At 38.9% G+C, this 60,948-nt stretch overlaps 1 pseudogene; it reads left to right on the forward strand.

Annotated features, from left to right (window-relative positions):
• Window positions 1–6,293: 6,293 nt before the first annotated feature.
• On the forward strand, window positions 6,294–41,407 carry LOC143650888 (cell division control protein 6 homolog pseudogene; annotated as a pseudogene).
• The last annotated feature ends 19,541 nt before the right edge of the window (window positions 41,408–60,948 follow it).

Consider the following 60,948-nt stretch of genomic DNA (forward strand, 5'->3'; position numbering starts at 1 on the left):
TACCATTTAAAATACACAGAACCACTGATAACTGCAAGAAGACAGAGCAGGTGTAATTTTGAGACTGCTCTCGTGCATGTAAGAACATAAATTCTTTAATTTACTCCTCCCTGATGGTCTTTAGTTCAGGACCATTTAAAACAGTTCATCAATAAGTTATCTTTTCTTGTTGCTGTTTTTTTTTTCTGTTATATATCTTTATTTTAGTGGGCCCTGGAAGATACATTTATTGCTCTAAAAATGTACCTTTAAAAATCCATTTTCTAAGCTATACTTCTTTTTTTATATATATATATTTTTTTTAATTAATTAAAAAAAGAATTAACAAAACAATTAGAAATCATTCCACTCTACATGTACAATCAGTAATTCTTAATAACATCACATAGTTGCATATTCATCATTTCTTAGTACATTTGCATCGATTTAGAAAAAGGAATAAAAAGACAACAGAATAAGAATTAAAACAATAATAGAAAGAAAAAACAAACAAAAAAAAAAACTTATACCTCACATGCAGCTTCATTCAGTGTTTTAACATAATTGCATTACAATTGGGTAGTATTGTGCTGTCCATTTCTGAGTTTTTATATCCAGTCCCGTTGTACAGTCTGTATCCCTTCAGCTCCAATTATCCCTTCTCTTTTTTTTTTTAATTAACGGAAAAAAAGAAATTAACCCAACATTTAGGGATCATACCATTCTACATATGCAATCATTAATTCTTAACATCATCACATAGATGTATGATCATCATTTCTTAGTACATTTGCATTGGTTTAGAAGAACTAGCAACATAACCGAAAAAGATATAGAATGTTAATATAGAGAAAAAAATAAAAGTAATAATAGTAAAATCAAAACAAAACAAGACAAAACAAAACAAAAACCTATAGCTCAGATGCAGCTTAATTCAGTGTTTTAACATGATTACTTTACAATTAGGTATTATTGTGCTGTCCATTTTTGAGTTTTTGTATCTAGTCCTGTTACACCGTCTGTATCCCTTCAACTCCAATTGCCCATTATCTTACCCTGTTTCTACCTCCTGCTGGACTCTGTTATCAAGGACATATTCCAAATTTATTCTCGAATGTCTGTTCACATCAGTAGGACCATACAGTATTTGTCCTTTAGTTTTTGGCTAGACTCACTCAGCATAATGTTCTCTAGGTCCATCCATGTTATTACATGCTTCATAAGTTTATCCTGTCTTAAAGCTGCATAGTATTCCATCGTATGTATATACCACAGTTTGTTTAGCCACTCTTCTGTTGATGGAGATTTCGGCTGTTTCCATCTCTTTGCAATTATAAATATCGCTGCTATAAACATTGGTGTGCAAATGTCCGTTTGTGTCTTTGCCCTTAAGTCCTTTGAGTAGATACCTAGCAATGGTATTGCTGGGTCGTATGGCAATTCTATATTCAGCTTTTTGAGGAACCGCCAAACTGCCTTCCACAGTGGTTGCACCCTTTGACATTCCCACCAACAGTGGATAAGTGTGCCTCTTTCTCCGCATCCTCTCCAGCACTTGTCATTTTCTGTTTTGTTGATAATGGCCATTCTGGTGGGTGTGAGATGATATCTCATTGTGGTTTTGATTTGCATTTCTCTAATGGCCAGGGACATTGAGCATCTCTTCATGTGCCTCTTGGCCATCCGTATTTCCTCTTCTGAGAGGTGTCTGTTCAAGTCTTTTTCCCATTTTGTAATTGGGTTGGCTGTCTTTTTGTTGTTGAGATGAACAATCTCTTTATAAATTCTGGATACTAGAACTTTATCTGATATATCATTTCCAAATATTGTCTCCCATTGTGATGGCTGTCTTTCTACTTTCTTGATGAAGTTCTTTGATGCACAAAAGTGTTTAATTTTGAGGAGTTCCCATTTATTTATTTCCTTCTTCAGTGCTCTTGCTTTAGGTTTAAGGTCCATAAAACCGCCTCCAGTTGTAAGATCCATAAGATATCTCCCAACATTTTCCTCTAACTGTTTTATGGTCTTAGACCTAATGTTTAGATCTTTGATCCATTTTGAGTTAACTTTTGTATAGGGTGTGAGAGATGGGTCTTCTTTCATTCTTTTGCATATGGATATCCAGTTCTCTAGGCACCATTTATTGAAGAGACTGCTCTGTCCCAGGTGAGTTGGCTTGACTGCCTTATCAAAGATCAAATGTCCATAGATGAGAGGGTCTATATCTGAGCACTCTATTCGATTCCATTGGTCGATATATCTATCTTTATGCCAATACCATGCTGTTTTGACCACTGTGGCTTCATAATATGCCTTAAAGTCAGGCAGCGCGAGACCTCCAGCTTCGTTTTTTTTCCTCAAGATGTTTTTAGCAATTCGGGGCACCCTGCCCTTCCAGATAAATTTGCTTATTGGTTTTTCTATTTCTGAAAAATAAGTTGTTGGGATTTTGATTGGTATTGCATTGAATCTGTAAATCAATTTAGGTAGGATTGACATCTTAACTATATTTAGTCTTCCAATCCATGAACACGGTATGCCCTTCCATCTATTTAGGTCTTCTGTGATTTCTTTTAGCAGTTTTTTGTAGTTTTCTTTATATAGGTTTTTTGTCTCTTTAGTTAAATTTATTCCTAGGTATTTTATTCTTTTAGTTGCAATTGTAAATGGGATTCGTTTCTTGATTTCCCCCTCAGCTTGTTCATTACTAGTGTATAGAAATGCTACAGATTTTTGAATGTTGATCTTGTAACCTGCTACTTTGCTGTACTCATTTATTAGCTCTAGTAGTTTTGTTGTGGATTTTTCCGGGTTTTCAACGTATAGTATCATATCGTCTGCAAACAGTGATAGTTTTACTTCTTCCTTTCCAATTTTGATGCCTTGTATTTCTTTTTCTTGTCTAATTGCTCTGGCTAGAACCTCCAACACAATGTTGAATAATAGTGGTGATAGTGGACATCCTTGTCTTGTTCCTGATCTTAGGGGGAAAGTTTTCAATTTTTCCCCATTGAGGATGATATTAGCTGTGGGTTTTTCATATATTCCCTCTATCATTTTAAGGAAGTTCCCTTGTATTCCTATCTTTTGAAGTGTTTTCAACAGGAAAGGATGTTGAATCTTGTCGAATGCCTTCTCTGCATCAATTGAGATGATCATGTGATTTTTCTGCTTTGATTTGTTGATATGGTGTATTACATTAATTGATTTTCTTATGTTGAACCATCCTTGCATACCTGGGATGAATCCTACTTGGTCATGATGTATAATTCTTTTAATGTGTTGTTGGATACGATTTGCTAGAATTTTATTGAGGATTTTTGCATCTGTATTCATTAGAGAGATTGGTCTGTAGTTTTCTTTTTTTGTAATATCTTTGCCTGGTTTTGGTATGAGGGTGATGTTGGCTTCATAGAATGAATTAGGTAGTTTTCCCTCCACTTCGATTTTTTTGAAGAGTTTGAAAAGAATTGGTACTAATTCTTTCTGGAACGTTTGGTAGAATTCACATGTGAAGCCATCTGGTCCTGGACTTTTCTTTTTAGGAAGCTTTTGAATGACTAATTCAATTTCTTTACTTGTGATTGGTTTGTTGAGGTCATCTATGTCTTCTTGAGTCAAAGTTGGTTGTTCATGTCTTTCCAGGAACCCGTCCATTTCCTCTAAATTGTTGTATTTATTAGCGTAAAGTTGTTCATAGTATCCTGTTATTACCTCCTTTATTTCTGTGAGGTCAGTAGTTATGTCTCCTCTTCCATTTCTGATCTTATTTATTTGCATCCTCTCTCTTCTTCTTTTTGTCAATCTTGCTAAGGGCCCATCAATCTTATTGATTTTCTCATAGAACCAACTTCTGGTCTTATTGATTTTCTCTACTGTTTTCATATTTTCAATTTCATTTATTTGTGCTCTAATCTTTGTTATTTCTTTCCTTTTGCTTGCTTTGGGGTTAGCTTGCTGTTCTTTCTCCAGTTCTTCCAAATGGATAGTTAATTCCTGAATTTTTGCCTTTTCTTCTTTTCTGATATAGGCATTTAGAGCAATAAATTTCCCTCTTAGCACTGCCTTTGCTGCGTCCCATAAGTTTTGATATGTTGTGTTTTCATTTTCATTCGCCTCGAGGTATTTGCTAATTTCTCTTGCAATTTCTTCTTTGACCCAGTCGTTGTTTAGGAGTGTGTTGTTGAGCCTCCACGTATTTGTGAATTTTCTGGCACTCTGCCTATTATTGATTTCCAACATCATTCCTTTATGGTCCGAGAAAGTGTTGTGTAAGATTTCAATCTTTTTAAATTTGTTGAGACTTGCTTTGTGACCCAGCATATGGTCTATCTTTGAGAATGATCCATGAGCACTTGAGAAAAAGGTGTATCCTGCTGTTGTGGGATGTAATGTCCTATAAATGTCTATTAAGTCTAGTTCATTTATAGTAATATTCAGATTCTCTATTTCTTTGTTGATCCTCTGTCTAGATGTTCTGTCCCTTGATGAGAGTGGTGAGTTGAAGTCTCCAACTATTATGGTATATGAGTCTATTTCCCTTTTCAGTGTTTGCAGTATATTCCTCACGTATTTTGGGGCATTCTGATTCGGTGCGTAAATATTTATGATTGTTATGTCTTCTTGTTTAATTGTTCCTTTTATTAGTATATAGTGTCCTTCTTTGTCTCTTTTAACTGTTTTACATTTGAAGTCTAATTTGTTGGATATTAGTATAGCCACTCCTGCTCTTTTCTGGTTGTTATTTGCATGAAATATCTTTTCCCAACCTTTCACTTTCAACCTATGTTTATCTTTGGGTCTAAGATGTGTTTCCTGTAGACAGCATATAGAAGGATCCTGTTTTTTAATCCATTCTGCCAATCTATGTCTTTTGATTGGGGAATTCAGTCCATTGACATTTAGTGTTATTACTGTTTGGATAATATTTTCCTCTAACATTTTGCCTTTTGTATTATATATATCATATCTGATTTTCCTTCTTTCTACACTCTTTTCCATATCTCTCTCTTCTGTCTTTTTGTATCTGACTCTAGTGCTCCCTTTAGTATTTCTTGCAGAGCTGGTCTCTTGGTCACAAATTCTTTCAGTGACTTTTTGTCTGAGAATGTTTTAATTTCTCCCTCATTTTTGAAGGATAATTTTGCTGGATATAGGAGTCTTGGTTGGTAGTTTTTCTCTTTTAGTATTTTAAATATATCATCCCACTGTCTTCTAGCTTCCATGGTTTCTGCTGAGAAATCTACACAAAGTCTTATTGGGTTTCCCTTGTATGTAATGGATTGTTTTTCTCTTGCTGCTTTCAAGATCTTCTCTTTCTCTTTGACCTCTGACATTCTAACTAGTAAGTGTCTTGGAGAACGCCTATGTGGGTCTAATCTCTTTGGGGTGCACTGCACTTCTTGGATCTGTAATTTTAGGTCTTTCATAAGAGTTGGGAAATTTTCGGTGATAATTTCTTCCATTAGTTTTTCTCCTCCTTTTCCCTTCTCTTCTCCTTCTGGGACACCCACAACACGTATATTTGTGCGGTTCATATTGTCCTTGAGTTCCCTGATACCCTGTTCAAATTTTTCCATTCTTTTCCCTATAGTTTCTGTTTCTTTTTGGAATTCAGATGTTCCATCCTCCAAATCACTAATTCTATCTTCTGTCTCTTTAAATCTATCATTGTAGCTATCCATTATTTTTTCTATGTTTGCTACTTTATCCTTCACTTCCATAAGTTCTGTGATTTGTTTTTTCAGTTTTTCTATTTCTTCTTTATGTTCAGCCCATGTCCTCTTCATGTCCTCCCTCAATTTATCGATTTCATTTTTGAAGAGGTTTTCCATTTCTGTTCGTATATTCAGCATTAGTTGTCTCAGCTCTTGTGTCTCATTTGAGCTATTGGTTTGTTCCTTTGACTGAGCCATATTCTCAATCTTTTGAGCGTGGACAGTTATCTTCTGCTGCTGGCGTCTGGGCATTTATTCAGATTTCTCTTGGTGTTGGACCCAGCAAGGTTGTAATATTTTTCTGTGAAATCTCTGGGTTCTGTTTTTCTTATCCTGCCCAGTAGGTGGCGCTCGTGGCACACGTTTGTCTGCGGGTCCCACCAGTAAAAGGTGCTGTGGGACCTTAAACTTTGGAAAACTCTCGCCGTCCTGGGGGTTCGCTAGCCGAAGCGGCTTGAGCCGGCCCGGGGTCCAAACGCAGGGAGGGTGTCCGAACGCAGGGAGGGTTGCTGGTCGCCGCAGCCAGGGAAAGAGCCCGTCCGAATTTCCTAGTCGGCCCTGGGCAACAAGCGTGGTGGGAGGGCACCAGCGGCAGCGGCCCGCCCGAGAGAGTGCACGTTCCCCGGGAGTCACGGGGTCACCGTTCTCCGCGGCCTGGGGGTTTCCGATCCAATTCTCTCAGTTGGTCCGGGGGCTGCGCGTGGTGTGGGCGCCAGTCGCCTTGGTTTCAGGGGACCACCTCTCCAATTCTCCCAGCCGGCCCGGGAAGGGGGAAGGGAGTAACTCCGGCCGCTTGCCACCCTGCCCGGTAAGGCCCGTGCGCCTCGGCGATCTCACCCGAGCTGCTTCTCTCAGCCAGCCAGCCGTTCCAGGATGGGGTACGCTGTCTTTTTTATCTCTGTTGTGGCTTTGGGCGCTTTCTGTATCATTTCTACTCCCCTAGTAGGTGTCCTGGAGAAGAAACTAAGGAGTCAGGATCTCAACTTCTCAGCTTTCACTCTTCATAATCCCCAATTGATGGCCTTTCATTAGGAAGCAGGCCCAGAAATACTTCAGTGGGTCCCAGGGAGGCAGGAGGCAGGTGTAAGGTCAAATGGTGGCCTCCATTGATGGGCACCCTCCAGTGTGATCCAGCTTCATATGGAATAGGGAAATAAAGAAGGCCCAGGAACTCTTTCCACTGAAATCCTTCCTTAAGAACGCGCCCTTAGTGCCGCTCATGCGCTTTCTTTCAAGGAGCATTTCCCAGCCTTCCCCACTTTTTAAAATGCTAAGTATTTAGTGTTTATCACTGACCTTTTTCTCTTGTCATTTTAAAGACAATATTTTTAGAAAATTAGTATAACCAAAATCAAACTGTATAATTGAGTCTAAAGATGAAATATGCCCTTAAAAAATTAGCTCATAAAATCCTGTTTATTTGAAAGATCGTTAGTTCTTAGCATTCAGTATTAGGAGGTGAATTTTAATTACCCTCAATATGAATAGAAAAGTCATTTCAGAGAAGAGGGGAAAAGGATTTAGGATTTAGCTGCCCATGGTTTGTGAGCCCCATGGCTCTGAAGCAGCTTGGAGCCCCCATCAGTGCTTGGTGGGGGCTGGCCAGTGCAGGGACCAGTCAGAATTGGAGACAGGTAAGTTAGGAGCCAACATTCCAAGGTCCATCTGGCTCAGTCTCTCCATAATTCCAGCTGATTCCTCAGGACACCCCCAGGAATGCCGAGTTCACCCTTGCTGTCCTCAGAGGTAGGTGCTGCTGGCACTTCAACATTTTCTGACCCTAAGGAAAGAGCCTTCTCCAGCCATGAGAGACAGGATGAGAACAAGCTGAGATTCTTTCCATTTCTCTCTAGATGACACACCTTCTCTGTGGTCTTGCTTTTGGGTGTGGCAGTGGTACTAGTTGCTGGCCATCCATATCTGCCATGACCTGATGCCATCCACAAGCAAATGGCAGTAAATTTGGGCTTTTCTTCTGAGCCAGGTCCAAATGCCTTAATTGTGAAATCTGGGGTGGTGCACAGGTTCTTCCCTGGACTTTATGGGGAGAGCCATGCCTGGTCTCCCCAGATCCCTGCTCCTTGAGCAAAATGTGAGCTGAATAAGCCATACCAATCTGTCAGCATGACTGCTAATAACCCTGGTTATTCCAGGGTCAGCCCTGGTCTCCATGGGAAGCAGGAGAACAGAGCATGGGGGCATCCTGCATCTGTAGTGCTGTTGGGTTGCCCCACTTGTGCAGCTGCTGCTGCCCTCAAAGGCCCAGACTTCCAGCTTTCTGCCCATCTGACCCACTCCCTCACAGCACTGTCCAAGTTGAGGGGTGTAAGTTGGAAATAGCTTACTTTTGTCATACATGCATTCGTGACACAAGGAAAACACACCTTGAGCACAATGACCAGAATGGAATGTTGCTAACACCTCTAAGAATGCCCCTGCTAATTCATGTCACAGCTAGCCCAAAGCAGAACCTGCTCACTGGGCATCTTTTCAACATTCAGGTCCCCTCGGTGTTGGCAGAATTTAATTGTTGCTGACCTGTGCATACCTTATGTTTCAAACAAAGATATTTTTCTTTAGGTTAAGTTGCCTCTGTCAGCTTGGAGAAGGCTTGTCCTTTTGCTATCAGATGACAAAGTAAAAATTAAAGCAATGTTAATGATATGACTCATTAGACACATCTCAGTGATAAGGAAACCCTTATTAAGACAACTTAGTATACACTTAATAGACAAGTCCACACATAATGACATTGTCTGAGGCTCACATCACACCTCCCTTTAAGCTGAAAGGTCAATATTATCTGACTTGGGGAGGAAAAAACACTCCTCCACTCATCAATAAACAATACAGATTATTCTGCAACAATTACATCTTTCTTCAAAATAATTTGCAGATTGTCTGGAAGTTCCAATATGACTTGATGGTGTGGGTCAAGGGGAATGCTGAGTTCCTTTGGAAGGACTCCATGGGCCTCTGTTTGTCTGCTGTATACTTGTGGATGTTTCTGAAACCCCTCCTTGCAAGAGACTGAGGTTTGGGCACAAGCCCTTTTCAGTGCTCAGTCCTGAATTTTCTCTATGGCTATATTCCTGCATAATGAGTGTGATGATATAATGATGAAATGAGTCTACAATTGTGCTCATTTCTGAAATGCTGGCACAGAATTACCTGGAATGAGTGATAGGGTAGTTCATCTCTAGTCCTGAATAGCAAGGAGAGAGCACAGATCAGATATTAAAGGACCATGTACAGAGGGCCGAGCAGTGTCAACTCCATTCTGAAAGTCACAGGGAGCCATGATCAAGAGACATGATGGGAGAGAGTTTCTCCTAACACCCATAGCTTGAGGACTGGTGCCTCTACCAGGCTCCTGGTGTCCTCTTCACCTGGGTAGGGTGACTCTGTCTCAGGGCTGGGCTGAAGGAGCAGCAGAGTAGCAACTCAAGTTCTAGAAACCCCTTGCTCTGCTGCCTTCCTGTGCAAGGCCTTTGACCCTCTGCTTGGCTCTGTGTTATCTCCCCCTGCTCCCAGTAATCAGGGTCTCTTATCATGGGTGTGCATCTGGAGATCATTGTGCCTGCCTAGTTTTGGTTCCTAAGGGGTCTCTCAGCCTGAGCCCATAGGTTCCATCTGACTCCTACACACTGGACTTCCCCATCCCCCAGATCTACCTCAGTTCTTCCGAAGCAGTCCATGTTCCCTGAACCCCAAGCTCCAAGCTCCACATCAGGGTGGGATGCAGGGTTCCTGCTGCTCATTTGGGAATAAGCTCAACTCTGGTGCAGCTGACTATAGGATAGGGGAGAGATAAAGGGAAAATTTTACATTCCAGGCAGAGGAACAGGGTACCTTGGATAGAAGACAGGATAGGCTGAACATTGACAGGCAAGCAAGACTGTGCTTTCAGACCTCACTTTAGACTGTTGCCTTCTTCTTCTGAGTAGAGCTTCCATGGCTACCCTGAGCAGGATCAGGACTCACTGAGGTTTGCATATTGGGATGATCAACATTGCAGTGTGGAAAGAGGTGCATGGGGATGTGAGTGTATGTCAGAGGGTGGCCATTGAATGAGAGGATATTTCCTGGAAGGAAGGATAAGATAGGAGAAGGGATAATGGAAGATGGAGGAGTGAGGGAAGAGGGAAGTTGGAAAATTGGAAGGATGATGAGAAGGATGGTGGAAAGATGAAATGAGGATGGGTAGAATGGTAGAACCTTAGAAGGAATGGCAGACACATTGAGACAGGGCTAAATGCTTCTGTTCAACCATACCCTACAACCATTTTTCTTGGAAAACATGATTTTTGCATGTAATGAGTTCAAATTTGGGAAGAACGAGTCACATGAAGGTATCTTGACCTACCTATAGTGATCACTGCTTAAAATACGTTTTTATATCTTGGCTGTGGATCAATGAAGTCTGATCAGACTAGTCAATGGCCATGAGTAACCAGATGCTGGTAACAGAATTCATCCTGCAGGGTTTCTCAGAAACACCACAGCTCCAGGTGCTCTTCTTCTTCCTCTTCTTCACTGTCTACACCATGGCCATCTGTGGCAACTCACTCATCATGGCAGCCATCAGCTTCAGCCCTGGACTCCACACACCCATGTACTTTTTCCTGGTCAACTTGGCTATTTCTGATGTGTTCTGTGCATGTGCTGTTTTGCCAAAACTCCTTGAGATTCTGGTGGCAGAGAAGAGAATCATCTCCTATGGGGGCTGCATAATCCAGATGTACTTCCTGACATGGTCCATTGCAGCAGAGTTGCTTCTCTTCACTGCCATGGCATATGACTGTATGTGGCCATCTGCCAGCCCTTGCAGTATGGCTCCATAATAGACCCCCAAGTATGTGTAGCTCTGGCAGGAGCTGTTTGGGGCATTAGCATACTGGGTGCTGGGGTCAACACCAGTCTGGTGCTACAGCTGACTTTCTGTGGGCCCAATATGATAGATCACTTTTTCTGTGAGATTCCTCCTGTGTTGCTGCTCTCCTGTTCTTCCACATGCTTGAATATTGTGACAATAATGGCTGACATCTTCTAGGCTGTGTTGAATTTCCTGCTCACTATGGTGTCCTATGGTTTCATCACCTCCACCATCCTGAAGATTTGTACTGCCAAGGGGAAGTGGCAAGCCTTCTCCACCTGCTCCTCCCACCTCACTGTGGTTACTATGTACCTCACTACAGTCATTTACATTTACCTGACCCCAGGCTCCAGCTACTCCCCAGAGACAGGGAAGGTCATGGCTGTGCTTTATTCCACTGTAAGCCCCACCTTTAACCCTCTCATTTACACACTAAGGAACAAGAATGTAAAGACAGCTGTCCACAAGTCTTTACGTTGTTGGCAGAGAAACTGTAGGTACATCATTTGTGTTCACATACTGGTATGTATATGTGTGGAGCTTCTTTACTCTTCCAAGTTTTTCTATCTACTCATTAACATTTTCCCATTGATTTGCAATTAGAGTCTCCTGTTGTCCCATGGGGTCTCAGAGAGGAAATATCAAACTATGGAAACAATGAGGAAACATGTTGTTTCCTATAATCAGAGGACTGAGTTGGGGTGGACTCTGCTGGTCCCTAGTGCACAGGTTCAGCGGTGCCATGGAGACCCAGATCATTTCCATTTCTCATCTTGGCCATCCCCAGATAATAGCTTTGTGAACACACTGCCTCCTTCATGGCCAACTAGAAAAACTTGAGTCCATTCAGCTGGCTGGTGAGGGCCTGGCATTTATTCTCTAGCTAACGGGGCCACAGGAGGTCATATACCTAACCCTGAAAGTATTGTCATTACCAAATTATCCCAACAGAAACATGGACAGACAAGCAGAAACCTCCTCTGTAACTGGGCATGGAGAGAGTCCCCAAAGCAGTCAAGGTGCTCTTATAGAGGAGGAAGGTGCTGGAAAGATGGAAGAAGGTTCCCAACAGTGCCCAGTGCACACAGACCCTGGCTAACTTTGGCCACTGCAGATGGCATGGTTTTTACAACTGCTGCAATAAGGAATACATTGAAAATTAAAAATATATATTTATGACTAGTGAGAATTAAAACAGTAACTAATTGACTTATATGATAAATAACTGTGGATTAAATTCATCCTCAAATTGGTAGAGAATGATTGATAGTGGAAAATAGCATCTAACCTACTGCTACATGGTGGATCATGGAAGAAAGACATGAGGATGGAGAGGGTGAGAGAATGTACAAATGGAAGTAAGGGTAGATAAAAGATGAAAGTAGAGAGAAAAAGGGGTGGAGGATGCATGAATGAAATGATGAGATTTTGTCTGGTAGGAGAAGTGGAAAGAAGAGAAAGATGAACAGTGAGTGAATGAAGGAGGATGGGGAACAGAAGGAAGGATTGATGGAAAAGATAATGGATATGGAAATGAGAATGAATAGAAGGATAGAAGTGTAAAGGATACATATAAGGAGAGTGGAAAGATGTATTGAAATGTGAGTAGAAGGATGAATAGATGAGAGAGAAAGGGAAAAGCAGAGAGTGGAACAAAAAAGTAGATGGATAGTTGAAATGTTGGAAGGAAGAATGAAATGGACAAGGGATGAATGGAAAGGAACATCATTTTTTATTTCATAAAAGTTGCCAGAATGCAATATACCAGAAATGTGTTGACTTTTATAATTGGAATTTATTAACTTACAATTTACAGTTCTAAGGCCATGAAAATATCCAACTCAATGCATCAACAGGATGATTAACTATTGGGTAGACAGAATAACAGGCTGCCAGCATTCATGACACCTCTTTTACATAGGAAGACATGTGGTCAGCATCTGCTGGTCCTTTTCTCCTGGGTTTTGTTGTTTTCAGTGGCTTCTTCTCTGGTTTCTGTGTTCCTTTCTCAGTTTCCCCAGAGGCTTTTTCCATGAGTTTTCTGGGGTTTTTTCTATCTTTTATCCCATTACAAAAGACTCCACTAAGAAGATTAAGACCCACGTTGAATGAGGTAGGTCACATCTCAATTGAAATAACCTAATCAAAGGAGTCAAAGAGTCCCAATTGTAAAAGGTCTACACCCACAGGAATGGATTAAAAAAAAAACATGCACTTTTCTAGGGTACATAACAGCTTCAAGTCAGTACAAACATGAAAGATAAGATTGATGAACAGAAAGAATTAGAAAGAAATTGTGAAGCAGTCTATGTAGATGCATGGGGAGGGTATGAGGCCAGAAGTTGAGAAAGTGAGATGAAGGAAGGTATGAGTGGGAAGAAGAAGGGACTAAGGAGAGTAGCAAGGAGGGCAAGATTGAAGGGTTATTGACAGGAAGGTGGGATAGATGGATGAATGAATGACATGCAAATGAGCATATGTAAGAGGGATGGGTAGGATGGAGGGACGTATTCACAGCATGGCTGAGAACTTGAGCATACCCATGTTCCCTAGAATACAAACCATTTTATGCTGATGATAAATGGATATAACATTGCTTGTTCTAGCCATGATCAACCATTTATGTAATTGATCATAGAAACAATTTTCAAACTTTTTATGAACCTTATGCATGATTTTAGAAGACTTTGTGTTACAAAATCAGCAAAGTACTAATTCTTATAGCTCTCCAGCAGAACCACAGGCACAGCTTCCTCTCTGTGTGGTGCTACCACAGTGATAGTGACTATATGTAAAATAAGAGTTCATAAGTATAATAGAATTTTTATCTCATGTCTAGTATGCCTATCTTTTTATCCCAAATTTTGTTCAGAGGTTGTGAGGATCGTGCTCAGCAACCCAGATTCCATAACATACACTGACACACACATGCACACATGCATGCAAACCTCAATTGAGACATCAAATTACACCATAACATATCTTGTCTCTTAGCAGAAGGAAAATTTTAAGGGGAGGAAAAGGACTTGAACTAGACATAGAAACATCCAGGTTGCTGAGAGACCCAGAAATCCATGCAACTTTTATCTTTTCAAGCAGCTTTGTTTTCACATGACTGAAATCACTGGAAAAGTCAATATTTTCTGTTGATGTCTCCACTGATGTGTGTGTCTCCAAGTGATCTTCTAGGGATAGTCAATAGCTGTCCTTTGAAGCTCTGTCCTTCCTCTCTTGCCTTCATCTCCAATAGTTTCTATGTAAATTTGTCCAATAATATTTTCTGCTTGTGATCCATGTACCAGAATGTTATAAACCACAACATTGATTAATCAAGAAGGAAGAAAAAAGTGGGGGAGAAAGAACAGAAGAACTACTCCTTTGGTTTATGGGGACCCCAAGACTGGCCCTATGACAGCTCCCTGTGCTCAGTCCCCATCCCTGAGTACCCACACCTTTTCCAACCTGCCCTGGCCTCTCCCTTTTCTTCACCAACACATGGAACAAGGTCACACAATGTCACAAAAGTTGTCTGCACTTGATCTGACACCTGCTAAGGGACTTAAACAACTCATTCACACCAAGATGGTAACTACTCAAAGCTGTCTAATGGACCATTACTCCTGGAATTCATTCCACATTTGCAAAGCAAAGGAATGACCTGAATATGAGGATGAAAAAGATGTGCAGACATCTTGGATGGCCTCCCTGCCCTCCCCCCAGATCCACACTGGTCTTCCCCTAATCTGCCTGTGGCTCCCTGAGGTCATCCCCACAAATTGAAAGGAAGAATCATCCTTAACAAGCAGTTCTATGTGCACACTATTGTTCATAAGCCATTTCTTAAGATACCATTCCTGTTCCAAAGAGACACTGTAGATCTTCATTCTTTCAACAATGTTTCCTGATTATTGATGCCATGCTTCAGACCCTGGCATGGGTGATGGGGGTTGGAGGTAGGGGAGAGACATGTCCAATACTCTTATTTCCAGGCTGGGGTCTCCTTGAGGACAGGCTCATGCCACTGTCCCAGAATTTAATGCAGAACCTGTCTTATATTCTGTTATTAACAATTAAATGATGGAATTAAGGGACCTTCAATATTAGTAATTTCAAATACATAAGTTCAAATGGGAGCAATACCTAAAAATATAGCACTTGAAATATAAGAAAGATAAACTCTGGATTAATCTAAGAAACTGATTCAAGGGATAGTCACATCAATTTAATTTAGACTTCTTAAAAAATATCAAAAAAATTGTTTCCATCTTTGGATATTTCAAGGATGCTAAACTTCATCATCTCTCTTAAATCAGCTTTTCTAGGTAAGAAATCCCTTAATATTTACACTGCTAATTGGTCATTTTGAAAGTAACAGCACCTTCACTTTCTTACTAATTGATTCTTCCAAAAATCCTAGCATGAGATGATGAGGTATCCGTTTTCAGCATGAAATAATTAGTAATGACTCAGCTACATGGATGCTTTCTGCCACCTCTATGGAAAGATGTGTCATGACTCCCATGAGGGCCTGGAGGCTGTGCAGAAAATGGAGACCAGTCCTCACCTCACCAGCAATTCTGACGAACTTCAGATGATACCTCCAAGTCCAGGCTTTCATGGAAACACCCCATTTGGGTGCCATTTCTACTGAGGTTATTCCCAATGGCAGGAGCAGTTGGATTTCACATGTAAGGATATATCTGGGGTTGTGTCAGGAGAAGAGATTAGGATGAGTGCAGGGAACCCTCCTCAAAGGGGAACAGTCCCCATTTTTCCCCAATGGGGCCTGGATTTTCAGGACCCTTCTCAATCCCCAAAGACTAGGGCCAAGAAGTATGTTCACAAAGGTGGGGCAGGATGGCAGCATAATGAGGTGTGGGATTTAGCTCATCCTTCAGAGCAGTTAGAAAATAGCCAGGAGCTGTATGGAACAACTCCTGGGGGACATCAGTGACAAGATATGACACATTGTGCACAGTTTGGAAGAGGTGGAATGGCTGAGATTCCACAAAGAAACATAAGTCTCCCAAGCCACAGAGGCCAGTGACCCTCCCCCACAGGCACAGCAGGCTGGTTCCCTGAAGGGAAAGGAAATACATTTTACTAGAGCAAAGAACTAGCTCTGCCAAGAGCAAATTGTGGATTTAATTAACAAATTCTGACTGCTGAAAGCAGGTCCTGTGCACAGATAAACCTGGAGCACTAAAGGAACCAGGAGTTTTATCCCAGCAGAGAGGGGACAGGTCTGATGGAACAACAAAAATACAGGCTTTTTGAATTGGACAGCACAAACTACTGGAAAAAGACTGAACCCCAGGTAAAGGGGGCACTAGAGCATGAGGACACACAGAGCCACATACCAGCTCTTGATTGGCAAACCCGGGGCACTGGGGGAACTTCTTAACAGCTCACTAGATCATTAGAACTGCTAGGACTTTCAGGCTGCAGCATTGCCCCAAGCAAGAACAAAATTAAGGCATGTCTGAGAGACAAAGTATCTAGGCAGGTGAGTGGGATTAATTCCCTAAAGGGTGTATCTTCCTCAAGAAGAGCAGACAGGGCCCAGCTCATGTGTTGGCCTTCTTTCAGGGAATTCAGGTCTGAAGTGCTGGAAAACGGAAGTAATCCAAACCATCCCTTTACCTCAATCTCTCTCTCAGTCATGCTACTGGCAAGGAAAGACTGCTGAATTGAAGGCACCACATCAATTTATGCAGGTGGGAAGCTGAGGGCAGACAAATGCAACATGCTGGGCAGGATAGGAAAAGCACAGAGTCTAGAGGCCTCAAAAGAAAGACTGATAACCTGCTGGGTCTCAATCTCAGGGATACTTGATGCTGGCTACTATCTCCTCCTGAGACATGGGTCTGTCTCTTCTGGGAAAATCTGAATGTGGTCAATCACATCTGAGGACACTCTCCTCAAAAAAGGTTCCATATAGTCAGGGCAAGAAACAACAACAACAACAAAGTGCTGAAAAATTCTGATCAGTTAAACAGAACCCGGGCTAGAGGTCTAGAATAAATGGAGCTGAATGCCAAAGAACAAACAGAGAACAAAGCCATCCAAAAAGAAAACCTTAGGTAAAAGAATGAAGACAAACTCCAAAATAAACTAATTAAGGAAATCAATTGCCTAGATGTCAGCAAAAAATAATGAGTCATACTAAGAAAATTGAAGATATGGATCAGTCAAAGGACCAAACCAACATTTCAAATGAGATACAGGAGTTGAAACAACTAATTCAGGATATTCAAACTGATATGAAAAATCAAATCAATAGATTGAGGGAAGATATGGAAAAAGGGATGAAGGATATAAAGAAGACACTGGGCAAAAATAAAGAAGAACTCAAAAGTTTGAAAAAACAAATCACAGAAATTATGAGAATGAAAGGCACAATAAAAAGGATTTTTAAAAAAATGGAAATGTACACCAATATATTGGAAGAGGCAGAAGAATGGATTGGTGAAATAGAGGATGGCCATCTGAAATCCTACACACAAAAGAAAAGACAAAGGAAAGAATGGGGAAATATGGGCAGGGCCTAGGGAATTGAATGATAACATGAAGCACAGGAATATATGTGCTGTGGGTGTCTTAGAAAGAGAAGGGAAAAGGAGCAAAAAGACTAAGGGAGGAAATAACCACTGAAAATTTCTCATCTCTTATGCAAGATAAAAAATTACAGATCTGAGAAGTGCAGCATACCCCCAAAAGAATAGATACAAATGTCAAAGACAAAGATTTTGAAGGCTGCAAGGGAAAAGCAATCCATCACATACAATAGAAGTTTGATAAGACTAAGTGTGGAGTTCTGAGCAGAAATCATGGAGGTGAGAAGACAGTTGTATGATATATTTAAAATATGGAAAGAGAATAGCTGCCAACCAAGAATTCTACACCCTGAAAAGCTGCCCTTCGAAAACTTGGAAAAGGTTAAAACATTTTCAGACACACAGTCACTGAAAGAATTTGTGACTAAGAGACTGCTCTATAAGAAATGGAAAAGAGAATACTACCAGCAGATAAGAAAAGACAAGAGAAAGAAGTCTGGAGAACAGTGCAAAAATGAAGACTATCAGTAAAGGTAAAAAGAAAAAAAAGTTAGATATGACATATAATATCCAAAAGATAAAATGGTAGAGGAACATACTGTTTATACAGTAATAACATTAAATGTTAATGGATTGACCAAGAATAAGCTGGGACTCAATATCAAGGAATTGAAAAAACCTTCTTGGCCAAAAGAAGAGAGAGAGAAATGAGACAAAATAAAGTGTTTTAGTGGCTGAGAGATTTCAATCAGGGTCAAGAGGTTATTCTGGAGGTTATTCTTATGCATTATATAGATATCTTTTTTTTTAGTTTAAGGTGTATTAGAGAGGCTAGAGGGAAGTGCCTGAAACTGTAGCACTGTGTTCTGGTAGCCATGTTTCTTAAAGATGATTGTATAATGATATAGCTTTTGCTATGTGACTGCGAGATTGTGAAAACCTTGTGTCTGATGTTCCTTTTATCTATGGTATGGACAGATGAGTAAAACATATGGATTAAAAATAAATAAATAATGAAGGGAACAAATGTTAAAATGATTGAGTAGATTAAAACACTAGTGATCAATGAAGGGGAGTGATAAGAGGTATAGAAAAAAATTAGGGGGAACAAAGTTTAAAATATATTGGGTGGATGGAAATACTAGCAGTCAATGAGAGGGAAGGGTAAAGGGTACGGTATGTATGAGTTTTTTCCTTTTTCTTTTTATTTCTATTTCTGGAGTGATGCAAATGTTCTAAGAAATAATCCGGATGATGAATATACAACTATGTGATGATATTGTGTGTCATTGATTATAGACAAAGAATGGAATGTTCACATGGTAAGAATGTTCATGTTTGTATGATGTTATGTTTTTTCAATCAAAAAAGTCCCCTGAAAAAAATGTTAATGATTTAACTTCCCAATCAGAAGTTATAGACTGGCAGAATGGTTAAAAAACAGGACCCAAAAATATGCTACCTATAGGAGACTCAATTTAGATGCAAAGACAAAAGCAGGTCAGAATTGAAAGGCTGGAAAAATATATTTCACACAGACAACAACCAGAAAAGACCAGGAGTAGCTAACATAATATTTCCCTCTCTCTGATGCATAGTGAATACAACTCAAAGCAATATCTACAGGGATTCATCTACAACTTAAATTGGGATGACAAGAATTGTTATCTTTGTTTAAGTGAAATCTATTTCTGAGTTTTCTTCATTCATATTTTTGTTTTTGTTTCTCATACATTTTCCCTGCAAATTTGTGACCTGGACATTCACTTTTAGTCTATGGATAGAGATCTTATTTCCCTGTGCTTCAAGTCTTCCCTCCTGCTCACACACCCCTTGCTTTCCCTAATCACATGGCCAAGCCATGTCCACCACAGAAGGGGTGTTTATGTTGGACAAATTTAAGGGGGATGATGGGGATGGAAGGGAAAATTTGTTTAATTGTTATTAAAATGCTAAATATTGCAAATTTCAGTTTCATCATAATATGATAAAGTTGAAGGGGAAATACAGCATTGCTTGTTAAAGGGTAACAGGAGAAATTACAGCCCTGAGCATCCCCTGCTCCTCAAGGCCCCTCTGGACTTTGAGGCCCAGGACTCCCGCATGAGTGCTTGGTAGACCAGGAACACCTGGCGTGGCTGCACTGGCTTCCCCCCTTTTTAGTATGTAGGAAGATAACTACCACAGTGCTCATTTGATTTCTTCTGGTATTTGCTTCTGATGAGTAATTATAGTCTATATACAAAAACGCAAGCTTTAGTACTGTTGAATTTGCAGTTATGTCATCGAGTGAAAGAGCTATTCAAAGTGTGGTTAAAAACGAGACCCAAAGTGTGGTTAAAAAAGATAACTACCACAGTGCTCATTTGATTTCTTCTGGTATTTGCTTCTGATGAGTAATTATAGTCTATATATAAAAACGTAAGCTTTAGTACTGTTGAATTTGCAGTTATGTCATCGAGTGAAAGAGCTATTCAAAGTGTGGTTAAAAACGAGACCCATGGGAAGATAACTTCATTTTACTCTCTCAGATCTCATGGACCTTTGCTCTGCTGCTTTCCAAATATGTATGGCATTTTTGTATTAGTTCAGTGATTTTTGTTCTGCAAAATATTTCAGGATCTATGCCAATTATCCACAGTTCTGCCTGTGGTCCTTTAATCAGGACCCATTGCTGCCTGATGGCCATTCTTTGCCCGTTTTATAGTCTCTAGTGCATTGGCCATGACTGATCATCTCTTCCCTGATTGAAATCTTGCTGAAAATGTCCTCATTTCCTTGGAATTTTGCTGTATAGGTTAGGGTGGGATGTTTTGTTGGCTCTGTTCTGTTTGTTCACCAATTTGTACATTATTTGTTGTTCTTTGCTACTGTAAAAAGTGAATACAGTTTGGTATTTTGTTAAAATGGATCAAAGACCTAAACATTAGAATTAAGACCATAAAACTCTTAGAATAAAATGTAGGGAAATATATTAGATGGGAGGTTATTGTGATGGGAGGTAGTTTCCTAGACCTTACACCCAAAGCATAAGCAATGAAAAAATAAATAAATGGGGCCTCCTCAAAATTAAACATTTTTGTGCTTCAACGACCTTTTTTCAGGTAAGCGAAAAGGCAGCCTATGCAATAGGAGACAATATTTGGAAACCACATTATCAGATAAGGGTTTAATACCCAGAATATATAAAGAGATCCTATACTTCAACAATAAGAAAACAATTGACACAATTGAAAAATTATCAAAAGACATGAACACTTTTCAAAAGAGGAAATACAGATGGTTAAAAGTCATATGAGAAGATGTTCAGCTTTACTGACTACTAGGGAAATACAAATCAAAACTACAATGAGCTATCATCTCACACCCACTAGAATTGACATTATCAAAAAATAAAAAATAAAACCCAGAAAATGACGTGCTGGAGGGATGTGGAGAAAGAGGCACACATTCATTATTGGTGGGAATGTAAAATGATGCAACCACTCTGGAAAGCAGTTTGGCATTTCTTCAGGAAGCTAAGTATAGAATTGTCATATGATCCAGCAATCCCATTGCTAGGTATATATTCAAGGGACTGAAGGCAAGGACACACAAGGACAATTGCACACCAATGTTTATAACAGCATTATTCACATTTGTCAAGAGATGGAAACAGCCCAACTATTCATCAGTGAATGAGTGGCTAAACAAGCTCTGGTATATACATATGATGAAATATTATGCAGATGTAAGACAAAACAAAGTCATGAAGCATGTAACAACGTGGATGAAACTTGAGGACATTAAGCTGAGTGAAACAAAAAGGCAAATATCATATGGTCACACTAATATGAACTAACATTAATGAGTGAACTTTGAGAGATAAAGTTAAGAACACAGGTCATTAGGAGATAGAAAGAAGGAAGAGATTGAGCAATTGGTGCTGAAGAAGTACCAAATGCGCAACAGGATTGATTGTAAACATTCAGAAATGGATAGCACAATAGTACTTGATGGTAGCACAACAGTATATGTACACTGTACAAAGCTGAGTGTGAGTATAGTTGGGGGAGAAGGGCTTGGGACTTTATAACATGAAAATGAAAGATATAGGACAAAGACTGAGACAGTATAATCTATGAATACCTAGAATGCATAAGAGTATTTTTGCATGAGGGAGAACAAATAAATGTCAACATTGCAAAGTGTTGAAAATGGGATGGTATATTGAAAAATACAATCAATGCAAGCTAAGGTTTATAATTAACAGCAACATTGTAATATGCTTCCACTGAGTGAAACAAAAGTATGATAAAACTAAATGTCAACAAGTGGGGGATATGGGGATATGGGGGAGGGGTATGGGATTTTTGCAGCAAAAAAAAGGAAAGGCTTTCATATAAATTGTGATGGTAAAGGCATGGCTATGTGATTGTGCTAGTTTGAAAGTTTTTGTGCACCCCAGAAAAGCCATGTTTTAATTTTGATTGGTCTTGTGGGGCTGTCATTTCTTTTAATCTTGATTAAATACTGTAGGTTGGAAACTTTTGATTAGGTTATATCCACAGAGATGTAACACATCCAGTTGTGAGGGTGACGTTTGATTAGATGGAGATGTGAATCTACCCATTCCAGGTTGGTCTTGATTAGTTTACTGGAATCCTTTAAAAGAAGAAATATTTTGGAGAGAGCTAGAAATGACAGAAGCTTCAGAGCTAACAGACACTTCAAAGGAGAGCTGACACAGATGCTGACATGTGGAGAACAGACACACAGATGTTTGGAGATGCTTGGAGCCCAGCAGACATCACCATGAGATGTTAAACAAGCCAGAAACTGGAGAGAGCCAAGGGAACCCAAGAGATGAAAGCCAGCAATGTAGGAGTAAAGTGAGGAACCTCCACATGAGCAGAGGCTGAAAGCAACAGGGACCAGCAAATGCCAGTCATGCAACTTCCCAGACAACAGAGGTGTTCCTGACCCATCGACGTTCCTTGAATTAAGACATTTTCCTTGGATGCCTTAGTTCAGACATTTTTATAAGCTTAGAACTATAAACTTATAACTTATTAAATCCCCTTTTTTAAAAGTCATTCCAGTTCTGGACTATCACATTCTGGCAGCTTGCAAGCTAATGCACTGATTATACCAGAAACCATTGATTTTTTACTTAGGTTAGATTGAATTAAGTGCAAATAAAGCCATTTAAAAATGAACAGAGAGAAACAAGTGCTAGAGAAAATGTGGAGAAGGAGATGTACCTATTCACTGTCAGTAGGGAAACTTACTGGTGCAGCTCCTTGGAGGTCAGTATGGTAGCTCCACAGGAGGTTAAGGGAGGGGTTGCCATATGATCCTGCAACCCTGTTGATCAGTATATATCTAGAGGAACTGAGTGTGGGGACATGAGTGGACACTTGTACACTGGTGTTTATGGCAGCAATCCACAGTGGATGGAGGTGACCCAAGGGTACAAAAGCTGAGAAATGGAAGGGGGAGCTGTGGTGTATACAGACAACAGACTACTGAGTTGCTGCAAAAAGGAAGTTGAGAGGTATGCAAATCAACTAGATGAATGAACTTTAAAGACTATATGTTGAATGAAATGTCAGAAACAAAAAGACAATATTATCATGCTTCAATTATATGGACTAACTGTAATATAAAAACTTGGTGAACTAAAGTTGAGCGCATGGGTTATCAGGTTGGAGTCTATTGTAGAGGGTTCTAGATTGTAAACTCTTATAGCAGTCACATATATTCAGGAAGTGAAGCTGTTAGTTCTAAACTCTGAGATACTGAGCTATTTTTTAATAACTTGGTTATTCCCAATAACTTAGGTACTTATGTGACAACTGAAACTCAGAGTTAGATCTCTGAAGTTATGAAAGTCAGTAGTACCCTGTGCAGAAACTTTAAAAAAATTGAAAAAGTGATCATACTTCTACTAGAAATATGAATAAAGCTAATCTGGATAAGGCTAAGGTAAGTCAGAATACAGAGTAAAGAATAATATGGTCCATATTTTAAAATTCCAGCTTCTGTGTCAGGCCAAAGTAAAAGGTGTTTATTTGGTGCAAAATTTATATTTTGGGTAGCACATTACCTAATTTAACTTTATGGTCAGTTTATTTGAACACCATAGTTATATGGAATCTTGATTAGGGTATGAGATACTGTTGGTTTTCACAGGTTAGTGTGATGCCTTGATATATCCCAGGGGAATTTGGGAAGAGAATAAAAAAATATTTGCAAAGGTCCCTTGAGAGATAGGGAAGAAAGGAGGAAACATTCACATCTTCAGGGAGATGATCTGATTACAGTTTCAAACATACAGTAGAATAGGGATTATTCTGCCTTTATGAAATGGGATTTTGATTAAAGCATGGCTTTTCTAGGGGACATACATCATTTCAAACCAACACACCTAGTGTCTTCTTTATAGCCTTCATATCTTTTGTCACAGTTTCTTCAATTCATTGAATTGATTTAGAAGATTTGTTTGAACATCTGTAATTAGTTGTTTCAGCCCATGTATCTCATCTGAAGTTTTAGTTTGAACTTTGGGCCATATCTTCATGTTTCCTAATATGATTTGTGATTTTTTTCTGGCATCTAGGCATCTGATTTTTTATTGCAGAGGTTGTTTTACCTATGCATCTAGGTATTTCTTGTTGGATGGCTTCATCCTCTATCAGTTCTTTGACATTAAGTTCAACTTATTCTAGGCCTCAAGAATGGCTTCTGTTTAACTCATCAGAATTTTTTCAGCTCTGATTTTTCCAATTCCTGTCTTTCATATATGGGATTTTTTTGAGATTGACCTTTTTTTGTGCAGTTGTTTCACCCTCAAGCAAAAAGCTTTCTTTTCCCTCTTCCACCAGAGGGAACATCGATCTCTGTCTTTTATTTGCCTCTAACATTTTAACACTCCTTCCATTACCCCTAGCAACTCTTACATGTAGGGATGATTATGGGAGGATGGCCACCTCAGAGAGGATCTACCCCAGTCAGGTTTTCCCAGACAAGACAAGCCCAGGACTCATGAAGGTGGCACAGATCGGTATCAGGGTTACCTAAGATAAAACCCAGCAGGATGCCAGTCTTTCCTGTAAAGATTCCTAATTCTTTGCTTTTCCTGTCCTGTCCAGCAGATGGTGCTTGTCAGTCCACTGCTCCCTACATGCTTAAAGTGTTACTATGCCTTTTTAATTCTCATCAGACCTTGCCCATGCCAGGGGCATGGTTGAGATAGAGGCTGCAGAAAAGTTAAGTTTAAACTGTTTCTATTTTCTCAGCTCTTAGGGTCTTGATTCTCTAAATAACAATCACTGCCTGTGCTCAGCCTTGCCCCACTCCACACATGCCTTTCTGGTGGAGGAGCCACTCTTCAGCCCCCTGTTCCTTGCAGGCTGGAAAAGTTACAAGACTCTCAAGAAACCCCACTTTCACCCTTGATGGACTATATTTTAAACAGAGGCTGGGCCATACTTTTGTAGGTTGAAACTGCTGCTGATATTCCAGCCCCTGGGGTCTACATTCTTTGAGTGAGAACAACCACTTGCACTGGGTCCAGCTCAGCTTTTTCTTGGGGAAGATACACCTCTTAGGGAAAGCACCTCTGCCTGATCATTTAATTGGACTCTTAGTCTACCCTACTTCCACCTGCGCCTGGGGCAGGGCTGAAAATGTAGAATTCTGGCTGCTTTCTTTAATGGGCTACTTTAAAAATAAACTCTGAAATTCTAGGAATGATATTAGTAGAGTCCTGATATCTTTGATTAAAGAGCAAATCACCTGTTGACAAAGCATGTTGTCAATGATGGTGGCTCAGAGTCTCCCAGGATGACAGACTTGGAAAGTATCCCATAATTATTCCATCTCCTAACATTTTTAAGTTCTACCTTTGAAGGCATTTCTTTTCATATTTTCTCTAAACTGAAATGGGCATGAATATTTTTCAGTAACTCTTAATTTAATTAAATCCTCAACACTGCTTACTGAGGAAGAAGTGGTGTGATTGCAAGGATGATGAATGCAATTCCTTAGTGTGTAAGGTCAGTAGATATAAATGCAAATGCCCTGTATTTGGCTCAGCTTTCCCATTCCCACTTATTATATAGTTCATTCATTCAGTGAAAAGAGAATGAGCAGGTGCATATATGTGAGTGCTATAATGTGTGATATTAAATGTATATGGTCACTGCATGTGCATGCAAATGTGCTTGTAGATCATGTGTGGGTGTGAATGTACCTAAGTGTTTGCACATGTTTTTGTGTGTACTATCATGTGTGTATTGGTATCATGAGCCAAACAGAATCTTTTCTAGTTCCTGTGCCTAAGGCTGTGAAAAAAACAGACAAAAATCTAGTTAATAGATTCTAGTGAGGTGAGCATTGTTCATGTTGTAAGCACATTGTTGCTGAAATGTCCGTGAGTAGCCATTATCATTAACTGAATTATTTTGTTTTTTGGTTCTTGCCTTAAATTTGAAAACTGAAATACCCCTGTTCTGTGGTTGCCTCACAGTCCACATGCTCCACACTTGAAAAGACTCCTTGGGTTACAGGAGTCTTTCTGAAGAAGTATTTTAAATACATAGAAACCAAGAATTCTGATGCTGAAAATGTGGGTATTTGTTGTTATGTACTTTGGACAAAATACCCATTTTATTAGTATATTATTGAGGTGTCATTTTGTTGCATGCATGGTCAGTGGCCACCACCATGCTCAGGCTCCACGTTAGACCCTCAGTGTGTTATCAGAGCCGGACACTGGGAGTGAGCATAGGTGGGAGCCTGAGCCAGTTCAGCCTGGTTCTAACTCCTCATCTCCACCACAGGCACCCTGAAGAGGGCTGGGGCAATAGTCCAGGTGGAGGATTCCCCTTCCTTCCTCCCTCCTTTTACAAACATCTGCCAATATCCCATGCTGTGCCCAGAACTGCAAAGAGGAAAACATGATTCAAACATGGATTCTGACTGCTGATTACTTGCTTTATACTAAGAAATAGAAATAAGTGAAAATTGGGCACATCTGGGCTTTGTTGCTGTGGGTGTGTGGTTTTTGCAGGAATTTGTTGAGGAGAATTCCTGGAGCCATGTGCATGAGAGAGATGTGAGAACGATCCTGCATGGAGGTGATACAACCCATTGAGCCTTCTGCCATCATGCCTCAAACATGATCCCAGTCACAGGCTACAATTAATTTTCAAAAAAAGAGGCTGTCTTGGACATTGGGCAAAGCTAAAAATTGTAGTGACACCAAACTAGAACTGATTAATGTCCAAGCTGTCTTTTGTTCTCCTCACATAAAAACTCTGCCTCTCAGCTGGAGAAAATGTCTAGATGATGTCAATCTGTGCAACACTCCCCAGTTACCTCCTTGTTCTCCACCAAAGAAAGGCAAGAAATAGAATGCCCCCCTTGCTCATATATACCTAAGGGGTGCAGATTGCTATTTGACAATCATCTAACAGTTAAGTCTCTTAGCAAAAGAGAACAAGCCAGAGTTCACAAAGTAAAGTGCTTTCCTCCATTCTAAAGGGTCAAGAGATCACAACTAATTCTGAGTAGAGATGTTCACTGGAGAAAGAATTTGCATGTGTGAGACTCTTCAATCAGGAAGGCACTTGCTACCAACAAGCAAAGCTAGTCCTGAATACAGCTGTCCCAGATCAGCTGCCTGCCAGGGAAAAGGAGATGGATGTCATAGGGGATTTTCTGAGGGAGCATATCTGTGGGGAAAAAAGCTGGAAATCTTTATCTTTCTGGTGCTTCTGGAACTGAAAAAACAGCCTGCTTAAGCCAAATTCTGCAAGGCCTCAAGGAAGAACTGAAAAGCTCTGAAACTATCATGCTGAATTGCAGGTCCTTGAGGAGTGCTCAGGCTGTATTCCCAGCTATTTCTTAGGAGATTTGTTCAGGAAGAAGTATCCAGGGCAGCTGGGAAGGACATGATGAGGAAGTTGGAAAAACATATGACTGCAGAAAAGGGCTCCATGATCATATTAGTATCGGATGTGATGGATCAGCTGGACAGCAAAGAGCAGGATGTATTGTACACATTGTTTGAATGGCCATGGCTAAGCAATCCTCAATTGGTGTTGATTGGTATTGTTAATACTCTGGATCTCATGGATCGAATTCTGCCTAGGCTTCAAGCTAGAGAAAAATGCAAACCATGACTTTTGAACTTCCCACCTTATACCAGAAATCAGGTAGCTGCTATCTTGCAGGATTGACTTAATCAAGTGTCTAGAGATCAGGTTCTGGACAATGTTGCAATTCAGTTCTGTGCTCAGAAAGTCTCTGCTGTTTTGGGAGATGTTTGCAAAGTGCTAAATGTTTGCAGGAGAGCTTTTGAAATTTTAGAGTCAGATGTCAAAAGCCAGAGTATCCTCAAACCACTGTCTGAATGTAAATCATCTTCTGAGTCTTTGGTCCCCAAGTGGGTCAGTCTTATAAACATTTCCTAAGACATTTCAGAAGTTGATGTTAACAGAATGGCTTTGAACCAAAAGGGAGCACAAGATTCCTTCCCTCTTCAGCAGAAGATTTTGTTCTGCTCTTTGCTCCTCTTGACAAGGCAGTTGAAAATCAATAAGGAAACTCTAGGGAAGTTATATGAAGCCTATAGTAATGTCTGTCACAAACTGTAGGTGGCAGCTGTGGACCAGAGTGTTTGTTACCTTCAGGAGCCTCACAAGCCAGGAGCATTTTAGAATTAAAGAAAAACAAGGAAACATGCTTCACAAAGGCATCTTTGAAGATTGAAGAGAATGAAATAGAGCATGCTCTGAAAGACAAAGCTTTAATTGGAAATATTTTAGCTACTGGATTGGTTTAACACTCTTTCTTCTCTTTTGCTAATACCTCGCCTATCTCGTGGCATTTAGAAAAAGCTACAGAGTGTTCATTTGAGTATTTTATACATTCAGGTCTGAAAACAAATGGAGCATTTTTTACCTAAAACTGATTAATTTTAATCTATAGGGTCATGAACATATTAGCACAGAATAATGTCTTAGGGACTTTTAAATTTTTATCCATAAAAATGACCAACTAGACTTAAAATAACATTTACTACCTATATCATTTGTGTGTCTCTAGTCAGAATGCTTGCAAGTGTGCTGAATTATGTTGTAGAGAGTACATATTTTTGCTTCTTAGTGTCCTCAAACATTAGTGTATTTTGCTAAGAACTTTGGAGTTAACATAAAAAGCAAGAAAAAATATGACAGGAAAGTAAGCAAAGTGCACAAGGAAATTCAGAGAACATTTGGTCATAGAATTTCTTTTTGGAGTATACTGTGTTCATTTTGCAGATGTCACATTGTTACAATTTAAGGACTCATTGAGTTTCTTTGGAACTCCCAAGGTTGTGGGGGTGGTAAGAAGAATGTAACTCTATGGATTGTGAATATATTTATTTCACTTTGAAAAAAAGAAGAAGAAAAAAGTGAAAATAAGACCATAAGAAGTACCTCACAGTAATGAGCCAACTCATAAGGAAGGAATTGTATTGACTCCCCCACCCCAGAACCAGGATGCCCCTTCTGGCTTCCAGGGAGGTATTTGGGTCAAGTCATTCCCAAGAGGGATGCATCAGCATGGCTGAGCTTGGGTGTTACCCACATTCTGGACTAACAGCAAGCTCTCCTGTTTATCTTGGGAGATACATGCCCACAGAACTGAAGCCTTGGATCTTCTCAGGTGTAGAAGCTAAATTGATATTTCAAAAATGCTAAGAACCCCTGAGGACAATTGTGAGAGCCACATACTTCCTATCTCAGAATATTTATCCTTGTATAAGATGGAATGTCTTAAAAATACATAAAATATACAGATATAAAACCCATTGAAATGTACAGATATAAAACCCATTGAAATGAAAGTCTCATAATGTCCTGTAATCTTTAAGCTCCACAGTAGTTTGTATCCATCCATATATCTGTTCATTCATTCATTCACGTATTTAGTGAATTATGAATGTGTATATGCATTTAGGATATGGTTTTGAGCACAAAAGTGAACAAAAGAGTCATTTTGGAAATTACACTACAGTTTGGTGACTGACATAAAAGAAATGACACAGGAACATGTGGTTACAAGATGAGGTAAATGGTATAAACAAAACAATCAATAAAGAAGAGGGTGGTCCATATAGTCTTTGATGATCTGAGCTACATTATGAAGGGCACTTGGAAGTCCTTACATGGGTGGAATATTTAAACTGAGTTCTAAGGAATTAACTAGAACATAAGGTGTCCAATTGTTCCAGAATCATTTGTTGAAAAGAATATCCATTCTCTACTGAATTGTCTTTTTACTATCACTTAATCCAAGATCAAAAACATTTACTCCTATTATTTATTCCAATAAATTTATAGCTTAGCTCATATTTGGGTTTATGATCCAGTCTGTATTAATTTTTAGAATTAAAATGTGAGGATGAAGTCAATTTTGTTCTTTTGTATGTGGATCAGCTGTTGTCCAAAACTAGAATGGGAAAACTATCCTTTCCCCATTGACTTGTCTTGGAACCCTGAACTAAAATCAATCAATGGAAAATGTAAGGGTTTATTTATGGACTGCTAATCAATTTGGAGAGTATTGCTTTCTTAACAACATTAAGTTTTCTAGTCTGTAAAAATGGGATATCTTTCCATTTATTTAGACCATTTAAATTTCTTTCCACAATGTTTTGTAGTTTTCAATGTACAAAGCATATAGTCTTCTTGTTAAATGTATTCCTAAATATTTTATTGTTTTTCAGGTTATTGTAAAAGGAATGTCTTCTTAATTCTATTTTCAAAGTTTTCATTTCTAGCTTATAGAAATAAAATTGACTTTTGTATATTGATTGAGCAACTTTGTTGAACTCATTCATTAGTTATAACATTTCTGTGGATACCTTGTGATTTTTACATATTGTTTTATGCAATTACTTTTTACATCCATTAGGATAAAAAGGAGAAGAAATAGGCAGTATGCAATTACAATGTCTTTTGCAATTTCTTTATATAATTCTTTACCAGTATCCATTGCTTTTTTATGTAAGTTTGAATTACTGTGTAGTGTCACTTGCTTTCAACCTAAAGAACTTCTTATAATAGTTCCCTTAAGGGCATTCTGCTGGCAATAAATTCTCTCAATTATAGTTTATCCATAAATGACTTTATTTCTCCTTCATTTTTGAAAGGTGGTCTTGCTGTATATAAAATTCTTGGCTAATAGTTTACTTTATTTTCCTTCAGTGCTTAAGAACATCATCCTACTGTGTTCTGGCCTTCATTGTCTGTTAATGTTATTGGAGTTTTCTTGTATGTGATGAGTTTTTCTTCTCTTGCTTTTTTCAAGGTATTCTCTTTGTTTTCTGGATTTTAACATTTTACTATGACGTATCTGTGAGTAGAGTTTTTTTATTTTATTCTACTTAGATTTTTTTGACCTTCTTGGATGTGTAGATTAAATGATTTTTAAAATCAGATTTGGGATGTTTGGGGTCTTTATTTTCTCAAATATTTGTGTATTCTTTATCTTTTTCTTTTCTTGTGGTACTTCCAATATACATGCCTTGGTGCACTTATGTTATCCCACATTTCTTTGAGGCTCCAATCACTTTTCATCCTTCTTTATTCTGTGTTTTTCAGATTGCATAATCTCTATCATTCTAACTTCAGTCTTATTGACTCTTTTTTATACCAGCTCATATCTGCTTTTGAGCCCCTTTAGTTAATTTCTTCATTTCAGTTTTTACTTTCCTACTCTATAATTTCCATTTGGTTCTTTTAAAAAAATCTGGATAATTGTTGATATTATCTATTTGATTAGACATTGTCATCTCATATTCTTTTAATTCTTCAAAGATGGTTTTATTTAATTTGTTTAAACATATTTATGTGTTGCATTGAAGATTTTGTTAAGTCCAGCAGCTGTGCTTCCTCAAAATCAGTTTCTACTGCTAGTTATTTTTCCCATATATGGGTCACACTTTCCTATTTCTTTTTATGTGTCATTTTGTCTTTGAGACTAGACATTTTAGACAATATATTCTAACAATTTTGGATAATGGTTCTTCCCTCTGGGGTTTGTAAATTTATTTGCTTATTTGGTAACTTGGATGGACTATTTTAGTGAAGTCTATCAGAGTGTGTACCAGCACTGGGCATAAGCACAGGCTCATATGACTTTGATTTTTAGATTGACTCTCTTTGGCTGTGTATTTTCTTGATTTTGTATAAACTGCTTGAAGGTCTGCCTCTATTGATATCACACCCAGCTGTTAATTGTTTCACCCAAAACTCTGTTGAAGTTCTACTTGCTGGCACAGGGCCTTTGCAGAATTAGTCAGGTTAAAATGAGGTCATACTGAATTAGAGTTGCCGCTAAACCTCTGATCTTCATAAGAAGAAGAGGGACACAGAGGGAAGAAGGCCATGTGAGCATGGAGGCAGAGGATGCAGTTACACTGTTTGCTACTAGCATGAAATGCCAAAGATTGCCAGAAGTTAGAATGAGATAAAGAAACACTTCTCCCCTTGAGCCCTCAGTAAGAGCATTGCCATGTGGGACCAATCAGTAATTTATGTGGAAGTCAGTGTTGGAAATGCAGTTATCCAGGAAGGGTATGTGGAAAGTTTTCTTATCTACAAGTTTGGACACCTGTGAAATATATGTAAAACTTACACATTTTTGCATAATTTATATGAAAAGAACCACAGCCAGTGAGGACTAAAAGGGACAGGGAAGAGATAAATTGGGGGAAAACTCATTTCAGATACAGAACAATGGACTGAGGTCTGAACCAAAGACTTCCGAAACCACCCACGTGGGCCCACCATGTGTGTGGAAAATGTAAGTCTGTCCCAGCACTTGGAGAGGATGAGCCTCCAACAGGGCAGAACCTCTGTGCCACTTCACTGGAGCTGGGGGCAGAAACAGTGGCCCACTTCTGGAGTGAAACCCCTGACCTTTCAGTGGGGTGCTTCATGGGGATGGTAGAACACAGGGTAGATCCTCCACCCTATGAGTAAAATGGTCTGGAAACAATTAGGGCTTAGTATTCTTGGCCTGCTGTGCTTAGGGTAAGGATTCCACCATTTGAGTGTAGGCTGGGTGAGGAAACAGCTTCCATTCACCCGGCCACATCTGCCTGGAATAGAGCTTCTCTGAGAGAGCTGAGTGGTGAATGAGAAATGCCTAAGACCTCTGTCTCCCCTCCCCAGGGTAATTTTATAAGTCTTGACTGAGTGCTTGGGTGAGAAGGAGTCTGTCTTCTTGGTGCCATCCACTCAGAACAGGTCTTTCATTACACTCAGCTGGAGGGAAGATAGGAGCATGACCTGGCTCAAATGCCAGACTCACTGCTCTCAGCAAGATTTAGTAGATCTTTCTTGAATAAATGTCTCAATTTGCTATACAGCCTTTGGACAATTCCAGAGATTTTAATGGTTGTTTTATAATTTTCACCATCTAGAATGGTTTTTTTACTGGGGAGAGGCACTGTCAAACTCCTCACAGAGCCATTCAATTGGTCCCATTCCCAAGGAAATCTACAGTGTCTTAAGTTGCTGTCTTTTCTCATGTGGAAGTTTCTTGCCATCTTTTTTTTTTTAAATGGGCAGGCACCAGGAATCACACCTGGGTCTCTGGCATGGCAGGAAAGAACCCTGCCACTGAACCACCATGGCCTGCCCATTAACTATCTTTTTGAGTGTTGTTCATCCTTGTCTCTCACTCTCCTCCTGGTATTTCAATTCTCATTTGTTTGGCATTTTCACTGTGTCCCACCTACTTTTCCTACCTCATCCATTGTTATTTTCTATCAATGCTTCTTTATTTTCAATTGATTCATCTTCATTTCCTTGATCCTGTGCTTTGCTATGTCCAACCTGCATTTAGACAAACATGTTCAATTCTTACTTTCAGATATACTGTAGGTTATGGATTAAATGTTTACCCCAGAAAGTTCTAGTCAAAACACTGGTCTCATGAATGATATAGTATTTGGAAATCAGATCTTGCAAAATGTTATTATTTAAGATGAGGCCAAATGTGATTAAGGTGAACCCTAATCTCACATGATTGTTGTTTTTATAAGGAGAGGATATTTGGACACAGAAAAAGAGAGACAGAATACAAACATGTATTGGAGGGAGAGACTGAGTCATGCCATAAGCCAAATAACATCATAGATGGCCAGCAAGCCACTGCCAGAACCCTACAGCTCAGAGGAAGCATGACCCTGCCTACACCTTAACTCAGACTGTTAGCCCCAAGGACTGCGAAACAGTACATTCCTGCTGCTTTAAGCCACCCAGTTTGTGGCACTAAAAAGATGTGTCACTAACAGAAGCCTTAACAAACTAAGAAACTGTATTTAATAGTTCTTGATTTTTCATTTGATTCTTTTCTTAAGATTCTATTTCTGTGATGAAATTTCCCATCTTGTCTGACTATTTTGTCTACATTTTCTCTATTTTCTTTAATATACGTATTGAAATTACTTTAAGTCCTTCACTGTTAACCTTTCCACAGTTCAACTCTGTCTAGAATCTTAACCTCTCTGGAATTCATTGCTTCAGCATGTATATACATTTAAATAAATTATTTTATAGTTTATATGGATTTTCTTAATGGTTTCTGCAGAAATGGTGGTCTGCCACAAGCTGCTTCATCATACCATAAAGAAGTCCTAAATTTCGTATGTATATTTTTTAAATAACTTACTTATAATTGTGGGAAAATATATGTAACAAAAAACTGAACATTTTATCTATTAAATGTTCAGTTCTTTAACATTAAGTACATTGACAATACCATGTAATTTTCACTGCTATCTATTTCCAGATTATTTTCATCATCCCAAAGCAAAACTCATACTCACTTAACAATAACTGACCATTTTCTCCTCCCCCTTGGTAACTCTTATTCTTTTTCAGTTCTGTTTTCCATCTCTATGATTTTGCTTATTCTATTATTTCATATGAGAGAAATTATACTATATCTGTGCTTTTATCCCTGACTTAATTCACTCAACATGATATCTTCAAGGTTGATTCATGTTGCAGCACAAATCAGCATTTCACTTCTTTTTATAGCTGACCAATATTCCATAATATGGGTGTACCTTTTTGTTTATCCATTCATTTGTGGATGCACACTTTGGTTGCTTCCACCTTTTGGTCATTGTGAATAAAGCTGGATGAACATTGGTGTACAAATATCTGTCTGAGTCTCTGCTTTCAGTTATTTTGGGTGTATACCTAGGCATTAAATTGCCTAGTCATATGGTAATTCTATGTTTAACTTTCTGAGGAATTGGCAAACTGTTTTCCATAGTCACTGCACCATTTTACATTACTGCAGGATTCTTATTTCTCCCTACCCTTGCAACAGTTATCTTCAGTTTCTTTAATAATAACCATCCTAGTCAGTGTGAAGAAGGATTTCATAGTTTTAGCTTGCATTTCTATAAAAGCTAATGATGTTGATCATCTTTTCATACACTTATTGGCTGGTTGCATATCTTCTTTGCACAAATGTCTATCCAAAACCTAGGTGTATTTTTATTTAATTGGGTTCTTTCTTTTGTTGAGTTGTAGAAGTTCTTTATGTATTCTGGATATTAAATCTTAGAAAGCTATATTATTTCCCCATTTTCTCTCCCATTCTTTAGTTTGTCTTTTCAATGTCTTAACAATGGCCTTTGATATCCAAAAGTTTTAAATTTTGATGAGGTGCATTTTAGCTCCCTTTTCTTCTGTTTGGTTTAAAAGCTAAGAATCCATTGCTTAATACAAGGTCCTGAAATATATGACCATGTTTTCTTGGAAAAATCTTATAGTATTAGCTCCATATTTAAACCTTTGGTCCACTTTGAAGTAAGTTTTCTATATAGTGAGTGGTAGAGGTTCTACATGTATTCTTTTGCATGTGGATTTCCAGTGGTTCCAACACCATTTGTTAGAGACTATTTTCCCCTATTGAACAAACATGGCAGCCATTTTGAAAATCATCTAGCCACAGTATATGGATTTATCACTGAACTCTCAATCTATTCCATTAGTCTTTATATCTATCCTTATGCCAGTATCACATTGTTTTAATTACTGTAGCTTTGCAGTCAGTTTTAAATGAGGAAGTGTGAGTCCTTCAACTTTGATTTTCTTTTTCAAGATTGTTTATGCTATTTGGGACCCTTTGCAATTCCATATGAATTTGACGATTAACTTTTCCAATTCTGCAAAAAAAGCTTCTGGAATTTTGGCATGGATTGCATTGAATTTGTAGATCACTTTACACAGTATTGAAATCTTAATGATATTAAATCTTCCAGTGCCATGAACTTGGGGCATTTTCCCATTTGGAGGGATCTTCTTTAATTTCCTTCAGCAATGTTTTGTAGTTTTCAGTGTAGTCTTTCACTTGCTTGGTTAAATTTATTCCAGGTAATTTTATTTGTATGGATGCTATTTTAAGTAAAGTTGTGTTCTTGATTTCCTTTTCAAATTTTTCATTGCTAGTAAACAAAAATAACTGACTTCTGCATCTTTGACTTGTATCATGCAACTTCATTTATTATATGAATTAGTTGAATTCATTTTATAGTTCTAGTACCTTTCTTTATATTCTTTGGCTATTTCTATTTCTAAGATCATGTCATCTGTGGATATGGTTATTTGACTTCTTCCTTTCCAATTTTGTTGCTTTTATTTCTTTTTCAGGGATGATTTCTTTCTAGAACTCTCTGTATAATGCTGACTAATAGTGGTAATAGTGGGTATCCATGTCTTATTCCTGATCTTGGGTGGAAACTTTAAGTCTTTAAACATTGAGTATGATATTTATTTTTGCTTTTTCCTAAGTGTTCTTTATCATGCTGAGAAAACTCCTTTTATTCCTAGTTTTCTGGGTTTTCTTAAATCATGAAAGGATTTTGGATTTTGTCAAATGCCACTCAGCATCAATTGAGATGATCATGTATCATTTTTTCCTTCATTCTGTTAATATGGTGTATTACACTGATTAATTTTCTTATGTTCAACCATCCTTCCACTCTTGGAATAAGTTCTATTTAGTTATGGCATATGCTTAATTTAATATACTGTTGTATTTGATTTGCCAGCACTTTGTTGAGGATGTTTCATAACATCCATTCATAAGGGATATTGGTCTGTAATTTTGTTCTTTTTCTATCTTTATTTGTCTTTTGGATCATGGTGGTGCTGGTCTCATAAAGTGTGTTAGGAAGTATCCGTTACACTTCTATGTTTTGGAAGAGTTTGAGGAGGATCAGTGTTAAATCTTCTTTAAATATTTGGCAGCATTCAGCAGTAAAACCATCTAGTCCTGGACTTTTCTTTTCTTTTTGGGGAAATCTTTAATTATTGATTCAATCAAAATCAGTTATTTAAAAACTACAGAGTCTAGGGGAACACTGCACAGCTAAGGAAAAGTTGGAGAAAGAGGCTGGTAAATATGGAAGGAAAATAAAGAAGGAAAAATAGGGAAAGGTGCAGAAGCAATATTCAAATAAATAATGGGGAAAAAATCCCTAAATTTAACAAAACTCATGAATATGTACATTTAAGAAGACCAACAAATCTCAAACAGGACAAACTCAAAAATAAGCAGGCCCACCCAAACAATAATCAAACTGTAAAGAGAGAATTCTGGAAGCTGTAAGAGAAAATCAAAGTATGTACAAGGGAATCCCAAATAAGATTTCTCATCTTAAAACATGAAGGAAAAAAGGTAACAAGAAGAAATATTTAAAGTGCTAAAAGAAAACAATTACAAATCAAGAATTTTAAATCTGGTAAGACTTCCTTTTAAAATGAGGAACATTTTTTATTAAGACATCCCCAGATGAAAAAAAAATGTGAGGGGGGTTGTCACCAGTAGGTATACTCTAAAAGAAATGCTAAATGGAGTTCTTCAAACTGAAAGTAAAGGGCAATAGTAGATCAAAGAGACATAAAGAAATAAAGTCCAGTAAAGGTAAACATATGGCTAATTTTGAATGCTGGTATTATAATATTCTAATTTTTGGTGTGCGACTCTACTTCTTACTTCTTATAGGTTCTAAAATGCAAATGTATAAAAAGTAATGATTAATATATGGCTTGGGACATACATTATATAAAGATATAAATTTGTATGCCGTACAACAAATGTTGGTGGCATGAAGAGGTATAGGAACAGTGTATGTGTTTGCTATTGATGTTAAGTTGGTTTTAAATAAAATGTGATTGTTACAAACTTAGGATATCAAATTACAGCCTTGATCACAGTAAAGAAAATACATGAAAAATATATTCAGAAAGAAATGGGAAGGGGCTCTAAATGGTGCATTACAAAAAAATCAAATAAATATGAAGGTAGGCATTAATGGAAGAATATTGACAGATTTGAAGAAGGAATACACAGTTATACACTAATAGTAGGAGACTTAAACATACCATTTTTTATAATAATTTTCAAATAAATAGAGGATTTGAATGATACTCTTAAGTAAGTAGAACTAACAGATACATATAGAGAGAACACTTCAGCTTTAAGAAAAATAATGCATATTCTTCTGTAAGGCACAAGAATCATTTCCATGATAGAACATATTGTAGTCACAAAAAAGTCTCAATCAATTAAAAATATTGAAATCATACAATGTATCTTCTCCAACAAAAATAGAATAAGTCTTGAAATCAGTAACTGAGAAATTCCCAAATATGTGGGAATTAAACAATGAACTCTTATACAGCCAAGACATCTAAGAAGAAATCACAATGGAAATTAGGAACTAACTTGAGGCAAGTGAAATGAAGAAAAACACACCAAAAGTTATTGGGATGTAGCAAAGACAGTGCTGAGATGAAAATTTATAGTTCTATATGCTTCCATATATTTATTTATTTATTTTACATGGACAGGCACTGGGAAACAAACCCTGGTCTCTGGCATGGCAGATGAGAATTCTTCCACTGAGCCACCATCACACCACTCTACGTGCTTACATTTAAAAGAAAAAAAATCTCAAATCAGAGACCTCTTCTCACAATTGAAGGCGCCAAAGAAAAGCAAATTCAGTCTGGTGCAAACTGAAGGAAGTCACATTAAATAAATAATTGAAAGGATAGAAAAAATCAACAAACTACAAATTGGTTATTTGAAACAATCAATAAACCTCTAGGTATACTAACAAAGAAGAAAACACATAGGATGCAATAAACTAAATTGGAAGTGAAAGAATGGACATTAATACTGACTCCAATAAATAAAAAGGATTATAAGAGAATACTATGAACAACTGTATGCCAAAAATTAGATAACCAAGATGAAGCAGAAAATTCTCAGAAACAAACAAACCAAGAAGAAATGACCCAAGAAGGAATAAAAGATCTTAAAAAAAAAAAAACAATAGCCAGTAAAGAGATTGACTCAGTAGTTTAAAATTTCCCAAAAAAGAAAATCCAGGGTCATATGGCTTTACAAATGAATTTTACCAAACATTCCAAGAAGAATTAACTCCAACAGTGAGCAAACACTTTCAAAAACTGGGAAAAGAGAGAACATTCCCTAATTCATTCTATGAGGCCTAAATCATCCCAAAGCCAGAAAAAGGTACCACAACAAAAGAAAATTACAGACCAATAACCCTTATGAAAAATACTAACAAACTCAATCCAATGGCATATTAAAATAAATATACACCATGACTAAGTGGGATTTATCCCAGTTATTCAATGATGGTTTCACATAAGAAAACCAGTTAATATAATACACAACATTAATATAATAAAGGGGTAAAAAGCACATGATCATCTCAATTGATGCAGAAAAAGTATTTGACAAAAGCCAGGATCCCTCTTTGCTAAAATCACTTAGAAAATTAAGAATAGAAGCAAACTCCCTCAGCATGATAAGGACATAATGAAAAACAAAAACACTGCTAACATAATCACCATTGTTGAAAGACTGAAAGTTTTCCCTCCAAGATCAGGAATAAGACAAGATGCTCACTTTCACCACTGTACAGCATTGTACTGGAAGCTCTAGCCAGAACAATTAGCAAATTGTTAATTGTTTCTCTTGTTTAGCAAGAGAAAGAAATAAAAGGCATACAAATTGGAAAGAAAGAAGTGAAACATTTCTGATTGCAGATGATATGATCCTATCTATATAAAGAATACCCTGAAAAATCCACAACAAAGTTACTAAAGCTAATAAATGAATTCTGCAATGTGGCAGAGAACAAGCTCCACGTACAAAAATCAGTATTGTTTCTATACACAAGTAAAGCACAATCTGAAGAATAAATCAAGGCAAAGTTCCGTTTACAATAACAACTAAAAGATCAAATATCTGGGAAAAATTTAACCATGGATGTAAAGGACATGAGTGCACAAAATGACAAAACATTGCTAAAAGAAATCATAAAGACCTAAATAAATGGTAAGGCATTCATTATTCATTGGAAGACAAAACATTGCCAAGACGTTAATTCTACCCAAAGTTATCTACAGATCTGAGGAAATTCTTAACAATATTCTGAAAACCCTCTCTGCAGAGATGGAAAACCCAATCACCAAATAAAGAGAGAAGGGCAAAGTGTCCCGCATAGCCAAAGTCATTTTGAAAAAGAAAAACAAAGTTAGAGGATTTACACTTCCTGACCTTAAAATGTATTACAAACCCACAATAATCAAAAGAGCTAAGTATTGGCACAAAGGAAAACATATAGACCAATAGAATTCAATTGAGAGTTCAGAAATAAACCTTCACATCTATGACCAACTGATTTTTGACAAGGTTCTGAATCTATTCAATTGGAAAAGAATGATCTCTTCAACAAATGGTGATGGGAAACTGGATGCCAAATAGAAAAGAATGAAGGTGGAACCCAACCTCTTATTGTATACAAACCCAACTCAAAATGTTGTTCTTAGTATAAAAACAGCAACTATAAAAGTCTTGGAAAAACCCTAGGAAAGGATCATCAAGACATTGTGTTAGGAAGTGATTTCTTAGACTTTACACCCAAAGTATGATCAACAAAAGTGATAAATGAGACCTCACCAAGGTTAAAAACTTTGTACGTCAAAGTATTTTCTCATGAAAATAATTCCATTGTGGTCTGATAAGAAAATTAAACTAATTTCAGTATTTTGCAATTTATTAAGGCTTGTTCTAAAGCCTAATGTATGGTTGTCATTGTCAGGTTCATGTGTCAACTTGGTCAGGTAGTGGTATCTGTTTGTCTGTTTGGACAAGTGCTGACCTGTATGTTGCTATGAGAACATTTCATAGAATTAAATCATGATCACATTGGCTACATCCACAGCTGATTCCATTTGCAATCAGCCAAGAGGAGTGTCTTCTTTAATGGGTGATGTTTAATCTAATCATTGGAAGCCTTTTCAGGAGGATTCAGAAGAGACAGCTGCTTCAGCTGGTGAGACTCCCCTGTGGAGTTTGTCCAGACCCTCCATTGGAATCATCACTTCACAGCCTGCCCTACATATATTGGATTCTATGGTCCAAAGGTTGTGTGAGACATTTTTATAAATTTTATATTTACAAATATTTCCTGTTGATTCTGTTTCTCTAGCGAACCCTAAGTAATATAATGATTTATCCTAAAACTTCTTCCATATGCACCTGAGAGGAATGTGTAGCCTGCTGTTGGGTGGAGAGTTCTATATATGCCATTAAGTCTATTTTGTTAACAATGTCGTTTAAGTCCTCTATTTCCTTTTTATCTATCAAATATTGAAAGTTATGTATTGAAGCCTACAACTATTATTCTAGAACTATTTCTCTCTTCAATTCTGTCTCTTTTATTCATACATTTTAAGGACCTGTTGTGAAATGCATATGTTTATAATCCTTTTATCTTCTTGGTGGACTGAAACTTTTATCAACATAAAATATTCTTGTTTGTCTCTTGCAAAATTTATGACGTAAAGTCTAATTAGTATAACAATAACACAGACACTCTGGCTCTCTTTTGATTACTGCTTGCAAGGAATATTTTTTCCACCCTTTTATTTTCAGATTCTTGTTTCTTTTTACCTAAAGTGACTATCTCATAAAAAGCATATAGATGGGTCACGGTTTTTCAACCGGTCTTTCAATCTCTGCCTTTTAATAGGGATATCATCTACTGACATTTAAAGTAAAAACTGAGAAGAAGGATTTACTTCTGCAATTTAGCTGTTTTTTGTCTTGTATGTTTTATGTTCCTTAATTATTCTATACTGCCTCTTTTAGATTTAGTTGCTTTTTGGTAGTGAACCATTTTGATAATCTTCTATTTTTCTTCTCCCTATATTTTTTATATTTTCATAGTGGTTACATTTGCAATTACAATTAACATCATAAACTTAAAAAACTTAGTTCAACTATTACTAATCTAGTTTCAGTTGTATACAAATGTTCTACTCTTATATATCTCCCTGCCTCCCTCTTTGTGAATATCATCTCAGATAACATCTTTATCATTGTTGTCCTTTAGCATAGATTTTAAATGCTATTTTACATATCTATCTATTAAATCTCATTGGGGTAAAAAGCAGCTACAAGTCAAAAGTACAATAATATAGATGGCATATTTACCTGTGTAGTTACCTTCACCATTGTTCTTTAAGGGTTTTTATGGTTTTAAGTTAGTATCTAGTGTCCTTTTATTTCAACCTACAAGACTCTCTTTAGCATTTCTTGTACAGTAGACATTCTGGTAATTAACTCGTTCAGCTTTTGTTTATGTGTAAATGCCTTAATTTCTCCTTCACGTTTGAAAGATTATTTTTCAGGATACAGTCTTCTCAGTTAACAGATTTTTTTCTTTAAAGAGTTTAAGTATGCCATTCTACTGCCTCTGGCTTCAGTGGTTTCTGATGAGACCTGTTACTATTCTTATTGGGGTTCCTTGTATGTCACAAGTCAATTCTTTCTTGGTGCTTTGAAATTCTTTGCGTTTGGATTTTGACATTTTCATTCAAATGTGTCCTGGAGTAGATCTCCTAGGGTTTATTCTGCTTGGAGTTTGGAGAGCTACCTGGATGAACATATTAATGTCTTTCATCAAATTTGGAAATTTTTGCCCATGGTCTTGAAATGCTCTCTGTGCACCTTTCTTGCCCTTTTGTCCTTTCAGGACAAAATGATGTCTAAATTGGCATTCTTGATGATGTTCCATAGGTTCTGTTCTTTTTTTTCCCCTGTCTGCTCCTCATATTGGATCATTTCAATTGTCTTGTCTTCAAGTTCACTGATCCCTTCTTCTACCTGTTCAAATCCACCATTGAATTCATCCAATGAGTGCTTCATTTAAATTACTGTAATTTAGCACTCCAAATTTTCTGTTTGGATATTTCTTTCCTTCTTCCTTCCTTCTTATTCCCTTCTTTTTTTTCTTTCCTATCTTCCTTCCTTCCTTCCTTCCTTCCTTCCTTCCTTCCTTCCTTCCTTCCTTCCTTCCTTCCTTCCTTCTTTCTTTCTTTCTTTCCTTCTTTCTTTCTTTCTTTCTTTCTTTCTTTCTTTCTTTCTTTCTTTCTTTCTTTCTTTCTTTCTTCCCTTCTTTCTTCCTTTCTTGTTCCTCTCTTCCTTCTTTTTAATTCTCATCCTTTTATTTGGTTTAGACATTATTTTCATAATTTCCTTTAATTTTTTAATATAAACTCCTTTAGTTCATTGAACATATTTAAGTCAGCAGATTTAAAAAGTCTTTCACTAATATTTCCGATGTAGAGCTTCCTCTTAGACAGTTTCTGGCCAAAACACTTTCCTGTGAATGGCTTATGCTTTCCTGTTTCACTTTGTGTTTTGTAATTTTTTTAGAACTGAAAATTCTGAGTATTATGTTGTTATTTCTGTGGAAAGCTAATCCTTCCACTCTTGTGGGATTGCTAGATTTTTCTACAGTTCTTTAGGGCTAGAACCTTCAGTTTTTTAATTTTCAGACTATTTTTTATCCCAAAGAGGAAAGGGAAAGAGGAAAGAGAAAAAATCACCCTGCTTCTTAAGGTCTCTTCAGCTTCTTTTCCCAGAGGGACATTGGAAGAGTGACTACCCTCAGAGTTGGCCCCATTCAGCAATCTGAAGTAGCTGATCAAATTTTAGTGAATGTTGATCACACCATACACACAAACAACAACTACATTCTATTGAACTAGGTCACTATAGTCCACCTTCTATTAGTCAGGATTCTCTAGAGAAACAGAACCAATAGGAGACATTTGTAAACATTAGATTTATAAAAGTGTTTCATACAACCATGGGAATAGAAGAGTCCAAAATCCATAGTACAGACTCAAAGCTGGCTGTTCCAATGAAGGGTTTCAAATGCCACAAAAAAAGTCTTGCTAGCTAAATAAACAGTGAAAAAGTCCCTCTTTTTCCTTAATAGTCTTCAGTTGATTGGGTTATCTCATTTGTGGGAGACACACTCTTAGGTGATCACAGATGTAATCAGCCACAGCTGCAATCAACTGACAGATGATTTAATAAACCAGCTTTTTGTTTTATCAACAAGCCACAAAATATCCTCACCACAATGGTCAGGCCAGTACTTGCCTGACCAGACAATGAGGCACATCATCTAACCAAATTGACACCAAAACTTAACCATCACAGTCCTCCCCATGTCAACTTGGCAGCTATACACATCACTTTGAAATATGCTTAATTTCCAAATAGAACACAGGCATATAATTTGCCTAACAAAACTCAACTGTCCTGCATCCAACTGGAAATGCATGACATCTCTCCAAAATAGGGTGTAAGTCATTAGGTAATATTCACACTTGAACTTCATATCCTATAAACAATGATGAAATATTCACACCATCACAATCCTCATTTCTGTAACTGGTCATGTGGTCACAGTTCATATGTACTACTACCTTCTTTTACTCCCCATTCCATTTTTCCCTTTGCCCTCAGCAAGTACTTTGGCTGGCTGTTATTCTTGGCCAGGTGGGGGAACCCAAACCTTCATTCTGGAAGTTTCTGGGTAATTGGAAGCCCTGCTTGGATTGGGTTGTTGCAATTTTCCATTGACTTTAATCTTAGGGCATGGTCGTACTAAGAGACACCCAAGGGGACCTCCTATATTCCAGAAAAACTCTTCTTTACCTCCATTGTATAGTTGCAATTCTATTTCCCCTTCACATTCAGGATTAATCACCCCAGACAAAGCAGTAATCCCCTTTCATGCCTGTTGTTTCAGTGGCATGAAAGACTAAAGTGGCCAGGTGGCAGTCTCAATTTCCAGTTCAATGGATTCATTCTTGTGTCTCCTGGTAAGAACACTGCTCCTTTTGGAACTAAGACCTATAGAACAACAAAGCTTAAGGTTTCAGGGACAGGAAGCAAAAATTTTCCTGGTGAATCACTAGGTGCCACTCCATTTTCCACCCCTTGAATCCTGGCTATGGGAGAAACAGCACCACAGAGTCAAAGCTGATGTAGAGTATGCACAGCCTCCTGGAGAAAATTATCTCAGATCTGCAAGGTATTGCCACCTATTTTGCACCATAAGTGGATCTTCAAAAGGCCATTTCACCATTCTATCAACCCAGCTACCTCTGATGTTGGGGAACATGGTAAAATCAGAGAATTCCATGAGCATATGCCCATTCCCACACTTCTGTAGCTGTAAAGTAGATTCCTTGATCAACAGCATACTGTGTGAAATGCCATGATAGTGAATAATGCATTATGGAAATACATAGGTGGTAATTCTTGTGGAAGCATTGGGTGCAGTGAAGGCAAATCAATATCCAGAGATCCTTCCATGATGGAAGTGGTCCAATGTAATCAACCTGCCACTAGATAATAGGCTGGTCACCTTAGGGAATAGTTTCAGATTGGAGACTGTGTGTGGGTCTCTGCTTCTGGCAGATTGGGCACTCAGCAGTGGCCATAGCCAGCTCAGTCTTGTTATTTGGAAGTCCATTTTTGAGCCCATGCATAACCTCCATCCCTACCACCATGCCCACTTTGTTTATGGGTCCATTGGACAATGGCAGGCATGGCTAAGGAAAGAGTTTGAATTGTATCTACATGACATGTCATCTTATCCACTTGATTATTAAGATCACCCTTTAGTGAGCATTCACATGGGACATAAATATCTTCATGTATTTTGCCACTCTGGACTATGTGAAGAATGGGGGGGGGGGATTCAAACTGCTGAACCTCTTCAACTAGTAGAATCTTTGCAAGCAGCTCCTAAAGGAAAGGGAAGAGAAATGGTAGGAATTTGTAGGAGAGGATAGATAATTTTGACAGCATATTGAAAAGTGCATGAGATAAAAGAGTCTGTCACAGGAGAAATTACTATTACAAAAATGTCTGGAAGATTTGCAAGGCAAACTTTCTTTATTGCAGTGCCAAAATTTCATTCTGGGAGATCAAGCTCATGGTTATCAGAATGTCACAGAAAAAGCAGCAGTAAGGTGTACACAATGCAAATATAAAAAACATGAAGGAAAAATTAATTAAAAAGAAAGTACATGCCTTAACTGCTTCTGGATTCCTTGATTGGGACCCAGATAAATGAGATGGAGATATATAGAATGAATCTGAAAGTGGGGAGACTCAGATTATACCCCCAATTTTCCTTTTGAAGTGGAGGCTCAGTCCATTGTAAGAAGAAAAGAAGAGAAATGAGATATAGTCACTTTTAAAACTACTACAGAAGATTTTACTCAGCAAGAAATTAAAGATATAATGCCCAATTTGGCAAAAAAATAAGAAAAAAAATAGAAAACCTTCAATAACTTGGATGGTACAAATACCACATGCAGGTGCAAGGGTTATTGCACTTGACCCTGCTGTCTGCATGAAATTTATAAGGATAAACAACAATATCCACATACAATCTGCCATTCATGATTTTTCCATTGATACTGGGTTCCATTAATATTCTAGCTTTGGCTGCCAAGGGATGTAATAAACAGTATATTACTAACACTATGTGACCAAGTCAGAACAGACCCTGGTATTCCTTGAAAAAAGGTATGCAAAAATTGAAAGAGGAGATAATGAAAACTGCTATTATGTTTGGAGAGGCTGATACTTATCATGAAACCCCCATGCCAACTTCTCATGGAAATGTGATAATACAGACTGCCCCACCAGCATACAAACATTTAATTATGACATTGCTATTGGCTAAGACAGGATACTTTTTAAGTGAGGTACTACATAAAATGACTTAATTGGAAGATATGGGTGACTGGAGTAGTTCTCTTGTCAAAAAGAAAGAAGAAAATTATTCATGATTAATTAATAAAATTCATGAAAATATCTTTCAAGCCCTATTTAGGGCCAGAGTTCCCCAAGATGATATTGATGGGCTTCCCACTACAGAAGTATGGAAAATGTATAAAGAAAAAGTAAAGTGTAACAGCGCTAATTGAAAGGTGGAATTAGAGCCAGGAAATTGGATGGTTCTAGGTGAATGACAGTAGATTATACAGAATTAAACAAAATGACTCCTCCTCTGATAGCAACAGTCCCAGATCCTATTATATTTATAGAAAAACTCCAAAAGTTCCCAAGATATTGGTATGTTGTAATTGATCTAGCTAATATATTCTTTATGATCCCAATTAATTCTACTCATTGGGATTTCTTTGCTTTCATGAGGCAGGGCCAGCACCATGCTTTCATTTGTTTGCCACAAGGACACCTACATAGTCTTCCTTTGTGCCATCAGGTTGCTGCTGAACATTTGGATGAGTTCCTCTTGGAAGCTGAGGTTCAGATTATGCATTAAATAGATGATATCATGATTCAGGCTAATGTCCAATCGATAGTGGAATGAACTTTACAGATTTAATTGATGTATAAAAGGAAAAGTTTGGTAAATAAATCCAGAAAAAATTCAAGGACCAGCTCAACAAGTAAAATTTTTAGGTGTTCATTGGAATCAAGGCCATAGAGAAATCACTCAAAAGCTAGGCAAAAAAAATTAGATTTTAAACCTCCCACTAGCAAGAAGGAAGCACAGAAATTTATTGGATTATTTGGTTACTGAAGAGCTCATTATTTGGGAATGAGCTTGCAACTCTTATATAAAGTTACTAGGAAAAAATATGCCTTTGAATGAGAGGATAGAGAAAATACAGACTTTGAAAAAGTAAAAGCTGATTCAAACTGATCTGAACCTATGACCTGTGGAAGAAAGTCCAGCTGAAATACATGTGACTATGCAGGATCAATATTCTACTTGGAGTCTATGACAACAACAAAAGGGGCAATGAATTCCTTTGAGTTTCTGGTCTTGGGAATTGCTCTTATCCAAATGTCATATGCTCCTTTTGAACAATAACTATTAGCTGCCTATTGGGTATTAGTAGAAACTGAACAAATGACCATAGATCATGAAGTTATTTTAAGATCTGGAATTCTTATTATGAATTGCATAATGAGTACTCCTGCCTCATTAATAAGAGCATGCACAGGAATCTAGCATCATTACATGGAAATGGTATATACAAAACTGAGCCAAATCAGGGAAAATGGGGTAGGTAATCTACATGGAAAAAATAGCACAAGAAGTCTCCTCCTCAAGTCAAACTGTACTCCCCACATTAAAACCAATATCTCCAATACAATGGAATAAAGGATATGATTTTTTAACGTGTGGTTTACTGATGGTACAGCAAAATGTGTAGGGCAAACTTAGTATTGGAAAGTAATTTCTTATATTCCCACAAAAACAAGTACCTTAAAAACTACTGGAAAACAGGGAAGTAGTGAATTAGCTGAATTGCAAGCAATCTATCAGGTCTTATTACACGAAAGAGGAGGAGAATGTCACATATTTACTGATTCATGGGCAGTGGCTAGTGGACTAAATATATGGGTGCCCATTTAGCAACAAAATAATTGGGAGATTTGTAGTCAAGAATTATGGGGAACATTATTGTGGGAAGTAATTTAGGAAATTGTAAAAGTACTGATGTTTATGTTTTTCACAAAAATGCTCACGTTGTTATAAATCCGTGGAACATGAGTATAACTCCATCATGGATGCAGCAGCAAAATGTCTCTCAATACCTGTACCCAGGAAGATAATTCATTAGCAAAATGGGTGAATCATAAGTCAGGACATCTGGGAGCACAGGCTATGCATAGGTGAGCATAGGCTAGAGGTATTAACATTCCTCTATCCATTTTGAAATAGATAAAAGATAAACATGACATATGTCAAAAAGAAAACAATACACAGCCCCATGTGCATTACAGGGGAACTTGTTAGGGGAATTCTCCCTGCTCAAATTTCACAAATTGATTATGTGGGACCACTTGCAATCAGTCAAGGGTGTCAAAGTATATGAACATGTATTGGTACTTATTTGGGAATTCCAGTGGCCTATGCTTATCAATGTGCTACCCAGAAAACTACATGTAGGACATTGGATATTATAACTCCATATTATGGAACCCCCTCCAAATCAAATAACAATGGTTCTCATTTTAAGAGCAAGGAAATAGAATCATGTTGTCTTCCTATGTGCTGGGTTGAATCTGTGGTGGAACCCAGAAAAGCCATATCCTTTAACCTTCATTCAACACTGCTGGGTGAGGGCATTTTGATTGTACCCACGGAGGTGGAACCCAACCAGTTGTGGGTGGTAACTTTTGATTAGATAATTTCCTTCAATGAGTGACTCCACCCATTGATGATGGAGTTGCTTATTGAAATCCTTTAAAAGAAGAAACGTTTTGGACAGTGTCCATTTTGTAGAGACACAAGAAAACCAGCAGGTGCTGCCATGTTTACCATGTGCCCTTGAGCTGAGGAAGAAACGTTCAACATCATTGGCCTTCATAAACCAAGGTATCATTCCCTGGATACATTAGATTGGACATTTCTACAGACTTGTTCTAATTGGGACATTTTCTCAGTCATAGAACTGCAAACTACAAACTTATTAAATTTCATTTCTAAAGACCATTCTGATTTGGAATATTGCATTCTGACAGTTAGCAAAGTACAATAAAGTTTGGTACCAGGAGTGGGATGTTGCTGTAATTTCCAAATAACAAACATGTTGGAACAGATTTTGAATGCATAAGGGGAAGAATCTGGAGGAGTTGTAAGAAGCTTCATAGAGAAGGACTAGAAAGTTTTGAAGATTTGGTTGGCAGAAATGTGGACTCTAACGATACCTGTGAGGAAGCTCAAGACAGAAATGAGGCACGGGTTATTACAAATTGGGAGGAAGGCAATCCTTGTTTTAAAATAGCAGATAATATAATAAATTTCAATAGTGGCTTTGGATGGAAGACAGATTTTAAAAGCCATGAACATGAACATTTAGCAGAAGAGATTTTCAAATTAATTGTGGAAAGGGCAGTCTGGGTCCTTCTGGAAAATTCAGGGCCACCAGAAAGAGACCTGTATAAAAGAGAACAACTACCAGTTAAAACGGAGAGAGACAAGGAAGGGACACATTGGAAGAAAAACAACCTCAAAGGTAGAAACATGGAGCTGAAGGTTTGAAGACAAGAACCATCAGGCTAGGAGAGTGGACACACCCATGCATATAGAGAGGGTGAATTTGCCCTGAAGGCAGAGGATGTGCATTTCATCTTGTAGCAGGGGAAGAATCATGCCACTTCTTGAGTTGAAGAGGGTAAAGCACATTCTTGGGGAATTGGGGAGAACCTAGGTGTCACCACAAGATGGGGTTGAACTTGTGCCTCAGAGAAGAAAGAGAGCCTGGGTGCAGTCCCAATGCTTGGAGAGGGTGGACCCTATGTCTGTTACTCATTTGTATGTTGGCAGCAAAGAATTTGTGCTGAATTTCAGAGGCTCAGAGACAACGGATAATTTTACCTTAGAACAAAGTGTGTTGTAACTAAGCATGATAGGAGTTTGTACTGTTTCTAAATTGGTATTTCACTTGTATTGCTACTGAAATGGTTTAAGGATATCTGATATTCTTATAAAATTAATGTAGTTTGTATACAGGAAAAACACGTCTATTTTAGACTCGAGAGGGTAGAATGTGCTGACTTGAAATGATGTATGTACCCAAGAAAAGCCATCATGACTTCACACATTTGGATGGGTCTTGATTAGTTTACTGGAATCCTATAAAAGAGGAAACATTTTGGAGAGGCCAGAGATTCAGAGAAAGCAGAGAGGACCAAAATAGCCATGAGAAGCAGAGTCCAACAGCCAGCAACATTTGGAGATGAAGAAGGAAAATGCCTCCCAGGGAGCTTCATGAAAAAGGAAGCCAGGAGAGGAAGCTGGTAGATGATCCTGTACTCAACATGTGCCTTTATAGGTGAGACAGGAACCCTGAATGTGTTTGCCATCTACCTTTCTAGAAGAGAGAGAAACTCTGACTGTGTTTCCCATGTGTACCCTTCCACTTGAGAGAGAAACCTTGAACTTCATTGGCCTTCTTGAACCAAGGTATCTTTCCCTGGATGCCTTACATTGGCCCTTTCTATAAACGTGTTTAATTGAGATATTTTCTCAGCCATAGAACTGTAAAATAGCAACTTATTCAATTCTGCGTTTTAGAGGCCATTCTGTTTTCAGTATATTGCATTCTGGCAGTAAGCAAAGTAGAACAAATTTTGGTACCAAGAGTGGGGTGCTGCTGCATTTTGCAAAACCAAACCCGGTGGAACAGCTTTTTAAACGCATAAGGGTAAGAAACTGGAGGAGTTGCGAGAAGATTGATAGAAAAAGCCTCGAATGTTTTGAAGAGACTGTTGGTAGAAATGTGGACTCTAACGATACCTGTGATGAAGGTCTAGACATAAATGAGGCATGTGTTTTTACAAACTGGAGGGAAGGCAATACCTGTTTTAAAATAGAAGGTAGTCTAGCAGAATTCACTAGTACCTTTGGCTGGAAGGGAGATTATGAAAGCTATGAACCTGGAAATTTACCAGAAGAGATTTCCAAAATAAAAGTGGAAGGTGCAGCCTTGGTTCTCCTAAAGGCTTGTACTGAAATGTGACAGGAAAAGGATAAGCTGAAAACTGAACTCTTGGGTACAAAGAAACCAGAAATTGAAGTTCCATAAATTCTGGACCACCAGAAAGAGAGCCCCCAGAAAACAGTACGCTGTGTGAGGATTTAACCAAATGTGGAACCAGCCAGCCACTTCAGAGAAAGCCAGGATTTAAAATGGAGTTATTCAGGAAGTGTTTGTAGAAGCTCCTTAGGTCTGATGGGCATGAGCCAAGGATATACATAGAAAGCCCACGAGAGTGTTGTGGAATCTGTAAAAAACGGAACCCCTGCCAGTTCAAATGGAGAGGGTCAGAGAAGTGACACACGGGAGGAAAAATAACCTCAGAGGTAGAACCATGGAGACTAGGGTCGGAAGTCAGGAAGACTCGGGATAGGGGAGCGGACACACCCATACATGTGGAGCGGGTGAGTTTGACTGAAGGGAGAGGATGTGGCTTCAACCTTGTGGCAGTAGAAGGACCATGCTGCCTCAGGTTTTGGAGCAGGTGGAACACATTCTTGGGGATTGGGGAGAACCAGTCTGTAACCACATGGAGGGGTTGACCATGTGCTCCACAGTAGCCAGAGAGCGTGGGTGCAGCCCCAATGCGTGGAGAGGGTGGACCCTATGTCTGTAACTCCTTTATATGTTGGCAGCATATAACCTGTGCTGAATTTCACAGGCCCAGAGCCAAAGGATAATTTTACCTTAGAACAGACTGTACCTGTAACTAAGTTTGATAGGAGTCTGTACTGTTGCTAAATTTGTATTTCACTTGCATTGCTACTGAAATGATTTAAGGATATCTGATATTGTTATGAAATTAATGTATTTTTTATATGGGAAAAACATGTCTTTTTTCGGGTCCAGAGGGTGGAATGTGCTGACTTGAAAGGATGTTTGTACCGTAGAAAGGCCATCATGTCTCCACTCATTTGGGTGGGTCTTGATTAGTTTACTGGAATCCTATAAAAGAGGAAACATTTTGGAGAAAGCCAGAGATTCAGAGAGAGCAGAGCAGAGCAACATAGCCATGAGAACCAGAGCCCACCAGCCAGTGGCTTTTGGAGATGAAGAAGGATAATGCCTCCAGGAAGCTTCATGAAACAAGAAGCCACGAGAGGAAGATTGTAGATGATGTTGTGCCCAGCATGTGTCCTTCCAGATGAGAGAGGAACCCTGAGCATATTTGCAAACTGCCTTTCCGAATGAGAGATAAACTCTAACTGCATCCGCCATGTGTGCCCTTCCACTTCAGAGAGAAATCCTGAACTTCATTGACCTTCCTTGAACCAAGGTCTCTTTTGCTGGATGCTTTAGATTGGGCCTTTCTATAGACCTACTTTAATTGGGACATTTTCTCAACCATAGAACTGTAAACTAGCAACTTATTGAATTCTGTATTTTAGATGCCCTTCTGTTTTCAGTATATAGCATTCTGGTAGCTGGCAAAATACAACAGATTTTGGTACCAAGAGTGGAGTGCTGCTGCAGTTTGCAAATACCAAACCCGGTAGAACTGCTTTTTAAATGGATAATGGGAAGAATGTGGAGGAGTTGTGGAAGCTTGACAGAGGAGGCCTAAACTGTTTTGAGGAGAATGTTGATAGAAATGTGGACTCTAACAATACCTGTGTTGAAGCTGTAGGCAGAAATGAGACATGTGTTATTACAAACTGGAAGGAAGGCAACCCTTTTAAAAATACAGATAATCTAGCAGAATTCACTAGTATCTTTTGCAGGAAGGTAGAATTTGAAAGCCATGAACCTGGACATTTAATGGAAGAGAATTCCAAATAAAATGTGGAAGGTGCAGCCTTGGTCCTCCTAAAAGCTTACAGTGAAATGTGACAGGAAAGAGATAAGGTGAAAAATGATCTCTCGGGTATAAAGAAACCAGTAATTGAAGTTCTGGAAAATTCTGGGCCTCCAGTAAAAGAGCCCCCAGATTAGAGTGGGCTGTGTGAGGATTCAACGAAATGTGGAACCAGCCAGCCATTTCAGAGAAAGCCAGGATTTAAAATGGAGCAATCCAGGGAGGATTTGTAAAATCTCCTTATGTCTGATGGACATGATCCAAGGCTATCACATAGAAAGCCCATGAGAGTGTTGTGGGATCTAAATAAAAGAGATCCACTGCCAGTTGAAACTGAGAGGCACAGAGAAGAGACACGTTGCAGGAAAAATAACCTCAGGGCTAGAACCATAGATACTTAGTTCTGAAGCCAAGAAGCTACAGGCAACAAGAGCAGACCCACCCATAGATGTGGAGAGGGTGAGTTTGGCCTAAAGGCAGATGGTGGGCTTTCCACCTCGTGGCAGTGGAAGGATCATGCCACCTCATGTGTTGAAGTACGTGAAGCACATGGGGGTTGAGCTTGTGCCCCAGAAAAGGCAGGGCGCCTGGGCGCAGCCCCAGTGCTTGGACAGGGTGGGCCCTATGTCTGTTACTCCTTTGTATGTTGGCAGCAAAGAGCTTGTGTTGAATTTCACAGGCCCAGAGCCGAAGGATAATTTTACCTTAGAACTGACTGTGCCTGTAACTAAGTTTGACAGGATTCTGTACTGTTTCTAAATTTGTATTTGACTTGTATTGCCATTGAAGTACTTTAAGGATTTCTGATATTTTAATGAAATTAATGTATTTTGTGTATGGGAAAAACATGTCTTTTTTAGGGTCCAGAAGGTGTAATGTGCTAATGTGAAGGATGCATGTACCCTAGAAAAGCCATCATGACACAACTCATTGGGGCAGGTCTTGATTAGTTTACTGGAATCCTATAAAAGAGGAAACATTTTGAAGAAAGCCAGAGATTCAGAGAAAGCAGAGCAGACCAAAATAGCCATGAGAAGCAGAGTCCAACAGCCAGCAACATTTGGAGATGAAGAAGGAAAATGTCTCCCAGGGAGCTTCATGAAAAGGAAGCCAGGAGAGGAAGGTGGTAGGTGATGCTGTACTCAACATGTGCCTTTCCAGGTGAGACAGGAACCCTGACTGTGTTTGCCATCTACCTTTCTAGAAGAGAGAGGAAATCTGACTGGGTTTCCCATGTGTACCCTTCCACTTGAGAGAGAAACCCTGAACTTCATTGGCCTTCTTGAACCAAGGTATCTTTCCCTGGATGCCTTATATTGGCCCTTTCTATAGACGTGTTTATTTGGGATATTTTCTCAGCCATAGAACTGTAAACTAGCAACTTATTCAATTCTGCGTTTTAGAGGCCATTCAGTTTCAGTATATTGCATTCTGGCAGTAAACAAAGTAGAACAAATTTTGGTACCAAGAGTGGGGTGCTGCTGCATTTTGCAAAAGCAAACCTGGTGGAACAGCTTTTTAAATGGATAAGGGTAAGAATCTGGAGGAGTCGCGAGAAGATTGATAGAGAAAGCCTCGAATGTTTTGAAGAGACTGTTGGTAGAAATGTGGACTCTAATGATACCTGTGATGAAGGTCTAGACATAAATGAAGCATGTGTTTTTAAAAACTGGAGGGAAGGCAATACTTGTTTTAAAATAGAAGATAGTCTAGCACAATTCACTGGTACATTTGGCTGGAAGGGAGATTATGAAAGCTATGAACCTGGAAATTTACCAGAAGAGATTTCCAAAATAAATGTGGAAGGTGCAGCCTTGGTCCTCCTAAAGGCTTGTACTGAAATGTGACAGGAAAAGGATAAGCTGAAAACTGAACTCTTGGGTACAAAGAAACCAGAAATTGAAGTTCCAAAAATTCTGGACCTCCAGAAAGAGAGTCCCCAGAAAATAGAACGCTGTGTGATGTTTCAACCAAATGTGGAACTAGCCAGCCAGTTCAGAGAAAGCCAGGATTTAAAATGGAGTTATTCAGGAAGTATTTGTAGAAGCTCCTTAGGTCTGATGGGCATGAGCCAAGGATACTACATAGAAAGCCCAAGAGAGTGTTGTGGAATCTGTATAAAAGGAAATCACTGCCAGTTGAAACGGAGAGGTTCAGAGAAGTGACATACGGGAGGAAAAATAACCTCAGGAGTAGAACCACGGAGACTAGGGTCGGTAGTCAGGAAGACTCGGGCTAGGAGAGCGGGCACACCATACATATGGAGAGGGTGAGTTTGACTGAAGGAAGAGGATGTGGCTTCAACCTTGTGGCAGTAGAAGCACCATGCTGCCTCAGGCTTTGGAGCAGGTGGAACACATTCCTTGGGGATTGGGGAGAACCAGGCGGTAACCACATAGAGGGGTTGACCATGTGCTCCACAGAAGCCAGAGAGCCTGGGTGCAGCCCCAATGCTTGGAGAGGGTGGACCCTATGTCTGTAACTCCTTTATATGTTGGCAGCATATAACCTGTGCTGAATTTCACAGGCCCAGAGCCAAAGGATAATTTTACCTTAGAACAGACTGTGCCTGTAACTAAGTTTGAAAGGAGTCTGTACTGTTGCTAAATTTGTATTTCACTTGCATTGCTACTGAAATAGTTTAAGGATATCTGATATTGTTACGAAATTAATGTAATTTTTTATATGGGAAAAACATGTCTTTTTTAGTGTCCAGAGGGTGGAATGTGCTGACTTGAAAGGATGTTTGTACCGTAGAAAGGCCATCATGTCTCCACTCATTTGGGTGGGTCTTGATTAGTTTACTGGAATCCTATAAAAGAGGAAACATTTTGGAGAAAGCCAGAGATTCAGAGAGAGCAGAGCAGAGCAACATAGCCATGAGAACCAGAGCCCACCAGCCAGTGGCTTTTGGAGATGAAGAAGGATAATGCCTCCAGGGAGCTTCATGAAACAAGAAGCCATGAGAGGAAGATTGTAGATGATGTTGTGACCAGCATGTGTCCTTCCAGATGAGAGAGGAACCCTGAGCATATTTGCCAACTGCCTTTCCGAATGAGAGATAAACTCTAACTGCATCCACCATGTGTGCCCTTCCATTTCAGAGAGAAATCCTGAACTTCATTGACCATTCTTGAACCAAGGTCTCTTTTGCTGGATGCTTTAGATTGGGTCTTTCTATACACTTGCTTTAATTGGGACATTTTCTCAACCATAGAACTGTAAACTAGCAACTTATTGAATTCTGTATTTTAGATGCCCTTCTGTTTTCAGTATATAGCATTCTGGCAGCTGGCAAAATACAACAGATTTTGGTACCAAGAGTGGAGTGCTGCTGCAGTTTGCAAATACCAAACCCGGTGGAACTGCTTTTTAAATGGATAATGGGAAGAATGTGGAGGAGTTGTGGGAAGATTGACAGAGAAGGCCTAGACTGTTTTGAGGAGAATGTTGATAGAAATGTGGACTCTAACAATACCTGTGTTGAAGCTGTAGGCAGAAATGAGACATGTGTTATTACAAACTGGAAGGAAGGCAACCCCTTTTAAAAATACAGATAATCTAGCAGAATTCACTAGTACCTTTGGCAGGAAGGTAGAATTTGAAAGCCATGAACCTGGACATTTAATGGAAGAGAATTCCAAATAAAATGTGGAAGGTGCAGCCTTGGTCCTCCTAAAAGCTTACAGTGAAATGTGACAGGAAAGAGATAAGGTGAAAAATGATCTCTCGGGTATAAAGAAACCAGTAAGTGAAGTTCTGGAAAATTCTGAGCCACCAGTAAAAGAGCCCCCAGATTAGAGTGGGCTGTGTGAGGATTCAACGAAAGGTGGAACCAGCCAGCCATTTCAGAGAAAGCCAGGATTTAAAATGGAGCTATCCAGGGAGGATTTGTAAAAGCTCCTTATGTCCGAAGGACATGACCCAAGGCTACGACATAGAAAGCCCATGAGAGTGTTGTGGGATCTAAATAAAAAGAGATCCACTGCCAGTTGAAACTTAGAGGCACAGAGAAGAGACACATTGCAGGAAAAATAACCTAGGGCTAGAACCATAGATACTTAGTTCTGAAGCCAAGAAGCTACAGGCTACAGGAGCAGACCCACCCATACATGTGGAGAGGGTGAGTTTGGCCTAAAGGCAGATGGTGGGCTTTCCACCTCGTGGCAGTGGAAGGATCATGCCACCTCATGTGTTGAAGTACGTGAAGCACATGGGGGTTGAGCTTGTGCCCCAGAGAAGGCAGAGCGCCTGGGCGCAGCCCCAGTGCTTGGAGAGGGTGGGCCCTATGTCTGTTACTCCTTTGTATGTTGGCAGCAAAGAGCTTGTGTTGAATTTCACAGGCCCAGAGCCAAAGGATAATTTTACCTTAGAACTGACTGTGCCTGTAACTAAGTTTGACAGGACTCTGTATTGTTACTAAATTTGTATTTGGCTTGTATTGACATTGAAGTAGTTTAAGGATTTCTGATATTTTAATGAAATTAATGTATTTCGTGTATGGGAAAAACATGTCTTTTTTAGGGTCCAGAAGGTGTAATGTGCTAATTTGAGGATGTATGTACCCTAGAAAAGCCATCATGACACAACTCATTTGGGCGGGTCTTGATTAGTTTACTGGAATCCTATAAAAGAGGAAACATTTTGAAGAAAGCCAGGCATTCAGAGAAAGCAGAGCAGACCAAAATAGCCATGAGAAGCAGAGTCCAACAACAAGCAACATTTGGAGATTAAGAAGGAAAATGTCTCCCAGGGAGCTTCATGAAAAAGGAAGCCAGGAGAGGAAGGTGGCAGATGATGCTGTACTCAACATGTGCCTTTCCAGGTGAGACAGGAACCCTGACTGTGTTTGCCATCTACCTTTCTAGAAGAGAGAGGAAATCTGACTGGGTTTCCCATGTGTACCCTTCCACTTGAGAGAGAAACCCTGAACTTCATTGGCCTTCTTGAACCAAGGTATCTTTCCCTGGATGCCTTACATTGGCCCTTTCTATAGACGTGTTTAATTGGGATATTTTCTCAGCCATAGAACTGTAAACTAGCAACTTATTCAATTCTGCGTTTTAGAGGCCATTCTGTTTTCAGTATATTGCATTCTGGCAGTGAGCAAAGTAGAACAAATTTTGGTACCAAGAGTGGGGTGCTGCTGCATTTTGCAAAACCAAACCTGGTAGAACAGATTTTTAAATGGATAAGGGTAAGAATCTGGAGGAGTTGCGAGAAGATTGATAGAGAATGCCTCGAATGTTTTGAAGAGACTGTTGGTAGAAATGTGGACTCTAACGATACCTGTGATGAGGGTCTAGACATAAATGAAGCATGTGTTTTTACAAACTGGAGGGAAGGCAATACCTGTTTTAAAATAGAAGATAGTCTAGCAGAATTCACTAGTGCCTTTGGCTGGAAGGGAGATTATGAAAGCTATGAACTTGGAAATTTACCAGAAGAGATTTCCAAAATAAATGTGGAAGGTGTAGCCTTGGTCCTCCTAAAGGCTCGTACTGAAATGTGACAGGAAAAGGATAAGCTGAAAACTGAACTCTTGGGTACAAAGAAACCAGAAATTGAAGTTCCAAAAATTCTGGACCTCCAGAAAGAGAGCCCCCAGAAAATAGTACGCTGTGTGAGGATTCAACCAAATGTGGAACCAGCCAGCCAGTTCAGAGAAAGACAGGATTTAAAATGGAGTTATTCAGGAAGTATTTGTAGAAGCTCCTTAGGTCTGATGGGCATGAGCCAAGGATACTACATAGAAAGCCCATGAGAGTGTTGTGGAATCTGTATAAAAGGGAACCACTGCCAGTTGAAATGGAGAGGGTCAGAGAAGTGACACACGGGAGGAAAAATAACCTCAGAGGTAGAACCATGGAGACTAGGGTCGGAAGTCAGGAAGACACGGGATAGGGGAGCGGACACTCCCATACATGTGGAGAGGGTGAGTTTGCCTGAAGTCAGAGGATGTGGCTTCAACCTTGTGGCAGTAGAAGCACCATGCTGCCTCAGGCTTTGGGGCAGGTGGAACACATTCGTGGGGATTGGGGAGGACCAGGCTGTAACCACATGGAGGGGTTGACCATGTGCTCCACAGTAGTCAGAGAGCCTGGGTGCAGCCCCAATGCGTGGAGAGGGTGGACCCTATTTCTGTAACTCCTTTATATGTTGGCAGCATATAACCTGTGCTGAATTTCACAGGCCCAGAGCCAAAGGATAATTTTACCTTAGAACAGAATGTGCCTGTAACTAAGTTTGATAGGAGTCTGTACTGTTGCTAAATTTGTATTTCACTTGCATTGCTACTGAAATGATTTAAGAATATCTGATATTGTTATGAAATTAATGTATTTTTTATATGGGAAAAACATGTCTTTTTTCGGGTCCAGAGAGTGGAATGTGCTGACTTGAAAGGATGTTTGAATCCTAGAAAAGCCATCATGTCTCCACTCATTTGGGTGGGTATTGATTAGTTTACTGGAATCCTATAAAAGAGGAAATATTTTGGAGAAAGCCAGAGATTCAGAGAGAGCAGAGCAGAGCAACATAGCCATGAGAACCAGAGCCCACCAGCCAGTGGCTTTTGGAGATGAAGAAGGATAATGCCTCCAGGGAGCTTCATGAAACAAGAAGCCATGAGAGGAAGATTGTAGATGATGTTGTGCCCAACATGTGCCCTTCCAGATGAGAGAGGAACCCTGAGCATATTTGACAACTGCCTTTCCAAATGAGAGGTAAACTCTAACTGCCTCCGCCAAGTGTGCCCTTCCACTTCAGAGAGAAATCCTGAACTTCATTGACCTTTCTTGAACCAAGGTCTCTTTTGCTGGATGCTTTAGATTGGGCCTTTCTATAGACTTGCTTTAATTGGGACATTTTCTCAACCATAGAACTGTAAACTAGCAACTTATTGAATTCTGTATTTTAGATGCCCTTCTGTTTTCAGTATATAGCATTCTGGCAGCTGGCAAAATACAACAGATTTTGGTACCAAGAGTGGAGTGCTGCTGCAGTTTGCAAATACCAAACCCGGTGGAACTGCTTTTTAAATGGATAATGGGAAGAATGTGGGGGAGTTGTGGGAAGCTTGACAGAGAAGGCCTAGACTGTTTTGAGGAGAATGTTGATAGAAATGTGGACTCTAACAATACCTGTGTTGAAGCTGTAGGCAGAAATGAGACGTGTTATTACAAACTGGAAGGAAGGCAACCCCTTTTAAAAATACAGATAATCTAGCAGAATTCACTAGTATCTTTTGCAGGAAGGTAGAATTTGAAAGCCATGAACCTGGACATTTAATGGAAGAGAATTCCAAATGAAATGTGGAAGGTGCAGCCTTGGTCCTCCTAAAAGCTTACAGTGAAATGTGACAGGAAAGAGATAAGGTGAAAAATGATCTCTCGGGTATAAAGAAACCAGTAAGTGAAGTTCTGGAAAATTCTGGGCCACCAGTAAAAGAGCCCCCAGATTAGAGTGGACTGTGTGAGAATTCAACGAAATGTGGAACCAGCCAGCCATTTCAGAGAAAGCCAGGATTTAAAATGGAGCTATCCAGGGAGGATTTGTAGAAGCTCATTATGTCTGATGGACATGATCCAAGGCTACCACATAGAAAGCACATGAGAGTGTTGTGGGATCTAAATAAAAGAGATCCACTGCCAGTTGAAACTGAGAGGCACAGAGAAGAGACACGTTGCAGGAAAAATAACCTCAGGCCTAGAACCATAGATACTTAGTTCTGAAGCCAAGAAGCTACAGGCTACAAGAGCAGACCCACCCATACATGTGGAGAGGGTGAGTTTGGCCTAAAGGCAGATGGTGGGCTTTGCACCTCGTGGCAGTGGAAGGATCATGCCACCTCATGTGTTGAAGTACGTGAAGCACATGGGGGTTGAGCTTGTGCCCCAGAGAAGACAGGGCGCCTGGGCGCAGCCCCAGTGCTTGGAGTGGGTGGGCCCTATGTCTGTTACTCCTTTGTATGTTGGCAGCAAAGAGCTTGTGTTGAATTTCACAGCCCCAGAGCCGA

Source organism: Tamandua tetradactyla, chromosome 11, assembly GCF_023851605.1.
Source record: "Tamandua tetradactyla isolate mTamTet1 chromosome 11, mTamTet1.pri, whole genome shotgun sequence".
NCBI lineage: Eukaryota > Metazoa > Chordata > Mammalia > Pilosa > Myrmecophagidae > Tamandua > Tamandua tetradactyla.